The 72,089-nt window shown below is 39.9% G+C and overlaps 3 protein-coding genes across 4 annotated transcripts; 2 read left to right on the plus strand and 1 right to left on the minus strand.

Moving 5' to 3' along the window:
- Positions 1–17,554: 17,554 nt before the first annotated feature.
- senp7b (SUMO specific peptidase 7b) lies at positions 17,555–33,776 on the minus strand. Its single transcript, XM_053616728.1, has 21 exons — positions 32,363–33,776; positions 32,065–32,169; positions 31,033–31,133; positions 30,634–30,713; positions 29,700–29,821; positions 29,150–29,378; positions 27,866–27,942; positions 27,156–27,269; positions 26,342–26,375; positions 26,008–26,220; positions 25,718–25,932; positions 25,444–25,541; positions 23,480–23,596; positions 23,255–23,371; positions 22,940–23,032; positions 22,516–22,595; positions 21,460–21,521; positions 20,805–20,848; positions 20,489–20,557; positions 18,245–18,395; positions 17,555–18,039 (listed from the first exon to the last, which is right to left on the minus strand). Exons 2-21 carry the CDS (start codon positions 32,167–32,169, stop codon positions 17,893–17,895), a joined length of 2,268 nt encoding a protein of 755 aa, XP_053472703.1. The 5' UTR covers positions 32,363–33,776; the 3' UTR covers positions 17,555–17,892.
- Positions 33,777–43,685: 9,909 nt separating this feature from the next.
- On the plus strand, positions 43,686–46,222 carry LOC128602747 (CD276 antigen homolog). 2 transcript variants are annotated; one of them, XM_053616731.1, is made up of 4 exons: positions 43,686–43,883; positions 44,991–45,031; positions 45,165–45,476; positions 45,801–46,222. In XM_053616731.1, the coding sequence occupies exons 1-4, from the start codon at positions 43,873–43,875 to the stop codon at positions 45,914–45,916; spliced, it is 480 nt and encodes a 159-aa protein (XP_053472706.1). In that variant the 5' UTR covers positions 43,686–43,872; the 3' UTR covers positions 45,917–46,222. The 2 variants fall into 2 exon arrangements, with proteins under 2 accessions (XP_053472706.1, XP_053472705.1); XM_053616730.1 differs by having other exon boundaries at positions 43,687–43,883; positions 45,798–46,221.
- Positions 46,223–53,717: 7,495 nt separating this feature from the next.
- On the plus strand, positions 53,718–56,557 carry LOC128602746 (uncharacterized). The gene is made up of 5 exons (XM_053616729.1): positions 53,718–54,227; positions 54,357–54,707; positions 54,897–55,025; positions 56,225–56,301; positions 56,483–56,557. Exons 1-5 carry the CDS (start codon positions 54,203–54,205, stop codon positions 56,555–56,557), a joined length of 657 nt encoding a protein of 218 aa, XP_053472704.1. The 5' UTR covers positions 53,718–54,202.
- The last annotated feature ends 15,532 nt before the right edge of the window (positions 56,558–72,089 follow it).

The raw sequence follows: 72,089 nt of genomic DNA on the forward strand, positions 1-72,089 counted from the left end.
CCGGTATCGATTATCCTGTCTGTAGGTCGGAAGGTCGGTTGAAAGCTTGGAAGTGTCATTGTAGATGGGAGGTCTCTCTTAGAGATATCGGTGCCATTGGGAGTGACTGAAGTTGTGGAAGGTTGAGATGCTGTGGATGGTTTGACATTATTGGTGCTTGTTTCCTTCGGTCCAATAGCATCATTTTGAGTAGCTGTACCTACAGTTGAGTGACTTGGAGCCTGTGATGTCATCTTTTCAGGAATAATTGGGTCAGCTGGATGGGTACTGGGCATAGGCTTCGCAGTTGAACGTAGTAAAGATGTGTCCTCTACTGGGGTATAGTCAAATATTCTGGAGAACGGAGACTCCTTTTCGGGTGAGCGTGGGGTTGACACATCTATATTTGGTGCTTCAGTGACCAATGCAGCAGGTTCTGTGGACACCACAATGGTTTCATCTTTGGCAAGATCGTTGTCTGAGAATTCCAAAACTGGAGCTTGAGTGACTTCAGATGTAATGTCATTGATAATCTCCACCCCAGCATTTGATGTCTCAAACTCAAAAATCGCTGGCAGCTGTGTCACAGCTTCAATTAACGGTTGTTCACTAGAACCAGGGACAACGGGAGATTCTTCTACAGTATCAGTCTTAACATTGATAATAGCAGGAGGTTTTGTGGCTTGTTGTGTTTCTGTTGTGTCATCCGATGGAATGCTGGTAGATGCTGTAGATGCTTCTGTTACCAACATAGCTGTTGGTGTAGTGGTACCCTGGAAATCTTCATTTTTAGGATTAATCTCTGGGCTCTGGACTGTTGATCGTTCTATGGCAGGACTCTTGGTAGTAGCATAGACCTGCCCTGGTAGTTCAGTTACAGCATAAACAGAAGTGGAGAGTTCATCTGGGTAGTCATCAGAAATCTCAGGAGCTTCTTTGGTCTGCATTGAATGGTCCACCATCAGGGTCTTCATAGTAAAGAACACTGGGGTCTGTTCTGTGGTTGTGTCTTGAGGGTGAATGTGAATGTCTTGAGTCGTAAGAACATGATCTAATAATGGCACTTCAGTTGTTTGCTGGACAGGAATCTCTGATTTCTCCTCTTCTTCTACTTTTTTCTTTTCATGGTCTTTCTGGTCTTCCTCAGCTTTCAGAACGTCCTTGTCTAAGCCTACCAAAGGACGTTCTGTTATCCATTGCCACGTGTCAGGGATTTGGTCATTGCTGGAGGAGCCAGATCCAGATCCCATATTTGTATGTTCATCTTCTACTGACTCTTGAACTCCTGAAGGTCTCAGAGACGGTATTTCTGTTGAAGTATTCTTAGCCTCAAACTGGGTAGGATGGGCCTCCTCAATCACAGTAACAGGAATAGGGTTAGCAGGGGCTGTGATTTCTAGGAAGCCCTCTTCTTCAATGGTTATATCATCTAAAATGGAGGGAAATAATATTTAAGCACAGGAATAAACATGTACAGCGACAACCAGGGTAGTCCGGAGAATGAAACCTATTGGCAATTTAAGCACCTGTGTAAACCGACTCTGAATACACGGAACTTTCACTGCATAATTATTGACATAATGTTTGAGCACAATATAGTGAGGAAAAAAAGCTTACTCTCAAGGGTGGGATCTTTGCTGGTCTTATCAGTTTTGGAGATCATTTCTATGTCCGTTGGTATCTCTGTAAGTGGTGTAGCTGGATTGTCTTCAAGAATGATGATGTCATTTTCACTAGCCTGTTCAGTCTGAGTGCCCATCCAGGGGTGATACGGGTGCACGGTGTCAAACAGTAAATCCTCGTTTTTGATGAAGACATCGTTACTGGTGAATTCCAATGCAGGAATATCGGGTGGCTTTTCTGCAGCAAGCACGTTGTCCTAAAGTGAGGAGGGGAAAAAAACAACAATACAGCTCTTGCAATCTTTCCGGTGTAAATTCAAACCAAAAATTCTGATCTTTATGGTTTACATAAACATGTAAACTCCAGTTATTCATTTGGACATGGGTTTCATACAAAACGTGAACTAATAACACGTTGAAGGCACGGCCGGTGATTAACACAGGCACTTGCCAACATACAATCAGCAATAAACGTGTCAAAGACTTCATTGAAAGTCTGCACATATTCACAGTTCACAAATCCCGGCACATGCAGAGGAAAAACAGTGCTCTTAAGGCCTAAATGGAATAAAGTTTCCTTAATCTCCTTAGTGAACCGCGGTGGAAAGATATCTTTCCTGGAGTAACTGTGGAAAATACACATTTAACCATAAAGGATTTCAAATCTGCAGCCAACATGAAACCTGATTCGCCATTAACTATATCAACAGCAATTCCTCTCGACCACAGATGCCAAACAGGACATAAGTTAAATCATAGTGTAATGCTTTACTTCTTCCATTACTCAACATACTGTCAAGTGTGTTAGAAAGGTGTTGGGCCACCATGAGCCGCCAGAACTGTTTCAGTGCTCGTTGAAATCATTCTGCATCTCTGTGGAACTGTACTGGAGGGCTGAGCGGCATTCTTGCGAAAGATTTTCCCTCAGCTGGTGTTCTGATGATGATGATGATGATTATGATGGTGGTGGAAAGTGTCTCTCTAAAAAGTCTCTCAAAAATCCCCCATACTGTAGGTGTTGAGTTGAGATGTGCTGAGAGTGAAGGCCATACCACATGATTTAGAGAAAACCATTGAGGTGGGGTCACCCTGGAAGACATTATGCCCGTTGTAGGATAAAGGTGATAGTGTGATTGACTTGCAGAGGCAGGCAAGTGAATCCAAACCATGCTAGCAAAATAAATAAATAAATAAATGTCCCCTACAGCACAGTAGAGCCACATTTTTTTCCCCCTTTCATTTGTCACCCATGTGTAGTTCTGGCAACCACAGGATGTTTGACTATTTATGAGCTGCAAGAACAACAAGGCAATAAATGGAGTGTCACTGCAGCAAGTGGGCTATGGGTAACACAGAGCAGCCATTAAAAAGCACGAAAAAAAAATCATCTTTGCTGGCTGTGAGCCAGTATTCCTTGATTCAAGAGTTCTCCATACTGTATCTCAACACATAATTAACAACATGCCCAAAGGAAAACACAATAAAACTACTTAAAACGTTTTACCAGCACGTGACCGTATTTCCATATAAGCAAGCACGTATGTAAGAAAGAGAGGCAGAGACTGCAAATTCGTTTAATATGTGTTGTGGAAAAAATATGATAATAAAAGTGGCACTTTTGACGAAGAAGAAAGGAAAAACCGAGTGAGTCGAATCTGAGATCTCTGCTGTTTGGTTCTCAGACGTGTCTTTCCAATTAAACTGTGCTCAATGTCATAGTGAGGGTAAAAACACACATAAACAATTTTCACAAAACAGCATATGGAAAATACAGAAACTAGATTTCCTGTAATGAGTGTTCGAGTGGGTTAATCTCTTAATGTGCACCACTGAAATGATTCTAGCTAATGATTGATTGCCATTACAGGATATCATTTAGCATTTAACACGGTTTCCAAGTTGCCAAAAAAAAAAAAAAAAGTTTTCCTCAGGAACAATTTGCACATGAAAACGTGGCCAGGAAGACAGCAGAACAGAGAAAGCAGAGCAGATCTGGGGAGAGAGAGAGAGAGCAAGCAAGAAGCATGGTTTCTAATATCTAGGTGGTCTTACCAATGACCCTGAACTCACCATCATGTTATTGGAGTCGAGCGGTCTGCTGGTCGGTTTGGAAAGCGGCAATGTCTCCACTGAGAAAGTAAAAACAGAGACAAATAAGATCGGATTATGTACTGGGAAAGCAGAGTGTAATTTATAACGACCATGGCATCATTTTGAGACTGGGGATTGTGAGATTCTCCAGCTGGAGATAAGAAACTCTGCAGGTGCAACAAATGGTGGAAAATAATAACATATCATTTGAGTTTTGACTTGTTAAACCAATACAGTTAAACAATTATGGCATGACAAATCCACCCAAGAAAGATAAACATTTTTCTTAATAATGTACCTCCTATTCTGTTTAGAACACATTATCTGTTCAATCTGAATAACGGCTTTGCGTTTGGTTACATCTCTAGTGCATTGAAATGATCATGGAGAAGAAGGATTAGGAGTCGAAAATGGCTCGGTTTATATTTCTGGTTCTATTTCAGAACAAGATGGAGCATCCTTATGTGTATAATGGGCATAAAGCTCGTCAGTTATCATCAGACCCACAATTCCTTGGCTCACAGCCATGGACATGTGTACTGGAACACTTGTTCGAGCACTTCATACCATTTTCCAGCTGCAGAGACTCAGGGTCTACATCCAGACTGATGTTTCCATTGTTCCCAAGGCTGTTTTTGTGCAGCGCCTGAGTGATGTAATGGCGTAAGTCTGTGACAGTGTAGACCACGGTGGGCAGTTCCTCCAGATCTGTGTAGGATTTCTCCACCTGGTTGGAATGGAGGGTGATGTTGGTCATGGTCTCGTTGTTAATGCCTGCTATGTCAACTTCCAGGACAATGGCGTAATGTACCACCACTGCAAGACCTCTGCAGAACAAAAAGCAAAAGTCCTGTAGTTCCAGCTAACAATTTTAGGCTAGCAGAAGATTTTCAAAATCTTTTCCAAGAGTCTGTCAAGTTCCCTGGAAGTTCTAAAAACTTTTTTTTGACTCGGGGTTTAAAAAAGTTCCTTCAATGTCGCAGCAACATTTTCAGTTGTTCGATTATTAACGCTAACATTTCTATAATGTTGTTTTTTTTGCCTAACTTTAACATTCAAATTTTTAGAACGTACAAAATCAAACATACAAGGTCGGTCCTGTTTGTAGTATTTGCTGTTGTTTCCTCCACCTACCAACTCAACCAACGATTGTGTATTTGACCGCAATTGCGCTACCTGAGCTTGGGTTTAAGTATTCTGCCTTGAACCTTGAGTACGATTCTGAGAAAAGAGAGATTTCGCAAGTATGTCCAAGTACTATTATGTTAAATTACCGTATAATCGGATCATTGAACAAATCTTAGTGAGGGTATTATGTCAGTTTTATTAAACATGAAATAATTGTTAGAACCTGAGTTTATGATACCTTTATGTGCAAAAATTGTTCGTTGCCTTGTTTAAATGTCTCCACAAATAGCAAGTAGTAAATGTTAATTTCCACAAAAAAAACAAAACAAACAGAATTCCAGCCTCTGGCACATCTAGCATTGAGCTATCACATCCAGTTAATCCAATCCCAAAAATAAAGGATAATCATTATTGGCGTAGATCTTTCTTTACATTTTATCATTAATTTTTCTTTTATTTTTGCCTCTCATTTTTCAACAATTGTGAGGAACCCTGGTGGGTTAATGGCTAGATCCATTTTCTCTCCCCCTGACATCTATAATCTCCTTTAGGTCTTACTGCATATCATTTTCCCTGCAGGCAAAGAGGCAATGCCAAAATTCTAATACATTTCAACACCCTCCTGTGCAAACGTGCAGTATTTAGGTGCTTTAATGGTCTCAAGGAGCTCACAACATGCAGTTGTTTTTTTTTTTTGTTTGTTTGTTTTTTTTACAACAACTGGAAAATCCAACAATTGGTGACAACGAATTACACTGAGCTGCTCATAAATGCAGTGTTGGTGGGCGATTTTTCCTATTTAGGAAGAAATAATGGGAGAGAAATTAGAAACACAATCCATTCGTGAGACATTTGAAATGCCAGGTTGGGCTTTGCTGCAAAAACAAAAGCTAGCCTGTAAAAGCAAAAACCTAACCCATAGGCACCGTGAGACTAGAGATCAGAGATGGAGACCGTAAAACAATATAGAAGGTAAAAGAAAACTGATGCAGGTTCCAACGTCCTGCAGCGCCAAATGCATGCACATGAAATTCCCATTAGCTGTTTGGGAGGAGTCAAGAGTTCTCAGTTCCTGCAGCTGCTTGTGCGATATGGCAGCAGAGGGAAACAAATTGCTGCCAGGTTATAGATTTATCAGCCCCTTGGGTAATTTTGTACAGGTATTATAAAGTGATGACTCAGCAGTCTCACGATTAGCATCAGAAAATCTGTTTTGTGTTCATCACATGTGAACTGTGAGTCATAAATGCCCATATTAAACAACAGAGATATATAGCTGTTTAGGTCAGAGTACGAGTTCAAATGGAAAATAGGAAATACTCACCCTTGGATGTCTTTTTGTGGCCTGGTTTTATTGTCAAGAAGAAAAGAAGGGAACAAAGTTCTTAACATCATCTCAAATTATATCCTTCCAGTCATTTTTGGAGTCATGCAGAGACAGAGCATTGCTTTATATTATTCAAGCCTTACCTGAATTCACGAATAAAAGCCCTCTGGAAGCCTGGAAGTTTTTTATAGGCATCTTCAATCTTTAGAAAGAAAGAAAGAAAAAGAGGGGTGATGTGAAATGGGATATTAGGGATTTTCCAGAAGACAGGAACTCTCTATATGATGAAATTTGAATAAATGAGAATGTATCTGGGAATGAACCTGGTCTTTCCTAGCATGACCTGACAAACTACCCAAGGTATCACTTCACCAAACACATGGATGTCAATTATGCTGCACATTTCCTATAACATTTCCAATTCTGTTTATACATGGTGTTCGTACTTTATATACTAGTTTACGTTTGTGGAAAGTTCTAGAAGTCAGCATAGAAGAAAATGGAGAAATGCAGATTTCTCTACTTTGAGAAATGGAGAAGAAGAAGAAGAATGCAACAGAGAATGTGTTTGTGGTCAGAAGTTCAGCTTGGGATCTCCAGAATATCATGGTTCTGTTGTTTTGGCTATAGATCAAGCATATGGCCTTTAAAACTAGAAAACAGAACTCTGAGTGCAACACAGTTCACAGACTCTGTATCTGAAAATTCTATTTGGTTTGCAGAGAAATCATGCTTAAATTCAACATTTCCATATGTTGATGTAATTTACCCTACAGGAAGCCTGTGACGCACCTTTTCAATGAACTGTTCAGACAGATGCTGGTAGTAAAAGCTTGATGGATCTCTAAGAGCATCATCGTAAGTCTCTCCTCTGAGTTTAATGCTCAGCTCCACCACTTGATCCATTATCGGTCGCACAGGACGTGGCAAAACATTGTCAACTTCATTGCCAATCTGGACAATATACAGCAGAGCAATTGGTTAAGATTTCAGGAATAAATTCTACAGATCATTTCTGAGACAGTGGCTACGCACCACGTTCCTGTCCTCTATGATGTCATTGGAGACCTGTGCGGATGCTTGTTCCATGGATGAGATGGTGTTTCGTTGCATTTCGTTGGTTGTCAGTTCATTTAGACCCTCTGTAGATTTCTCAACTTCAACTGATGGTGCAGGTGTGCTGTCCTCTTTTAGTGTCCCTGTTGATCTGTCTACAGTTTTAGGTAACTCTGAGGTTGTAACATCAGGAACCACAGCACGTGGTGCAGTTTCAAGTACGTCTAATGTTGGGTCTTCAAGAACCTCTGTATCTTTGGACATGTCAGTATCTATACCTTCGAACACTGCCATTTCATGTCGAGTTAAGGTATTGTCTTCAAGAACGTCTGGTGTCTTCCCTTCAACTGTAGATTGAAGTAAATTCTCTTCGGGAGGTTCTTCTTTGATGCCAATTTCCATGCTATGGGTCCTAGATGTGTAATCTTCAGTAGTAGGTGTAACCTTGAGTGTGAAATCTTCAACATCCAGAATGATGACACTAGGGTCAAGCGTGAAAGCAAGTGTGACATCTTGACCAATAGTGTCTGGTATAACAGGTGGCTTCACTTCACCGGCTGAGTCAGCTTTGTCATTTTCAACAGCTTTAATATCAGCCATAACATCTGGTGGCACCTCATGAACTGCAGTCTCTACAGTCGTTTCTGATTGTGCTTCACGTGTATTCTCAACAGAATGCACTGCTTCAGTCGCATCTTCTGTTATATCCACAGGCGTCTCATCAATTGCAGCCTCTTTAGGTAAATCTTCAGGGTTATATTTTACTGTATAGTCAAATGAATCTTCTGCACTGGCAGAGGCATGGACATCTTCAGGTATAGGTATTTTCTCTTCTAAGGACAGCCCATTTGTAGGGGCTTCAAGTAAAACTTCAGTCCATGCCAGGGTTTCCATCTCTTCAGAAACACTGTATTCATTGACCTCACCATCCATCTTCAATGTAATTTCTTCAACATCATTACTAACCCACACAACAGTTACGTGTTTATCATATTCTGTCCTCTCTGATGAATCCTTATCACTGGTCATTTCAGATGACTCCTCAGCAGTCCCAGATGCCTCTTCCACAATAACAGATCTAGATGTGACTTCATCACCTTCATGTGTGTCTTCACTACCAGAAAGTGTTGGTTCATCTAGAGATGTGACTAGAAAGTCATTTGGTAGGGTGCTTTCAATTGTCTCAATTTCTGGTTGCTCATCGTCACTATGTTCAAGTGTGCTGCCTAGAGTAGGGCTGGGTGAAGACCATAGTGCTGCTCCACCACCACCATTATCATCTACCTGCACTGGTTCTTCAGGTAATGCCTTTTCTGCATCTACCTTCATTTCCCCTAAACCAGAATTGACAGAACCTTTAACAGTAATGGCGTCCTCATCATTCTCAAATGCAAATACAGTTGTACTCAAAGGCATTTCAGGTGCATTATGGTTCACCTCCAGTTTAGTCCCTGGGCTTATCTGCTCAGTTGCCTCAACGGTGACTTCTGTCAAGGAATCAGGATTTACCCCCTGTGAATCATTGGTGGTTAAATTGAAAGCAGGTTTAACGCTGACCTCTACAGTGACCTCCAGCTCAATGGCCATACTGGAGACTGGCATTAAATGTGCTGTAGTCGGTGCTGTTGAGACTATAGTGTTATTTGGAGTAACTGTAGATGATTGTATGGTTACTATTGCTTCTTTTGGAGTATCCATAGACTGTTCTGCAGTTGCTATCGTTTTTGTTGCAATATCCATAAAATGTTTTGTGGTTACTATTGCTTCTCTTGGAGTATCCGTAGACCATTCTATTGCTTCTGTTGGAGTATACATAGACCGTTCTATTGCTTCTCTTGGAGTATCCGTAGACTGTTCTGTGGTTAATATTTCTTCTGTTGGCGTGTTCATAGACAGTGCTTCTGTGGTTACTATTGTTTCTGTTGGACTATTTGTAGACTGTTCTGCAGTTGCTAACACTTCTGTCACAATATCGGTAGACTGATCTGTCTTTACTATCACTTGTGTTGAAGTATACCTAGACCCCACTGTGGTTACCATAATTACGTTTGGAGTAACCATAGACTGTTTTGTGTTTACTATCGCTTGTGCTGGAGTATCTAAAAACTTTTCTGTGGTTGTTATAGCTTCTGTTGGAGTAACCGTAGACTGTTCTGCAGTTGCTATTGCTTCTGTTGCAATATCCCTAGACTGTTCTGTGCTTACTATCTCTTCTTTTGGTGTACTCCTAGACTCCCCTGTGGTTACGATAGCTACGTTTGGAGTAACCACAGACTGTTGTGTGGTTACTATTGTTTCTTTTGGAGTATCTCTAGCGTGTTCTATTGCTTCTGTTTGAGTATCCATAGACTGTTTTGTAGTTAATGTTATTGTTTGAGTATTTGTAGACTCCCCTATGGTTACCCGAGCTATGTTTGGAGTAACCGTAGATGGTTGTATGGTTATTACGGCTTCTTTAGGATTGTTCATAGACTGTCCTGTGGTTAATATTTCTTCTGTTGGAGTGTCCATAGACTGTTCTGTGGATACTATTGCTTCTGTTGGAGCATTCGAAGACTCTCCTGTCGTTACCATAGCTGCAATTAGAGTAACTATAGAATGTTGTGTGGTTACTATCGCTTTCACTGGAGCGTCTGTAGACTGTTCTGTGGTTACTATGGTTTCTGTTGGAGTATTTGTAGACTGTTTTGCAGTTGCTATCACTTTTGCTGCAATATCCATAGACTGTTGTGTTGTTACTATTGCTTCTTTTGAATTATCTGTAGACTGCATTGCAGTTGCTCTCCCTATTGTTGCAATATCCATAGACTGTCCTGTGGATACTGTTGCTTCTGCTGGAGTATTCGAAGACTCTCGGGGGGTCACAATAGCTACAGTTGGTGTAATGATAGGCTGTTCTGTGGTTACAATTGTTTCTGTCGGAGAATTTGTAGACTGTCCTGCAACTGCTATCGCTTTTGTTGCAATATCCACTGACTGTTGTGTGGCTGCTATCATTTTTATCGGAGCATCTGTAGACTGTTCTGTGGTTATAATCACTTCTGTCTGACTGATAGGCTCTTCTGTTGTTACTCTAGCTTCTGTTGCCGCAAGTGTAGTCTTTGCTGTTGCGTCTGCTAATTCTGTTGGATTAACCTCTGCTAGTAGAGAAGTTACACTGGAAACTGTAAAGAAGAAAAAATAAGAGATTATGGACGTTTTAAAAGATACACATTAGATACACACGTGAACACTGATCTTGATGAAGTATAAAAAAAATAATGGCTTATATGTATAATGTCAACCATTACATTGAATGAGACACTATACTTTTGGATGTCAAGCCCTTACATTGTATTAATTGAATTGTGGAGCATTTTTGTCGTTATGACTTTAGTTTGTCACTTAAATCATATCTCGTTTTTAGTCATGTTCAGTTAAAGCAGCTTAAAGGACCAGCCACAGCATGCTAACACTGCTACTTTTGTCAGATGCCTCTGAGTAAATAAGAGGGATTAATGGCTATTCTGAGTGCAGCGTATGTCCTACACCACTGCGATGCTTTGTGCCTGTAACCGCTTTAGTGAGTCTCATCAACAAGATGAATGCCAGGATGACTAGAATTCAGTTGTCCCAAAAAATTATAGCATGACTGTAATGAACGAAGGCTCACTTCTTACTCGATTCATAAGTTCATTCAAGCATTTTGTATTCATTTTGAACCAATGATCATATTTCAGGGGAAAATCCCTTTAAGACTAGTATAAAGTGGTACACTATGGATTTCTACAAATCACATTTAAGCTACTTCCTATCAGTTAGATCAAATTTACCAGTAATCTCTGGTGATGGGTAAGTAAACAGACCTCCATCAGTGGAAGAGTCAAAATCTGCTTTTGTAGGATCGGCTGTAGTCTGTTGGCTGTGAATGAAAAAAAAAAAAGATTGAAACACAATGCTTAACCAAGGAAAATGAGAAGATAAAAGATACTATTCTGAAATCAACATATGATTAATTTTTTTCTCTGTACTTTCAAAAAAACAAAAAAAAAAAACCAAAATGAAGCCAAACGTTTCATTTCAACTATGGAAGGTTAAATGTCAAATTTTGAGATTTGAGACATTCATGTTAACCACCATTAAGTTAACCACTAAGTATGAAGCTTTACAAGAACAGTTCACCCAAACTAATGGCACATGAAACCTAGTGGAAATCAGTTAGACTGATGTTTCTTGCACTGTAATATAGTCAATGACAAATTAAAGTCAATTTTATTTATTTGTATGTTATTTGGGAGTATGTATTTATTTTTGCGTGCATGGTTTGGATCCACTTGTCCCATTAGAGAGTACTATAATGAAATTATTCTGAAACGTTTCTATCCTGATGGCCATGGTCTCTTCCAGGATGACTACGCCCCACTCCACCGTCTGCATGGCAGGATAGCTTGCTGAATGGTTTGATGTATATTATAGGCTATGTCCTTCACACGCACCAAATTTCAACCCAGTTGAACATCTAAGTGATGTGCTAGACAGCGCTCTCCATGACATTCATTGCCAAAACATCAACTGAGGGAATATCATTTGGAAGAACGGTGTTCATCGCTCCAGTACAACGTGCACTGAAGCTGTTTTGGCAGTTTGTGGTGGCTCATCAGTTTACTAATCTGTCACCCATCGCTAGGTTTTTTTCGAGAAAAAAAAATTGGTATCTGTGGCTTTGAAAAGCTGATAACTCACCCTGTTGCTGCAGCCATTTGCACCCTCTGAAATGACAATGAAAGACAAATAGAGTCATGATGGGGAAACATTACACAAACAAGGATTGATGCTAATTGTAGTATTTATTCGTGAAGTACAGGGTGAAGATGCAGGAATTGCTTACACTGGTGATGATGGCAAGATGCTCAGGCGACTGACTGAAGCTCCTGCCAATATCGAAGACGCTAATACTGCCATTCTGGCACCTGTTAATCCACAGCTGGTACTCGTCTCTTTTGGGAAGCCTGTCCCAGAAGATCTTAAACGCCTCCCAGACAGTCTCTTGACACACTGAATAACGTACAGATAGAAATCTTGTTTGAAGGATTGTACAGAAACTGAAAGTCGAGTGGGAAATGTAAGTCATGGTTTGGACTTATACATCAATTTCTCAGTGATTTCACCGTATCCGATGACACGTCGTTGGAAATCCCGAGGTTAAAGCACATGGGTTAGCCCGCTTATATGCAAACACATCCTGTGATGGACAGAACTGAGTCATTATTCACACCAAGTCGTATGATAAATTGCTATTTCAGGGAGGAAAAAGACTAAGAATGAAAGCAAAGCCCAGCATAATGGAAAGATTTCCATTGATCTGCTCACCCAACACATACGCCGGTCATTCCACGACCTTTCGTTAACCAGTTACGAAAACTGCTCGTTATTTAGAAATCAAAAGTAAAAGAGAAGTGTGTAAGAAAGCATGACCCCGGCATATTTTCTCGATGTTCTCCTTGTTAGAAAAATAAACAGGACCTAGCACAGGAAATTTCATCCTGGATAACATTTTCGGGAACGTTCTTCAAACATTTCTCCACTGAACTGGATTCTGGTACAGAAAACACACATTTTCCTGGCAGGCTCAAAGCACTGATTATTGTATGCTAGGTCATGGTGGTAGTGGCAGCGAAAGAGAAAAAGAAAGACTGCACGATGGAGACACTCCTCGTTTAGTGCTCTTGTGCACATGCACAAGCTAGCCTGACAAAATCCACGAAATAAAACGTCACTGGTTTATATCTAAAGAGATCATGCAAGCATACATTGCACACACAGATTCACTAGTAATTAAGAAAAGTGGTCACGCCATGTTCACCAACCTAAAATCAAGAGAAGGAAATATTTCAGACCTGATATTTAAACTTTACTGCTGTAATACGCATGAGGAAATTAACAAGAAACAACCACAGATTATACGTCTGTCCATGTTTCATGGATGTTCCACAGCATTCAAGACTCCTCTGTCCTGAAGATGTTGGAAAACAAAGATACTGGAGACTCCTTCCATAAATGTCCAATCTCAGAATCGGCACTGTGCTATAAATGCTTTCCAAAGTTTTAGATTTGTTAAGAAACGCTATATCTCACCTCTCAGGTGGAAGTAGTCCAGGTGGTTCTGTAGCGCTTGCTTCACCGTCTCCTGAGAGCACAGTTTGACTCCGCTCGGAAAGAGGACACCTCGTTTCATTCTGGACAGGGCGCTTGTCACCTCTTCGGATCTGGAAGCCAAGACCAAGCTGTCCATCATCTGACTTTCAGGAGTGCTAGAATCTCCAGCATTGTCCAAGTGCAAGCCTTCCAGCTCAGGGCCATCACCGGGAACCCTGGCAGTTCCATCTAAAGATGGGCGATCGGAAAATAAGGACATTTAATATTAAAACATGATATGTAGGGTCTAAAAGCCTAAATTTGCCAAACTAGTCCAATGTCCAAAAAAGAGCCAAAAAGGTATATTGTTAATTGAAAGAAGTAGAGGTGAGAACACATAGAGGATGGTGTTAATTGTGTCAAAATGAGGTGTTAGGTGTGTTAAAAAGGTGTGCTAGAAGTAAACATCTGTTACTGTTTCACAAGTGCCAACATTGCTAATAAGAAAATCCGAACAGCCAGAGAACAAAAGCCGAGTATGTCCAACACAAAACCCCTAGCGTATGTCAACAGTTCAATACCCATGGCATAAATGACAAACAGCATATTCTACCCATATTCTACCTTGCTCTGTTACCAATCAGAGTCCACAGCCCCACCCTCTTGTTTTCTATCGGTTCACGAAACCGAGGTTTGTAAATTCACATTGTATTTTTGCCTAGATTGAAGTTTGAAGGCACAAAATAAAAGTAAACACTAACAGAAACAAATGTGTCTTTCATGTCCCACGTCCTTTCCCCTTCAGTGAATTGCCTTTTTATTTTTATTTTATTTGCATTCAGAAAGAAGTTAGCAGCACAATATGTTGAAATAATGGGATCCTACGTCATAATAATGAGACACGAAAGCAAAAATAATGAGATCCTAAGTCGAAACAACAAGTTCTTACATAGAAACGAGTTATTAAGTCGAAATAAGCTTTGCACAGTAACTTGAAATAGTAAAAAAGTTGAAATACTAGACATTAAGTGAAAATAATGATGTATTAATTCCAAACAAAGAGTTATTAAGTCAAAATATGGCATTATTAAGTCGACATCAAGCGATACTACATTGAAAGTTATTTAGTCAAATATGCACTTCAACTCCTATGGTGCAGTTCAGGGCTTCCATACTTTTCTGATTTATTTATTTATTTATTTATTTACAACTATGGAATACACACCTGCGTCCACGTAGAGGTGTCCTGTCAAAAGCAAGACCATCAGCATCCACCAAATATACTTCCACTGCATATCCGCCATTGTATCGTCTAAACCTAATTCCAACCTCTTGTACGAAACCTTTTATCAACAAATATGAATTCACTACAATCTTAAGCACATGATGATCTGCATACTGGCTTTAAAAAAGTGTCGAACTAGCATTTCACAGTTCACGAAACCACATGCTTACAGGTCCCTCTGATGCACCAACTCTGCTCGGCAGACGGGTCTTTACAGAGGTTTTTCAGTGTTAATCCTATTTGTTAAGTCCTCTGAGGAAAGCAGGTGCAGGAGTCACAGATGCTGCAGGGAATACAGGCCACCGAACCACTCAGACCCAACTTATTAAATATTAATAAGAGAAGAACATTCAGACGGAACGTGTTCTGGTTGTCGTTTTTGTTCAAACCAAAGGAAAAAATTAACAATCCTTTAGCATAGTATTAGCACTAACATCGGGTTCCTGTGTGGTTCTTAGGGTGGTTAACAGTTCTAGCTTTCCAAAGAGCGTCTACTTGGAACCGTTTGTTAGCAGCAAGTGCTACACGGAACCTGCATTAAAAATGGGTTCCTCTGCAGTTGTTCGGAAGATTGAAGTTTCCAGCTATCTAAAAGTGTTCTATGCGAAACCTGTTTTTGAAAGGGTAAAAACATCTGATTGAGGGTTCTGCATAAAGGCTTTAAGAGTTGCCATGAAAGGAGCAAATCCAAGAACGTTTTAGGATGCTACATAGAACCTTCATTAAGACTGGATTCCTTTGTGGTTCTGTGAATGGTTAACGATTCTAGCTCTTTAAGAAAGGATAGAAACATCTGATGAGGGATTTTGTGTCGAATCTAAGACTTCCTACCAAAAAAAACCCCAACATTTTAGGGTGATACAAGAACCTACTGTACACCAAGTCTGGGTTTGTCGACTGTTCTCCAGATGGTTAATGATTCTAGCTTCTATTTACGACCTTTTTGAAAAAGCATCTGTTGAAGGGTTTTAAGAGTTCCTTCATGGGTTCTATCTCTAAAACTAAGACTGAGTTCCTCTGCAGTTCTTTGAATGGTTAACCTTTGCTGAAATTGAAAAACAAAACAAAAAAACCTTCTAACATAGAGCCTTTAAGAGTTCCCACCAAAGGAACAGTCTGAAGAACTGTTCATTGTAAGAGTGTAGTGGGGAAATAGAGTTTTTAGGATCTCTAACAATTTTGGTTCTTCAAAGGCGCTCCACTTGGGAGCTTTTCTGAAAGGATAAAAACATCTGATGGAGGGTTCAATATAGAACCATTAAAAGTTCCTATCAAATGAAAAAAAAAAAAAAACCCTAAAGAACAGGTGCTTTACAGAATCTGCACTAGGACTATGTTCCTTGGTGGTTCTTGTTGGTGGCCAACAATTATATCTTTGTAAATGAGGGGGGTTCTGCTTGGGTCCTTCTTTGAAAGGGAAAACAAATGTGTTGGCCGGTTCTGGATAGATCCTTTAAGCGTTCCTATCAAAGGAATACTGAAGAACCCTTTCTAAGAGCATAGTGGGAAAAAAATTGTTTTTTTTTAATGCATGACAGTTCTGGAAGGGGTTCTGCTTGGAACCTCAAAGGGAACCCCTATGTTGTCGGGTTATACATAGAACCTTTAAGGTACAAACCAACTATTCAATATGGTGATAGTGCAGGTTCTGTTGTATTGACATCTTCTCTCAAGAGAGGGGAAAAAATGATCATTTTTCATAAGCTTTAGCTGAATATTTATCTTCTGAGACTTTACTGACAGGGACCTGTCCATATCCTTAGTACCGGGAAACTTTGAGAACCATCATCAAAACCTTCTTGCGGTAATTCTGGATTAGGGCGGAGACACGAGGGAGGGTTGGATCCCATCTGTGGCGGAGGACCTAATTTGGCCCTAATCTTACAGACTAGCCCTGATTAGTGAATCCACGGCAGCAGAACTCCGTGACCTCTGTGACCTGTGCTCAGGAGAGCGGCTCTGAGCGCAGACTACAGCGACGTCACATCTAATTATAGAGGAGACGCTCCAATCCCAACTCAATCCCTCTACTACAGGAGATTGGAGAGTGTAGGAATACATACATGTGCAACACGTCTAGGACGAGGTGTTGCGTTAGTTGGAGAGCGCTAATCCATGGATCTGATTATTATTATTATTTTTACATATAGTTATATATTTCGTTGTAAGCAGGGTTCCAGGACTGAGGGTTTGAGCCTGAGTTCTCATATACCATTTGTGTCCACATGGGTCTCCCTAAAATCATACCAGTAGGTTTTCTATGCAACTGGGTGTATTCCCAGGATAGCCTTCACATCCACTGTGACCAAGATGACGCTCTTACTGGACCCGAATGAATGCTTGTAACCGTTGGCTTTTAGAATTAAAGCTGTTTCTTATAAAATCCTACGAAAGAGCTTTATAGTCGTAACTCTTGAGGGAACCCAGCAGCTTCTTTTGATTATCTGTAATTAGCGCAAGAGGCGACGTTCATCATGGACGTAACCCGGCTCCATTTCCCAGGACGGTGTTCAATGTAGCCACAATGTTGCAATTAGCATCCAATTAACCAAAAAAAAAAAAAGCTTAGTAACTTTAACCTGCTCATAACTTGCCTCTAGTGGAGCATGTGTGGGAGCTCACACACACACACACACACACACACACACACACACACGTGTTGCACAAGCCTCCAGGGATTCATTTAAACAACCACCCCATACCCCATACACACACCCTTCTGTGACGGACAAAAAACAGAAAGATCTTAACATGGACTGAAGACCGGCTGTTATTGTTTGCAGCTGCGCAAGTAATCAGAAAAGAAGCCAAAAATATTTTGAACATTGTATTAGCTTTATGATGCCTGGAAGGGTTTGGAAGTGTGTGGCCAAACATTCGCAACACTGTTAACACACACAACATTGATTATAATAATAAATAAATAAATAAATAAATAAAGTCGCACACGTTTTTAGAAGCGTTACATTTCTTTATTATATTTATTTTTGCTTTCATATATTAAAACACAAACTATACAAATGTAATAAATTAACAGGAAATACAAATATACTTCGCATCTTGGTAAAACGGTGTTTCCGCACTCTTACTCCTTTTAGTTCCCTTTGCACAATTTAGTGTTTACACACACACACACACTTGAACATCTTTACTAAGGTTATTTCAGTGCGTCATGGAATTAAGGGAACGCGATCGTATAAATCATGTCTAGCGCACGTGTTGTGTTTGGAGAAGCTGAGGTACAAAGGATCGTCCCGCTCCGAACAGTCCGACCCTTCGTTCCAATCGCGTTAGCTGCTGCTCCGCACGGTTCCGCCCCCTCGCTCCTGGTACAGCTGGAGCACCAGCTCGCGGAGCTCCGCTCTCTTCCGTCGGACCTGCTGCTGTGGAAACCAGCGCTCGAGCCGGAGCGGGAGATCAAAGTGTACGACTGGATTCTGAAAAGGACAGACATCGTTTAAAAACACGACGAGGATGGTTAAATGCGTCTCGGATGACGCACGTGAAAAAACGCGTCAGGACAGTGTGTGATGTCTGATCTGTTTCCCAGACATCAGGACGTTCTTTAATTGCCATTACGATTACGAGCTGTCCAGGCTGATCAATATATGTGTGTCTCTGTGTGTGTGTGTGTGTGTGTACCTGCAGAAAACTCTCGACGTACTGCAGCAGATAAAGGCCACAGTCGCTGCTGTTGTCCTGCAGTGGCACTTTGCAGAGGCTCCCTTTAATGCTGTTGTTATTAAACACTCGAGGAGTTCCTCTCCGCACCTCCCACTCCACCTGGAGGTACCTGAGTGGGCGGAGCATAGGGACAGATTATAGCGATGGATAAATAAATGAGCCACTATACCGTAGATCAGATAGACACACACATATACATACATACGTACATATATTGTGTGTTAAATATATATATACACACATACACACACACACATACATATATACACACACACACACATTATTTTAAATATATATTGATTTTTTTAAATTCACCCATGAAATTCCTCACACGCTCAGAAAAGCGCATGTACTCGAGTAACCCCCAAGTGTACCTCCTCTGCCAGATCCCCTGTTTTTACAGCTGTTTGGTTTTCGATTAGGCGTTTTTATACCCGACGGGTCTGAATCGCACCGGGACGCATATTGCGGTGTTCCATCTCAAACCCACGTGTGTGGCATAAAAGCAGAGATCGCGTCAAGAGCAAAAAAATAAATAAATAAAGCCGTCCCCCCCCCCCCCAAGTCTGAAAGCATTTTTATTATACCGGACAACTTGTGCCGTTCTGGCTTTTATTGTCGTAGGAACAGTTCTCCATAAATTCTGCTAGTGTGCTACAGAAAGAGAGAGACAGTGGGGCATGGAGAGTCTCCACAGCTAATAAATTTATTTCTGAACCAAAGTATCAGACGTTGAATATTAAGGGATATATATATATATATATATATATATATATATATATATATATATATATATATATATATATATATATAATTTATTTATTTCACTCCCCTGATGGTGTGACATAATCATGGGGAAAAAGAAAAGTACACTCGCCTTCTATTCTGTTTTTTATTTAAACAGGTGGGGAAAAACTGAGTACACCCTTCCTACTTTTAAAGTCTTTAAGATTATTTATTCGTCAAGAAGTCTGACGGCCTCTATAAAAGATGAGTGTTTGGTGTTCTGGAGCACTCAGGTGTGTGTCTGCATCATGGCAAGAAGAAAGGACATCAGCCATGACCTCAGAGAAGTGACTGTTTCATGCTCATCGATTTGGGACGGGTCATAAGGCTGTCTCCAAACAATCTGAAATTCACCGTTCTACAGCGAGAAGGACTGTTTACAAAATTCCTAGGAGTGGGCTTCCTTGCAGATTCAGTCAGACCATTTAACGCTCGGCGATATAAAGAAAACCTGGGTAACTCGCCGTCGTCGAGACGACGATGAACTCCACGATGAATTCCACAGATGTGAGGCCATCTGTCAAGAAGCTTAAGCTCTGCTGAAACCAGGTCATGCATCAGCACAACCATCCAAAGCACACCAGCGAATCGACATCTCAACAGTTAAAGAAGACAAAACTTATGGTGCTGGAAGTCCAGACCTCACCCCCATCGAGATGCTGTGGTGGCTGTGCATCAACGAATGCTGTCAAACATCGATGAACTGAAGCCATGTTGTAAAGCAGTGATTTGCAAAGGGGGGGCCGCCAGGGGGCGCCCGGGGGGCCTCAACAATTTGGTGTGAAAAATAAATTCTCTCTCAGACAACCACACACACACACAATCAATTCCTAATGTAATGTAATGTAAAGATGTAAGATGTAATTATTAATAAAAAAAAGGGGGGATATATTCAGAAGTCGGTATTTTTAATGCGTTTTAAAGACATCTTGCAAAAGGGGGCCTCGGTCAAATGTTAATGCCATTTGGGGGGCCATGCCCTGGAAAAGTTTGGGAACCCCTGTTGTAAAGAACAGAGTGCACCAAAATTCTCTCCTTCATTTGGAAACGAATATTTCCCTTTAAGTTAAGCTGTGCTGAAGGCTCACTGTGTGCCACCTTCCGTAATTAGAAGCTGGATTTCAGTAAAAACCCACTCTCGACGAGCGATAAGCTGGAAAACACTTATGTCAATCAGGATTAGCGAATACGTCACCGCTTACAATTCTATTCGATCCTGGCATTCCTCAGGGTTGCGTGCTAAGTCCAGTGTTGTTCATTGCCTTCAATTATAACTACACCCACGTTCTCGGCCCTAAGTCTGTCCGTGTTGTTGGATTGTGGCCACGTTGTACGGATTGTTGAGGTCATGAGAGGAGAAACGCAACAGTCAAAATGTTCGGTGCAACCTGCTGTGAAGTTGTACGGTAAACTCACTCTTGTAACAGCGTGTAGATGCGATAGTGGTAGGATAGCTTCAGAGAGTCCATGATCAGAATGCAAGGCCTAGAGAGAGAGAGAGAGAGAGAGAGAGAGAGAGAGAGAGAGAATAATCAGATCATCACTCACCTTACATGCCTCTCTCTGTTGTTTAAGCGCTGGATTTGCTGAAGCCATGCGTGTTGAACTCCAGCATGTGCTCAAGTGCACGTAGTAACATACAGGTGACTTTTTACCCACTTACCACGGTAACAGCCCTCAGTGACAACCAGCAAAGTTTTTCATTTTTTATTTTGATTGATTGCTCTCGTACCTTCTGGTGACCATGGTTCTCTGGCAGGTGAGCACTGTGCAGTCCTGAATCACACACACACACACACACATTTGCATTTGAACAAGACACCAATAGATCACCTCACATGCATATTATTAAACTGTTTCATCTTTGGACTCCGATTCTATACTTATATACACACATACACACTATACACTATACACTTTGCATAGGAAAGAGAAAATAAATAAATCTTTTTTTTCTCTCTATAGCATTCCAAACTAAGATCCCTGATCAGGAGCATCTAAAAGAAGGCATGTCGAGGCTTTAGCCAACAAGGCCATGTGGAAAATTCCCAAAACTTTATAAACATGTTCGGAGACGATCGGCCGTTTTCTTCAGCTTGACGTTGACGTCCTCCTTTAAATACTGCCTGGTAAAGTGCTTGCGTCGAAAAAAATAAATCAATCAAATAAAAAAAGCAATCAAATAAACTTACTTTGCCTTTACATGTCCGATTATAATATCAATATTTATCGCTTGTGTTCAAGTTGTGCTTTTCTATAAAGAACGGATTTCCCGAGGTTTGGGGATGATCCAAGGTTTTCACAGGCTGTCCTTAAAAAGTTCTGTGTATGTGTTTGTGTGTGTGTGTGTGTGTGTGTGTGTGTCTGCGTTTTTGTCTTTGTGTTACCGGATGATCGCTGGATTTAAGAGTGCCGTCCTTTGATTTGCCCTTTGGATCAACCGAACTTCCTGCAAAACACACACACACACAAACGGTTTATATGCTTATGCTAATGCTTATGAGTCACTGAGTGAATTATTAACTCAAACCCGTTGATGGTTGTGTCTTGACAAGTCATGGTGAGCATGTGCTTTGAAATATTTCTATTTCCTGAACAGTAAGTCACTCTGGGGAGGAAAATATAATTGAGCAGTAATCAAGCCTTGATGAAATAAAAGCATGAATAACAGTCTCAAGATCTTTCAAATGTCAGAAAATCTCTGACAACGGAATTGATTTGTTGGTCCAACTTTAAATCCGAATCGAAGCTCACCCCCAGAAACGTTGACCTGCGTAAGAATGTCGTCTTGTAGCGGGCCCAGACTACAGATAAGACTTTCTAACACACGTCAAGGACCAAACATGATCGCGTCAGTCTTTTTCACATTTAGCTGGAAGACATTTTCACCCGTCCAGCCTTTTAAGTCCTTTACGGTCTAAAAGACGAATAGTAAACCTTCTACTCGTGACGCTCATAAATGGATCAAATATAAAGAAAAAAGACGTACTAGTTGCATTATTTATTTATTTATTTATTATAAATATTTGTTCTACTGGTGATCGCTAGGACCATACACTTGTGTACATGAGTGTGTGTCCGTATGGGTTTTTATTTTATTTATTTATTTATTTAAACTTTTCATACAATTTCCTGTTTGTCCGAGCTGTACGAGGTTTCAAGTGCATGAATGTGGGAATGATGAACTGCAGTACAGGGTGATGGGGACTTTCGGATTTTTGGGATAAATGGAATAAATGAGCATATGAGGAAGTGTGTACGTGTGTGTGTGTGTTCCAGTCTCTCCGTGACTGTATGTGTTTACATCATCTTGTCATTTCAGACCGAAACGAGATGTTCTTACACCTCCGGGAGACAACCAAGACACATATGGGGAACATGGCTGCTGAAAGTAATTAGATTAGACGTGTGTGTGTGTGTGTGTGTGTGTGTGTATAGAGCACCTGTTTGGCTTTTCTTCCACGGCACGCACTCAGGCTCCAGCAAACCCGGGAAACAGATCACTACAAGGTACCAGTGGGCTCTGGGGGGAGAGAGAGAGAGAGAGACACACACACACACACGTTACACACGGACACATAATGTCTGCAGTATAATCTCAACAGGCTCAGTACATTCCACAGGACAGGATTCACCATCCTAACAGATGTATAATCAGTGCCTAAAACATCAGTACACACTGTGCACGACTATGTGCAAATGTTTACTTGATTTATTTATTTACTTATTTATTTACTTATTTTGAAAGAGAACACACTGTACAAGTTCTGCCATTGCTGTTAGCCACATTTGCCCCTACGTCTCTACAGAACGAGATTACTTCATCAGAAAGTGCCAGTCAAACATGCTTTTCCAAAAACCACTCACTTCTGATTGACAGGTATGAAGAGGTAGTCTTTGCTGAAAATGTCGACTTTTCTGGTCCACGTTCTCACTCTCCCATGGCGTCTGTACTGCGCTCTGCGAGACCCAAACACACACACACACACACACACACACACACACACACAAGTCATGTGTTTACATTCAGACTGGAACGGTTTATACAGCATGCATCATATACTGTATATTGTGAATGTATGTTTACATAGTTTATATTTACGTGTATGTGCATTAACGTGTCGTTTACATGGCTTACATACGGTGCGCATGTGTGAAAGTGTGCGTGTGCGTGCTGCTCACGTGCTGCCGGCCTCCTCGCTGCTATTGGATTTGCGTGTGAGCTGCTTGTAGAAAAAGCTGCTGAAGATGTGCGACCTGTCGGCCACGTCCTGATCTGCTCTCTCTAACTGCAGGTACCTAGGGAGAGAACTTTTATTCGAGATGACTTAATCAAATTTATTACAACATGATCAAAAAATACCCAAACATCACCACAGGATTCGATCATGGCGTGATGGAACTCACTTGAGGTAGAAGTCAATGATGACGTCATTGAGGAATTCGCCGTCCCTAAGGCACTCCAGGTCTTCGGTTGTCACGGTGATGCCGCCTTTCGAGGGTGGAGGGGGGTATTGAATTAACCTGATAGCACATTGTAAAAACACACACACACAGACACACAGTTACAATAAGAACGTTGAGGCATCACAAAACACCAACTTGTCATATTCTGGGCAACTTTTCTGGAAACTGAAATTCCTTTGCAAAACTCATGCATGGCAGTATTGGTTTACTAATCAAACCCCAACTTCAAAAGCTTTTCAAAAGTGGAGACTTCATGGAAAGACCTAAAGCAGTGACACGAAAAAGTTTCCAGTAGAGCCCAGATATTCGGCGCCAAGCAAAGCACAACGTGCTGAATCAGCTTAATCACTATTATCAAACAGTACGGGGGGGTTAATTTCTGCTCCAGTAATCATCATTAGAGTCTACAGTACAGCTCATATCACAACAACATGAGCAAACATCATGGGCAGAGCAAGCTCAAGAACAATCAGACAAAGCCAAGAAAAGTAGAAAACAAGGGAACAAAAGTAATTCGGGGGAACAGGCGAACCAAGGGAGCAAGGAATAGAAAGGCTCCGAAGGAAATGAGGGAACCAGGGGGTCAAAGGTAACAAAGGGAAAACAAGCAACCCAGGAAAATGACAGAACCAAGGGGAACAAGAGACCCCAGGAACCAAGCAAAGCAAGGCAAACCAGAGAATCAAGAACTTTGGGGATACTAAACAACCGAGAAATGGAGGGAAACAAAAGAACCCAGGGAACCTGGGAAAACAAGACAGCCAAGGAAGTGGTGGAAAAGAGGGAGTCATGGAACCACTGGAAAGAAGACAACGAAGGAGCCTGGGGAAACGAGGCCGCGAGGAACTCAGGAAAAGAAGAGGACCTGGGAACCTGGGGAGACGAGGCAGACAATGAAGTAAGGGAAACAACAGACCCAAGGAACCAAACAAAGCAAGGGAAACCAGAGCATCTAGGACTTTGGGGAAACAAGACAACCAAGGAGTAAGGAAACGAGGTAGCAAAGGAACCGAGGAAAACAAGAGAACCCAGGAGTCTGTGGAAACGAGGTAGCAAAGGAACCGAGGGAAACAAGAGAACCTAGGAGCCTGGGGAAACAAGGCAGCAAAGAAACCAAGGGAAACAAGAGAACCTGTGTAAACAATGCAGCAAAGGAACAAGAACCAAGGAACTTGGGGAAATGAGGTAACTGAGAAATTAAGGGAGATTAAGAAACCAAGAATCCAGAAAAAAAATAAAGCAAAGAAGGTACCAAGGGAAACAACTGAAGGAATCAATCAAAAGGAAATGAGGAAACCAAGGTAACAAATAAACCCACAGAAGCAAGTAGACAGGGGTCATGAAAGAACTACAGGAAACAAGAGAGTCAAAGGAACAAGAGAAAGAAGAGAACAAATGACAATTAGTGAAAAAAGGTGTCAGACAACCAAGCAATCCAAGGGGAAACAATGGAACTGAAGAACCAAATTACATGAGTGACCAAGAAACCAGAAAAAACTGAAGTATAGAAGAAACCAAAGTAAATGAGGGAACTGAGGAACCAAGGAAAATCCCACCAGCAAGGGACTAAGAGAACCAAGTGTAACGATGGAACCAAGCAAACTAAGCATAACAAGAAAACTAAAGCAACTGAGAAACCAAGAAACAAAAATAAAAACAAAGCAAGGAAAGAAGTAATGGAAATAATGGAACCAAGGAACCAAATAAACCATGAATCAAAGGAAATAAGGGAACCAAGGAACCTGCTAGGAAGAAGTGCAATTAGTAAAACAAAGGTAACGAAAAAACCAAGCAAAGGAACCAAGGAACTTGGTTAGCATAACTCAAAGTAAAAAGATGTTTTTTTTTTCAACAGGCAATGGAGTGATTTGTGCAAAATGAATACAGGGTTAATCCTAGTGCACCTTTTGGGCATGCTTGGCTGTCTTGTATGGCTGCGTAGTGTGTGTCTGGTATTCGTAACCTCAGGTAGTTTTCTGCTTCTGGTCCCGTTGTGGTTTTCCTGTAAACAAACAGAGACAAATCAGAGCTCCGAACGTGAAGATGTAGCGGTATATAACTGTAAGGAATTTTGAAAAAGACGTCGTTAAAAACGACAATTTGAAATGTTCTACAGGAGTTCCGACACGATCTTACTGCACCTGAATATAAAGGCTGGGTGTAGGAGCAAGGGCTTACCCGATTGGTTACTTTGTTTCCCAGCAGGGTGAGGAAGTGGGCACCGTGAGGGTGGCACAGAGCCCGTTTCAGCCCCTCCTCCCGGGACAGAGCTGTTCCCAGGGACGGGTGTCCGCTCCTCAGAGCCATCATCTCCATCAGTGATGCTAAGGTGGCTTCCTGCAGTTCATCCAATCGGCCAATCAGGTGCACCAATATGAACGGGCAGGGCGGGGCTAAAGAAGGACGCAGGATGAGACGTATGTGTAAGGTATGCATCTCTCGGCTGAGGCATACTTCTATTATCTCACCTGCTGTCTGTTCATGTAGCGCCGAGAGCTCGGTGTGCAGCAGTCGGGCCTGAGCATCGCTCAGAGCAAAGAACACGAGGGAGGATGAAGAGTCGCGCAGCTCCATCAACCCGCTGCCAGCGGCATCCCACACGCCGTACGCTTGCAGCTCCGAGGGAACCACGCATACCTCCGCATGCTCGCCATCACCGCCATCAGCCTCCGCTCCTGACCCTGACGCACGGACAGACAGGTAACACGGTTTCAAATCGAGCTTTAGAAGAGACAAATCGGGGATGTCACTTCCTGTTTGTCTGTAGCCTTTAAATTCACGTCACCTTTTGTTTGTGTTTACCTTTCAGTCGAATCGAGATGCACTCTTCTGTGATCTACAAAAGAACAGAGAGCGAGAGAGAGAGAGAGATGATGTGATGATGTCAGAGCACATAACGAGGTGACGAACGGAAGACAGCATAATGCTAGATCTCAGTAAGTTTACACACCCCCTCTTACTCTTGTTTATTTCTCTATTTATTGGTTTGTGGTTAAGTTTGTACTCCAGACAGAAAGACAGAGAGAACGTCCAGTCTCTGTGTGTGTGTGTGTGTGTGTGTGTGTGTGTGTGTGTGTGTGTGTGTGTGTGTGTGAGATGTCCTGCACCAGGCTGTAACCATTTATCACAGTCAATAAAATGTACAAAATACATGCGCGCACACACACAGACACACAGACACACACACACACACACACACACAGTCAGTGTATGTCAGGCATTACTCTACACTTCGAACTACAAGGCACACCTTTTTAACCTCCGAGACGAGTCTGAAGCTGAAAAAGTGTCGCTCTGATGGACACTAGGCCACAGCTGGATTTCTAACACATGTGTGGATTATAAAAACTTCACTTTGATGTGGGAACATCAAGCCTGTTCATCTCTGAACACTCGTTCTTTCTTTCTGATCCATCGCGACGCCTGATTCGTTTCGTTTCCTGACTTGCATCAATTAAAATTCCGGAAGGGGGAAAAAAAAAACAAACAAACATCGGAACGTCCTTTAGTGGAACATGCAGAAACAGCTAGAACAGAGGAACACGAAAATAAGGAACATGCACGTCTGCGTGAAACACACACACACACACTCACTCACTCACTCTCTCTCTCTCACCATGATGGGTCCATCAGCGTGACTCCGCGTTGTGCCAAAGTACAGAGTGGAGAAGGCGAGTTCCATCATGGCAGGAGATGAACTCTGACCTCCTGAAATAATATTTTGGCTTTTCTGTATGAGAGAGAGAGAGAGAGAGAGACGAAGAGCGAGAGAGAGAGACAGAGAGCGAGAGAGAGCGTAAGAGAGAGCGCGAGAGAGAGAGAAAGAGAGAGAGACCAAGAGAAGAAGAGAAGCAGAGACAGACAAAGAGAGAGAAAATCAGAGAGAAAGAGAGAGAGAGACAGAGATAGTCAGGTAGAGAGAGAGAGATGGAAATACATTTACACAGAAAAAGACAGACAGACAGAGAAAGAGAGAATACAGAAAGAAAGCGACAAATAAAGTGAGAGAGAACGACATGTTGAGAGACAGAGAGAACGAAAAAATATATATATGTAGAGAAAGACAGAAGAGAGGGAGAGAGAGAGAGAGAAATAGAGAGAACAAGAGAAAGAGAAACAGAGACAGAAGAGACAGACAAAGACGGAGTTGAGAGATAGAGAAAGAGACAGAGATACTCAGAGAGACAGAGAGATAGAGAGTCAGAGACAGACAGAGAGACAGAGATAGAGACAGACAGACAGTTCAGTGTTGTATTTAACAGAATGTCTGATTGTTGTAATTAGAATATTTACTCTAATACTCTGAACACTGACTCTAACAGTCACCTGTAGATCTGGATTTAGTTGAGCATCACCGCGTGCTTCATCCTCTCCCTCGTCTTCATCACCACTGGACAGAACAACTGCAGGACGCACATGAAGAATCACACCGTGATAAACTCAACGCAGGACAACTTTTACCATCCTCAAGCTTCACATTCTCAAACGTTTCGTCTACCTAACAATAAGTTTTTTGTTTTAAATACGTTTTGAATGACGACTGAACAATTCATCATTTTAATAATAACACTACTTAATTGCCGATCAATGAAAAAACTAAAAGAATGTGAAACGAACACAGAACACAGCGATGCGCTGACGCTGCAGCTTCACTCGTCAGGCATTTCATCGGGTTAGAAACGGGGTCGACGGAAAAGTAAAGAACACGGCGGTGCGTTCGTGAACGTTCGCCAGAGAGACGTGGTGGAGAAACGAGAGAAACTGGAGGTAAATAACGGCCGGATCGCGTTCCACAAAACCAGATGCCAAACCAAAATGGTTTATGGTTGTAAAAAAAAAATAATAAAAAAATAATAGTTTGGGGATCACTGCTAGCCACAGATGTGATTTTTTCATCACGCTGAGCTCGGAGGTACATCTCCGCCTCGAGTGCTCAGAGATTATTAAATGTGCTTTTGATTATGTTTGATATTATATTGGGATAATAACATAACAGAAGCTTGTAAAGAGTGAGGAAAATATGCGAAATCTGATACCGGGCAAGAAAACAGGAACTTTTTGGCTTAGTGAGGCTTAGTGATGTGAATATACAATCAAATCAGAATCAGGTCTAGTGTAGCGTCAGATTCCTGTAACTGACATGGAAATTTATGAGATGTTTTCCGAACTTGGACACAATAAAAAAAAAAATATGAGTTCTTATTTTTTCAAGGATTTGATTTAGTTGTGTATCATTTTGCTTCCTCACGCTAAGCCACTCTGTTTGCCCAACCTCAGCCCTCACACCTACTCCTATTCCTGTGTGCCGTAACGAATCAGAATGGAAAAAAGCACTTAAAAAAAAACAAACAACACGATTTAGTCCTAAATTGAGGCTGAACACTTTTTCCAGTCACGCTTCCAGGAAACACGCTCTGGACCCGTGAGCTTGAAGAGAACTGACGGCGCTAGAAAAAAAAAAAAAACATCGATTGACGTAACGAACGTATATGGATCGCTATCCGAACTGTACGTCACGATTAAAAGAAAAGCCCCGCCTCCAAACATTAGGCCACGCCTCGTCGGATTGTGGAAACAAATCTAGAAGGAAGGAGAATTTAATTTACGCACTGGGTTCTGCACAGCTTGCTTTGGCTCTCCCATAAGTTTTGTATGAAAGCCTCAGCCGGAGCTTCCTCCTGGCGTAAGGACCATCGCCGGCAGCTTGTTGTACCGAACCGGATCGGACGAGCGTGTCCTTTGGTGTCCTCGCTAGCTTCAACGGCACGCCGTCCTCGGCGGGGGTGTGAGACGAAGAGTGTGTGCTCTGTCCGTTCTGCTTGTCCGCTACACCCGTGCTCTTCAGCACAGAGAAATAAAAGAGTTCGGTCAATTCTGGCACTAAATACAAAATTCTAAAAGACCCCCAATATATCTCACTGTTACGTCTTGCTTCTATAGTGTGTGTGTGTGTGTGTGTGTGTGTGGGATGTTTCGTTCTGGTCTCTCCCTTCATTTGATTGGATTCTTTGATTGCTGATATTCTTAACATCATGCATTTAGGCTAATGAGCCACTGTTTAATTAAGTATGCATAAATTTGCATAGTTTAATATTCAAATGAAGTATAACCGACATGTTAACGCTTTAAAGAAGAACCTTTTAAAGAGTAAAAATCTCACCACAGACTCTTGCGTGTTTGCGCTCTTTGTTTCTCTGACTGGCAACGCAGCCTTCTTCCTCTCCTCCTTGTTCTCTTCCTCATCGTCCTCATCCCCGGGCTGTGACGACTGTGTGCCGGGTCCTGAAGAACAGAAAGAAAAAGGAAAGCTTTATACTTGTGGTAAAAATGAAGTGCCATTTTTTGGGGGTTTTTTTTCTTTTTTAGAACATTCTAGAGGCGAGACGTCTGATACCAAGACATCTGATCGCAACTGGACTGATTTTTTGCAACCGTTGTTATCTCTGAGAGAGAGAAAGAGAAAAAATAAAAAGATCAGAAACGTCAAGGAAGAAAACAGCAGGACGCTCTTTTAAAGCTCTATAAAGTTAAACAAGTTTCTTTATCAGTGATATGAGGCCAGGAAAAAATGCTGCAGTCTTCCAGCAAAATATAGGAGAGCAAAGCGGAGGAAACGAGGACAGGGGAGGGGGGAAAAGAAAAAAAAAGAAAGAAAGAGGGCAAATTTTCAACTTTAAGACCTCATTAAAGCGCACATAAGCAAGTTTTCCTCGTTAGCGGCACGGTAATTCACGCCAGATACGAAGGCCGGGTTTCGTCGTGCGTCAAAAGAAGTCGGCGTCGCTGCTAAATGGATCACGGTGTGTGCTTTGAGAAAAATCTGGGAGGAAAAAAAAAACCTGCGTGCGCTTTTAATGTTCAGTTATAAAATGTATACAGCGAGCAAACTGAAAATAAAATAAACAGACAAACAAATCTATAAATGTGAGGCGGCCATTTTGAAACACGTGACGCCTCTCAGTGAAGCGTGCTTCGACAGAACCGTGCGTGTGTTTTGTTTTGGTTTTTTTAACGTTTGGGACGAAACCTGAATCACGTTCTGTTTGGAACCTTGAACTTTGACCTATGGGTGTGTGTTTGGTTTCATCCCTCACCCCATTGCTTCTTAGCTGCAGGTGTGTGTTTGTCTTCCTCACGCTGGCAGAGCTTATCTGATGCTCTCTTGGGTCTCCATCTGAAACAAACACACACACATACACAATGCTTGGAAAGAACATCGTGTGTCATTATGTCAATCGCTTTTAATGAAAAGCTCAATATTGTCCAATTCAAACTCATTTTTATTTACGTCATATTTACAAAAATGTAACACCACCATCTGGTGCCTGGTTTTATATTCGGTTTAACGACCACCAAGTCCAGTTTAATTGAATAAATACAGTACATGTGCAATGTGTCTGGTCTCGTTTCAAGCCAGCACTGCCCCCTGGTGGCATCCCACAGAAGTTTAGTATTATCTATTTCTATTTCAGCGATCAAGTTCGTTCTCTCACCGGTCTGCTCCGGTAGCTCCAGGCTTCATTTCTCTTCTCCCATTGACGCAGACGCTTCCGTTCGACTTTTGCCCGTTTAAAGTGTCTCGAATCCAGGGCAACTGCGAGACAGGAGATATACAGACGTTAAGGGTGGCTCCCAATCAAGCGTTCGATATAAAAACATAGGACTGTTCTCACGGCAGTGCGGAACAGCATCATGAAAATCAAGGAGCTAGCAAAACAAACCCGGGATGAAGTTCTGGAAATAGTATGAGTCACGGTTTGGTTATTACAACAGCCCAAACTTTGAACATTTTGCAGAGCGACATTATATCTTTTATTTAATAATGGAAATAATATGAGTCAAAGAAGCAACCAGGAAGCCAAGGGTACCTCTGATGGAGCTGGAGAGATCCACAGCTCAGACTGGTGAAGCTTTTCACAGGACAAACGCATCCTGGACACTGGAATTTGCCCAAATTAAGCTTTCCGGGCTTGGTACACATTGCTGTTATGTCGTCCCCAGTGTGAAGCATGGGGATGGTGGCATCATGTTCAGAATCACCCTTGGCCTCTTAGTTTCTTCTCTATTTAATCCACTCTTTTCCTGGTCACTTCCTCCTCTACTCAAAGCCGCAAAGTTTGGGATTATGTTCTAAGCAAACTCTGATTGAATTGGACTTTTCCAGAACTTGCCCCTGTCCCAGACTTGTTTTGATAGCTCCATTTGTCCTCTTACAGGAATGGGTGCATTTATAATGAGATTATGTGACAGTTAAACTGCACACCAGTCGACTCCATTCAACTAATTATGCCACTTCTGATGGAACCTGACTGCACCAGTGCATTATGGGTATTCTGTACATCATTTAACCCTATGCACGTGGTGCTTTATGGGAATTTTATAAACACACTCCACGATTTTCCATGACGCTTTTGACCATGACTACAAAATGACTCCCGATGTAGGGCATGTAAAACGCATTTTTAGACAAAACCAGCTCAAAGTTAATGCCATGAAAGCATACACCGACATCACAAGCGTCATACTTTTGGTGTGACGTCATCCTGAAGCCGCGAGAGAGGTGACGTCATGCAAATGATGGAGGAATCCGATGGTTGTTTCTTCTTCGGGATCTTAAACGGAGTTCCCATCTTAATAAGTTATAACAAAACAAAAACATAAAAGATTAATTGTTCATTGTTTTTCTTTTGCTTCATAATGAACACTGCATAAAAGCTAATAAATAAATAAGCTAATAAGTGTGAAGTTTATCTTTTTATTAAACAATACAAACTTTAGTGTTTTTCATGGCGAAATGATTCTAATAAGATGAGCAGCTGATACCTTTTTCCTGTTCGGCGGTATTAAACACTTCCTCCTCCTTCACTTTCAGACATTTATCCGTTAATTTAATCCGCACTGCTCAAATTAAAGCACTACATCACTGAGCTACCTAGCTAGCTAGCTGGCTAGCTCTCACTGCGCTGGTGCTTGGTGTATATATACGTGGCTAGCTAAACTAAGCTAAACAATAATGTCATTACAACAAAATGGTCTACGACGTTAAGCCGATAGCGCGTTAGAAAGAAATGCTACTAGGCAAAACTGTTGTTGCGTTTCAAAGATTAGTTTGTTTACAGAAGGCGCGAGGATTTACAATGCTAAGCTAACCAAAAGCTAATGTTGTTCCGCATTTCTCTTCGGCTTCTTCTTCCTCACATCGAATACAAAATGTATTACTGCCACCTCCTGGACTGGAGTACCGTTAACGCTGTACCGTGAACATTCGAGAAAGAAAAGCGCCCATGAGCAAAATTGGTGTTTTGGAGCTTTTTCTATAAGGGTCCTGACGCTGTAAATACAAATAAGATATAAAAAAATGCGCTATGTATTTTTCATGCTTTCATTTGACAGTTTTATCAATTTTTTGGAAAAACCGTGACAAAAATTTTTGATTCATCCTGTACTCGTTCAATTTGCGTCCAATCAAATGCTCGACAGAACACAAACAAGATGAAAGCATCTTCTATACCGCGGGGAACCTGGAGCCTATCCAAGCATGCATGGGGCACAAGGCGCGGGACACCCTGGATGTGGTGCCAATCCATTGCAGGGCACAATGACACACCCGTTCATACACAGTGGACACTTTGGACATGTCAGTCAACCTACCATGCATGTTTTTGGACTGGGGAGGAAACTGGAGTACCCGGAGGAAACCCCCTGTAGTATGGGGAGAGCACGCAAACTCTGTGCACACAGGCCCACGGTGGGAATCGAACCCCCGACCCTGGAGGTGTGGGGTGAATGTGCTAACCACTCCTAAGCTATAAATCACTATATCAATCACTTACAGACAGCGCCCTCTACTGACAATACGCATAGCAATAAACAGCAATACTGCAGCTATTCGATATTCAGCACATTTATTCATTCACTTTCATCTCCAGTCAGCACTTTATCCTGGTCAGGATAGTCTGGAGTCTACCTCGGGCTGGTATTTAAACCCCCAACCCTGGAGGTGTGAGGTGAATGTGCTAACCACTAGCATTTATATATTGGCATTGATAGGAACTATAGCTATGGTATGAAATTAACATAGATGAAACTGTAATAGAATAATGAAGCGGTAATGTGGCTGCTGCAGAACAGAAATATCCTGGGTTCAATCCTTGGGTCAGCCGGGCATCGTGCGGAGTCCGGTTTTATTCAGGGATTTGAAAATAGATTTTCAAATGTATCCGAGTTTTTACTTACGGATGGAATAAACTGTTTAATGATGTTTAACTGATGTTTAATGCAAGTAAACCTTAATAATATTAAGCTTTATGGTGCGTCAACACACTGATAATTGCATTACAGTGCATGCAAATGGTGTGAGAAAATGTTCCTTTAATGGGTAGTAGTATTTAAATCTATACGATGACCAAATGGAAAACAAATAAAATAAACAAATAGATACATGTCTGTCAGCCATGTTGAAATATGTGTCACCTGCCACTATAGTGTGTTTTTAATGTTTGGGACGAAACCACACCGTAGTCCTGTTTTTAACCTTGAACTTTGACCTCTGTTTTGTGTTTCTTTCAAAGACTTTATATGTGGACGTCATAACAGCGGGTTTAAAGTGAAGCAAACTGTCTCTGAGGCCCTCTAGTGGCTGGATGCGGTACAGTTTTGATCCCCGTTGATTCCCATGTAACTAGAATAAATGGAAAACAATCCATTTCTTCACGCCATTTTAAAGTTCTCCACAAATTATTTTCGGGAATATAGTGTTATTATTTTTTACAATTTCAGTTGACCTTGATATCTTATCCCGATATATAATCAATGCATGTGTTTTATAGGAGTTATTTGATAATAGAAGTACAAATAAGAAGAATACAAATGCATGAGAGAAAATGACAAATGGTTAAGGAACACACTCACTTTTAACTACGTCATGTTTACAAAAAATATCACGTGAAGATTTTTATTTCATTTCATATATGTTTTATCCAACACCATTTTAATGCAATAAATAGATGTGGTGTCATGTCACATTTCAGTCTAGCAAACCTACTCATTTGCAGATGACTCACTGAAGTTTTATTCATCAGTTCAGGAGTGTATGGGGGAATGTGTGAGACTTTGTGTTAGACACATTGAAAGGACATTGAAGGACGCTGCGTGTCTCTGGGGCTAAATGCTAGGGAGAAGCACCTTGTTTATTAGGAGAAAATGGTCAGACAGGTTGGGGTATTTATTGGTGCATTTTTCTCAGAGTGTTTTAGTGTTCTACCCTCTCACTGTGGTTATGTGGGAGTCCCAGAGCCTTTGAAATAACTTTGTAATAGCTTTGTAACCCTTCCCAGAGTGATGTATTTCAATCACCTTCTAACTCATCATTTCTGGATTTTTTTTTTTCCTTCAAATTTGGCATAGTGTGTTACTGGGTAAGACCTTTTAACCATCTTCATGCTGTTGGAAAAAAAAAATCATCAAACCAAAATGTTGCTATAGCTTCTGACAGTCTATCTGCACTATCAAATATACAATCTGGGAAAACATCATACAGACAAGACATTGTTAATAAACACTTCATCTGCTTCTCCTACTCCATACTCCATGGTAGGGGGCTGAATGTCTCCTTCTTTTGGGTTTCTGCACATGTAGAAGGAAATAAAACTGTGAATGTACTGCTAAAAAGATCAATAAAGCATGAAACAGTTGATATACAAGTACCATTAAGTAGAGCAGAGATTAAAACCGTTATAAAGGGACACGCACATAAGATATGGCAGGAATACTGGGACGTAGCTGACAACGGACAACAACTATATACTATACAAAAACAAGTAGGCATGAGTGTGAGGCAGGGCAGGAATCCACAGGAAGAGATGATAAGTACGCGTCATGCTGGCTTAAATCTAACAATACACAGAATAGGAAAACACCCCACTGGACTCTGCACCCACTGCAGTACACAAGAGACAGTAAAACACATTCTGTTATACTGCAAAAGATACAGTATCTCACAAAAGTGAGTAGACCCCTCACATTTTTGTAAATATTTGATTATATCTTTTCATGTGACAACACTGAAGAAATGACACTTTGCTACAATGTGATGTAGTGAGTGTACAGCTTGGGTAAAAGTGTAAATTTGCTGCCCCCTCAAAATAACTCAACACACAGCCATTAATGTCTAAACCGCTGGCAACAAAAGTGAGTACACCCCTAAGTGAAAATGTCCAAATTGGGCCCAAAGTGTCAATATTTTGTGTGGCCACTATTATTTTCCAGCACTGCCTTAACCCTCTTGGGCATGGAGTTCACCAGAGCTTCACAGGTTGCCACTGGAGTCCTCTTCCACTCCTCCATGACGACATCACGGAGCTGGTGGATGTTAAAGACCTTGTGCTCCTCCACCTTCCGTTTGAGGATGCCCCACAGATGCTCAATAGGGTTTAGGTCTGGAGACATGCTTGGCCAGTCCATCACCTTTACCCTCAGCTTCTTTAGCAAGGCAGTGGTCATCTTGGAGGTGTGTTTGGGGTCGTTATCATGCTGGAATACTGCATACTGATCATGTTCTGCTTCAGTATGTCACAGTACATGTTGGCATTCATGGTTCCCTCAATGAATAGACGTATGAGTGCTGCCAGCATTACTGCAGAGGTTGAAGTGGTGGGGGGTCAGCCTGTCAGTGCTCAGACCATACGCCGCACACTGCATCAAATTGGTCTGCATGGCTGTCGTCCCAGAAGGAAGCCTCTTCTAAAGATGATGCACAAGAAAGTCCGCAAACAGTTTGCTGAAGACAAGCAGACTAAGGACATGGATTATGAGACCAAGATAAACTTATTTGGTTCAGATGGTGTCAAGCGTGTGTGGCAGCAACCAGGTGAGGAGTACAAAGACAAGTGTGTCTTGCCTACAGTCAAGCATGGTGGGGAGTGTCATGGTCTGGGGCTGCATGAGTGCTGCCGGCACTGGGGAGCTACAGTTCATTGAGAGAACCATGAATGCCAACATGTACTGTGACACACTGAAGCAGAGCATGATCCCCTCCCTTCGGAGACTGGGCCGCAGGGCAGTATTCCAGCATGATAACGACCCCAAACACACCTCCAAGACGATCACTGCCCTGCTAAAGAAGCTGAGGGTGAAGGTGATGGACTAAACCCTATTGAGCATCCGTGGGGCATCCTCAAACGGAAGGTGGAGGAGCACAATGTCTCTAACATCCACCAGCTCTGTGATGTCATTATGGAGGAGTGGAAGAGGACTCCAGTGGCAACATGTGAAGCTCTGGTGAACTCCATGCCCAAGAGGGTTAAGGCAGTGCTGGAAAATAATGGTGGCCACACAAAATATTGACACTTTGGGCCCAATTTGGACATTTTCACTTAGGGTGTACTCACTTTTGTTGCCAGCGGTTTAGACATTAATGGCTGTGTGTTGAGTTATTTTGAGGGGACAGCAAATTTACACTTTTACACAAGCTGTACACTCACTACTTTACATTGTAGCAAAGTGTCATTTCTTCAGTGTTGTCACATGAAAAGATATCATGAAATATTTACAAAAATGTGAAGGGTGTACTCACTTTTGTGAGATACTGTATGAGGAAGAAAGAACTGAGCTAGAGATGCAAACTGGAAAGCAAAACAGGACACTAGGGAACTTGCTAGGAAAACCAATTGGGAAAATGCATCCTCCCCTAATAAACTATCTGAAAAATACTCGGATAAGTGATGGACTTTAGTAATTTAGTATGAATATTTAGTATATAGTTGTTTATTTATTATTAAATAATTGATTAATTATTATTGTTGTTATTACGTTCCCCCGCCAATCTGCTGCACCGCTCCAGTCCAGTAGGTGGCGGTAATGCACCTTAAGTTGGTTTGCCAACCGCCCTTAACTTCAAAGAAGAAGAAATTTGAATCATTTGCTGCTCATACTCGGGTAAGTTCTGTGATCATTCAGTGCGTAAAATGTTATTGATTTCCAAAAATGAATTAAGTAGCATTTAGTATATGTAAGAAATTTGTTGCAGAGAAGCTGCTCGAACAGACTGTATAGATACGTAGAAGAGATAAATGTAGCCTATAAATATAAATGCACAAGGTTATATAGGCTACTCTGTACATGTGGATAATATAGTGGCTGCTTTCTGAAATATTTCTTTTTAATATATGTCCTTTAAATTATATATAACTTACACACAATATCTCTCTCATTACGATTTATTATACTTCATTCAAATAATCTTACTTTATAGGAAATTCTAAATATAACGACCCGTATATAAAATAACTAACGAAAACTAACTGTTATTTTTATCCTTTCAGTCAAATATGGTGCTGCAAAATATAGATTTATCTATCAAATAGATATGGGCCTTTATTACACAGAGAATAAAAAAATGCCCATTAGCTACATAATGAAGTTATGTTCATTCTGTGAAGCAGCTGAAACGACATGTGCTTTGACTAGTTTCACTCAGAAGGTTATGAAGTGGTCATGATTAATAATACAGTCCACATGTATATGATGCATATGCAGTGTGTGTAAAGATGTTACTGTGACGAGATAAAACAAAACGTGTTTTTGCTGTGATTTGTGCTGAATCTGTTTATACTGAATTCTAGAAAGCACTGGTTATGAATTTGTAAAATATTGAATATTTTGTAAACCCTGTTTAATGTTGATTAGTGCTGTGAGAAATTAACTATAGGATGTTTGTTTGTTTGTTTGTTTGTTTGTTTATTTTCAAATCCCGTTATTGAAATGTGATTTCTAGATGTCACGAAGAAATATGCTACAAAGAAATTACTTAAAAATGTTACTGATGCTTAAAGTAAAGGCTGAGTTTTGTTTTCTGCTATGTGTTTTATCGTTTTCTCGATAGGTGATTAATGTGAACTTGGCTCTGAAGAAATGAAAAGAAGTCTCTACAGCATTATTGTTTACTATGGGTATGTACGTGCATGATTTGGAAAACTCTACATAGCGTAAAAATAAAAAAAACTAATTTACTGGACAGCGTGCCCTTCACTTGTCCCTCCTGGATGCAGTTTACACGTCTAGTATAGCGTCTTACTTTATAATTATAATTAAAGTAAGTATAAAGAGACTGAGAATTAAACTGGAGGCAGAACAACTGATGAAACAGATAAAACAATTGTAGTCCATCCATCCATCCTCAACCGCTTATCCGTTATCGGGTCACGGGGGCAGCAGCTCCAGCAGGGGACCCCAAACTTCCCTTTCCCGAGCCACATTAACCAGCTCTGACTGGGGGATCCCGAGGCGTTCCCAGGCCAGTGTGGAGATATAATCTCTCCACTTAGTCCTGGGTGTTCCCCGAGGTCTCCTCTTAGCTGGACGTGCCTTCAACATCTCCCTAGGGAGGCGCCCAGGGGGCATCCTTACCAGGTGCCCGAACCACTTCAACTGGCTCTTTTCAACGCAAAGGAGCAGCGGCTCTACTCTGAGTTCCTCTCGGATAGCTGAGCTTCTCACCCTATCTCTAAGGGAGAAGCCAGCCACCCTCCTGAGAAAACCCATTTCAGCTGCTTGTACCCGCGATCTAGTTCTAGTTCTAGTACAATTATAGTATATATTTAAATAACAGACACTTCCCACCAGTTTCCCCTACGTTAAAAACACCAAGGAATTTTTCTAGTCATTTTACTGACTAAGTATAATTTAGGTAAAAGCCCACACCATCCTGGAGAAAAAGATTTTTTTTTTCTGCTTTAAAATGTATAAAGCTATCATAAAAGCACAGTGTTTTTACATAGAACCAATTTTAGCCAAAGGTAATTAAAAAAAATAAATAATACAAACCCAGGATCCAAAAAAAAGTGAGAGGCGGTCCTGCTGGAGGAAATAACTTGTGGATAAGAAGAAAATGGTCAGACTGGTTGGAGATGACTAAAAGGCTACGATAACTAAAAAAAAGAAAAGAAACAAGAACACTCTTACAACTATGGTGAGCAGAAAAACATCTCAGAACATGCAACTACAGAAGACCACATCAGATTCCTCTAGTGTTTTAGCCCAACATTTAAAAGTTGCTGCACTTGAAATTGTGTGTGATTTCTGTTTTATTTCATTTTTTCTTGCAGAACCTGCCTCAGCTTGCTCTTCACATGGCTGATAGACAAAGGTAAGAACTTAACACACTTTCACATTTTCTGAGGTGTGCGAAATATATACTTCCTGTGACTGTAAATCTTTCTTTCCTCCACTGTCTGTTAAAGTGTCGATGCAGAGCGTCACAGTTGAAGCTGATCTCGGAGGCTCTGTGATCTTACCGTGTTCAGTCGGTCGCTATGAAAAGGATGTGTTCTGGCGGAATGAAAACAGCAAGTCGGTGTATGACATCATAACGGGTGAAGTGGATTTTCATGACCAGGATGCTGCGTACAGGGGCAGAGTCGACAGTTTTCCATCACAGTTCGCAAAAGGGAATTACTCCATCAGACTGCATAATGTGAAACCCACTGATCCGGGACCTTACAGTTGCCACATTCCTAACTCCATTACTGTCTATGTACAACTGAAGATTAAAGGTGTGTATGGGTGTTGGGTTTTTATTTTGTACCGGTTTTTAGTTTACTTGCTTAAAGTAATGTTTTCTTTTCAAAATTTGTTAGATTTGGGATTTCAGGAGCACAACCAAATCTGTCTCTCTTGTTCAGTGCTTGTTCCTTATAATCCAAAATTTCGTTAAAATACTATAGTCACCACTGTGTAGGTGATGCACATGCCCAAGTAAACGTTAAACACACTTGAATAACAGAATTTCTGTTTTGTTTTGCCATCTCCCCCCCCCCCCCCCCACAGATCATTTAATAAGAGGTCTACACCAAAAATTTGTGCAAACAAGTGGAGGAGTCAGAAGACATTCTTTGCATTTCTCTACAGCTCTGTTGGGACTGGGTGTATGGCTTTGCTGTAGCATTTATTATTGACCACTTGCTGAATTTTATACATTGAATTTTATTTGAAATGTTTTAGCTGGAATGTTTACATTTTGAGATTTATAAAAAAAAAAAGATTGGAATCATTTTTATTTTTTACATGTACAATCCATTTTTTTTTAAAAAGTGATATTTTGAAAATCATTTCAGAAAAAAACTGGAGGCTGGGGGGTTTTTTTCCCTTAAAATATTTATCCATCAAAGAATTAAGTAATGAGCTCGGATCAGTTCGATTTGATTTTATTTGTACGGCGCATTTTTATTTTATTTGGACACTGTCACGAAGCAGCTTTACAGAAATCTGGATCACCGGGGATGCTCAAAAGGATCCATTGCAGTTCACGTGATGTCTTACTCGAGCAAATTCTCCTACTGAACCGATTTTTTTTAATCAATTGGTTGAACTGGTTTATAACATCTCTGAATTGAAATTTGTGTGGCATTGTATAACATTGTATAAGGTGATATAAACAGACTATGATCTAATGTTTAATAAGTTAATATTTTGTCACTTTTGATAGTCAGAGCTGCTTGTGTTTGTATATACCATAACAAATTCAGGATAATTCAGTGGCAAAAAGGATCAAGGGTTAGTTAATCAATTAACATCTTTAATTACTATTTAGTCTTTGCCAGTGGATGGGAATCACAGATGCAGAGCAGGCTCGTGAAAGATTTTTTTTTTTTTAATTATATAATTTCATTGTACTTTTTAATACAGTATACTGACATGGAGATACTAAGACATATTCCCATAGCCTCCTTATTGTTATTGCTACATAGTCCATGCTAAATTTAAACTCAATGTATCAATGAATCTACCTATTAAATCATTGCATGTTTTTGTCAGTGGGGTTTTTGAATGTTTTTTTTTGGTTAAATGCCTGAAATAAGGTCTGTGGTTAACGCAAGCTCAACATATGTTCACTTTTTATATTACGACATAAAATACATCAGTAATACCCCACTCAGGATTTTAAAAAAAAGAGAGAGCTGTTGCCATCACAACTATTAAAGAAGCCATCATGATTTTCGTATGTGCCATCGTGAGTATTATGTCATCGGATCACGGTAGGTAAATCGTTCAGTTCTGTTACTCGAGCTAAACTATCTTGCATGCATTCCAAATTGAGGTTGTAACACATGTTTGTTCTTAGGGTCCTCGATTTTGTTATGCTGATGCTGCTATGTGGTAGTAGTGGTTTTGGTCCGCTTTGGTAAACTTGCTAATCTGTCTCACATTTTTGTAAATATTTGATCATATCTTTTCATGTGACAACACTGAAGAAATTAAACAGTGAAAATGTCCAAATTGGGCCCAATTAGCCATTTTCCTTCCCAGGTGTCATGTGACTTGTTAGTGTTACAAGGTCTCAGGTGTGAATGGGGAGCAGGTGTGTTAAATTTGGTGTCATCGCTCTCACACTCCCTCATACTGGTCACTGGAAGTTCAATATGGCACCTCATGGCAAAGAACTCTCTGAGGATCTGAAAAAAAGAATTGTTGCTTTACATAAAGATGGCCTAGGCTATAAGAAGATTGCCAAGACCCTGACACTGAGCGGCAGCGCCGTGGCCAAGACCATACAGTGGTTTAACAGGACAGGTTCCACTCAGAACAGGCCTCGCCATGGTCAACCAAAGATGTTGGGTGCACGTGCTCAGCATCATATCCAGAGGTTGTGTTTGGGAAATAGACCTATGAGTGCTGCCAGCATTGCTGCAGAGGTTGAAGGGGTGGGGGGTCAGCCTGTCAGTGCTCAGACCATACGCCACACACTGCATCAAATTGGTCTGCATGGCTGTCATCCCAGAAAGAAGCTTCTTCTCAAGATGATGCACAAGAAAGCCCACAAATAGTTTGCTGAAGAAGCAGACTAAGGACATGGATTATGAGACCAAGATAATCTTATTTGGTTCAGATGGTGTCAAGCGTGTGTGGCGGCAACTAGGTGAGGAGTATAAAGACAAGTGTGTCTTGCCTACAGTCAAGCATGGTGGTAGGAGTGTCATGGTCTGGGGCTGCATGTGTGCTGCTGGCACTGGGGAGCTACAGTTCATTGAGAGAACCATGAATGCCAATATGTACTGTGACATACTGAAGCAGAGCATGATCAGTATGCAGTATTCCAGCATGATAACGACCCCAAACACACCTCCAAGATGACCACTGCCTTGTTAAAGAAGCTGAGGGTGAAGGTTATGGACTGGCCAAGCATGTCTCCAGACCTAAACCCTACTGAGCATCTGTGGGGCAATCCTCAAATGGAAGGTGGAGGAGCACAAGTTCTCTAACATCCACCAGCTCCGTGATGTCGTCGTGGAGGAGTGGAAGAGGGCTCCAGTGGCAACCTGTGAAGCTCTGGTGAACTCCATGCCCAAGAGGGTTAAGGCAGTGCTGGAAAATAATGGTGGCCACACAAAATATTGACACTTTGGGCCCAATCTGGACATTTTCACTTACTGGTGTACTCACTTTTGTTGCCAGCGGTTTAGACATTAATGGCTGTGTGTTGAGTTATTTTGAGGGGACAGCAAATTTACACTGTTACCCAAGCTGTACACTCACTACTTCACATTGTAGCAAAGTGTCATTTCTTCAGTGTTGTCACATGAAAAGATATCATCAAATATTTACAAAAATGTGAGGTGTGTACTCACTTTTGTGAGATACTGTGTGTGTGTGTGTGTATGTGTGTGTATGTGTGTGTGTGTGTGTGTGTGTGTGTATGTATATATATATATATACATATATATATATATATATATATATATACACAGTATAAGTACAATACTTACTATTAATAGTAGCTATTCTAATAATCCCAAATGGCAAACCAACATCAGTCAGTTTCAGCAACGTAAACTACTAGTTTAATGTTGTGTATTATTTCATTAGTTTGTATTTGTTGTTATATTTACTCTGCTATTTTATGGACTTGTTTGAATAGAAAGAATAGCTTATCAGTGGCACCAAAGTCCATAAAAATATTACATGCAGTAATACTAAAGCAGTATACCTGAAATAGCACTATGTACGTAAAAAAACGTGTGTGCGTGCGTGTGTTTTTCAATAAATGGCTAAAAATAAAATCAATTGTAAGAGAAAGAGAGAAAAGCAAAAGACGAGTATAAAACTCTCTGAAATAAAATAACTTAATTTAGGTTAATAATAATAATTTAATAATGTAAAAGAAATGTATATAAATAAAATAATAGTAAAATGACTCGTGAGCAATATCACGTGGCGCATGCGCAGTTGTTGGTTCCGTGTGTTTTAGGATTAACTGACCGCTAGCAATTTTATTGTTCGGGGTTGTTTTTGTCTCTCTCTTTTTCTTTTTTTGGTGTGTGGATATTTTTCTTTCCATCATGGAAATAAGGTTTGTAAGGTGTAAAAAAATGTACTAATGTGACGCGTAAAATCGGGGTGGTAAAAAAACCCCAAAAAGGCCTTGGAAAGTCCCAGTAGTGTAGCTAAACAAAGCTAACAACCGAGTACCGTTATAACCTAACATTTAAACATAGCAGGATATAAGGCGGTCCCTTTCCCCTCCTCAAGCTAGCTAATTTTCATTATTTAGAACATTTATATCCAACTAATTACTGCGTGCTCTATCTCAAATATAACTCGTCGGTTATATACGATTTAAACGAAACGAATTTTTTTGTTGTTTTCTAGTTTGTCTGTGTTTTGTTAGTTACCAGCACACCAACTGTGAGCTTCTGAGAAATTACTACATCATTTGTGTTTTAAACAAGTAAACGAATTTCATATATATAGTCTAATGCTATACTGAGAGAAAACAGCCTTCACTGGAGCATCATAGGGAATCCCCTGACCCTTTATATATACAGTTCGACAAGTATTGTGAAAGAGCTTGATGATTTATTCAGGAGTAGTGGGCGTGGCAGAAGTGTGTTTGAAATGACTGACAGGTTTTGCATAAACCAGGTGTGAGTTTGGCTTATGTTTAACCACCATCATCCTGTCTTATTTCCAAAACAAGATTAGTATCTTCAGCCAAGGAACATATCTGAACAGGCCCTATGCTGGAGTCTGGATTGTTTTATTTATTTTTAAAAAAAAAAATTTTATTTTATTTTTTTTACTTTTTATTTTCTTGGATTATCAAGTATTACACATAGGAGAAGATTAGCTTATGTAGTAAAGAATGAGTCATGGAGTATCATCACCTCAAGCATTGGTGTCCCACCATACCAAGATGCGATGAATACAATATACACTATAAGCCTAAAAGTATGTGGGCACCCCCGATAAATATACACAGTGTATGTGTGTGTGTGTGTATATATATATATATATATATATATATACACACACTGTGATGTTTAAATAGATGGAGTTTGATTTTAAAATGTATTCCTTAACCAAATAATCAAACCCGTATACTGCTGCTTCACTCTTATAATGCGTAGATGCACTAAAAAAAACTGTCCTACCGTTCCATCTGTCTGTTTTTCCACAGAAGTTATTTGCTGTTTGCCCTTCTTCTTGTGATAGATAAAGGTAAGTACTTAACCTCTCTTAAATTTCAAAATTCAATATGCTGCGAAGGCGTATTTGACTTCCTGTTTGTACCCACAATTGTGTGTGTGCCTTTTTTTTTTTTTTTTTTTTTTTTTTTTATATATATATAAAGTGTCGATGCAGAGCGTCACAGTTGAAGCTGATCTCGGAGGCTCTGTGATCTTACCGTGTTCAGTCGGTCGCTATGAAAAGGATGTGTTCTGGCGGGATGAAAACAGCAAGTCGGTGTATGACATCATCATGGGTGAAGTGGATTTTCATGACCAGGATGCTGCGTACAGGGACAGAGTCGACAGTTTTAAATCAGAGTTCACAAAAGGGAATTACTCCATCAGATTGCATAATGTGAAACCCACTGATCCGGGACGTTACAGTTGCCACATTCCTAACTCCATTACTGTCCATGTACAACTGAAGATTAAAGGTGTGTATGGGTGGTCTTTTTATAAAAAAAGCAAAAAAAAAAACTGCATAATTTTCACTTATCCGTATTTTTCTGGAACGCGTCACACAAAACCTCAAACGGTGTAAGAAGTTTCATCTCCTTTTGTCTTGGCATTTCAGTGTGGGTGAATTCAGGAAGTGAATTCGGGAAGTGCGATGGAAACCACCACCGCTTGTGCATCAACGATTTCTATGTGGGACTTTAGACAAGCGTTTTGTATAAGGTCTATATTGAAAATTTTATGTTGCTGGTGTTTACTGAGCTGCTGTGGGATTTCTTTTTTTGTGTGTGTATGTTCAGCAGAAAGAAGAGCCTTAGAACCAACGCCTAAGCCGAGAAACAGTGGCACCGTGAAGAGAGCAAGCGGTACATCACTGTTTCTGCTCATATGTGTTCTACTGCACAGCCTCGCAGACTGAAGAGGTCATGAAGCCCAATGTGTGGAAAAAGCAGCTATCCAAGCTTTTCTTCACTACATTTAAAGTAGTACTTAACTAAAGGACATCCCAAAAGTCTTCCAAAATTTTTCATAATTATTTTATTATATATATACACACATACAGTATCTCACAAAAGTAAGTACACCCCTCACATTTTTGTAAATATTTGATTATATCTTTTCATGTGACAACACTGAAAAAATGACACTTTGCTACAATGTAAAGTAGTGAGTGTACAGCTTGTGTAACAGTGTAAATTAAAATAACTCAACACCCAGCCATTAATGTCTAAACTGCTGGCAACAAAAGTGAGTACACCCATAAGTGAAAATGTCCAAATTGGGCCCAAAGTGTCAATATTTTGTCTGGTCACCATTATTTTCCAGCATTGCCTTAACCCTCTTGGGCATGGAGTTCACCAGAGCTTCACAGGTTGCCACTGGAGTCCTCTTCCACTCCTCCATGATGACATCACGGAACTGGTGGATGTTAGAGACCTTGTGCTCCTCCACCTTCCATTTGAGGATGCCCCACAGATGCTCAAAAGGGTTTAGGTCTGGAGACATGCTTCGCCAGTCCATCACCTTCACCCTCAGCTTCTTTAGCAAGGCAGTGGTCATCTTGGAGGTGTGTTTGGGGTCGTTGTCATGCTGGAATACTGCCCTGCGGCCCAGTCCTGCTTCAGTATGTCACAGTACATGTTGGCATTCATGGTTCCCTCAATGAAATGTAGCTCCCCAGCGCCTGCAGCACTCATGCAGCCCCAGACCATGACACTCCCACCACCATGCTTGACTGTAGGCAAGACACACTTGTCTTTGTACTCCTCACCTGGTTGCCGCCACACACGCTTGACACCATCTGAACCAAATAAGTTTATCTTGGTCTCATCAGACCACAGGACATGGTTCCAGTAATCCATGTCCTTAGTCTGCTTGTCTTCAGCAAACTGTTTGTGGGCTTTCTTGTGCATCATCTTTAGAAGAGGTTTCCTTCTGGGACGACAGTCATGCAGACCAATTTGATGCAGTGTGCGGCGTATGGTGTGAGCACTGACAGGCTGACCCTCCACCCCTTCAACCTCTGCAGCAATGCTGGTAGCACTCATACGTCTATTTCCCAAAGACAACCTCTGGATATGATGCTGAGCACGTGCACTCAACTTCTTTGGTCGACCATGGCGAGGCCTGTTCTGAGTGGAACCTGTCCTGTTAAACCGCTGTATGGTCTTGGCCACCGTGCTGCAGCTCAGTGTCAGGGTCTTGGCAATCTTCTTATAGCCTAGGCCATCTTTATGTAGAGCAACAATTCTTTTTTTCAGATCCTCAGAGAGTTCTTTGCCATGAGGTGCCATATTGAACTTCCAGTGTGAGAGTGATGACACCAAATTTAACAATTTAACACACCTGCTCCCCATTCACACCTGAGACCTTGTAACACTAACAAGTCACATGACACCCGGGAGGGAAAATGGCTAATTGGGCCCAATTTGGACATTTTCACTTAGGGGTGTACTCACTTTTGTTGCCAGCGTTTTAGACATTAATGGCTGTGTGTTGAGTTATTTTGAGGGGACAGCAAATTTACACTGTTACACAAGCTGTACACTCACTACTTTACATTGTAGCAAAGTGTCATTTCTTCAGTGTTGTCACATGAAAAGATATAATCAAATATATAATATATATATATAATATATATATATATAATATATTTTATATATATATAATATATTTTATATATATATATGGGCATATTGAAATCATTTTCATGGTTGACTAGCAAGCATGCAATTACAACACCAGCTGCGTTAACACAAGTGGCAGAGATGACTCCTTGTGTGTTTACAAAGAAAGTAAAATTTTGTTTAAAAAAAAAAAGTGTTAATTTGCCCTATGTATGGAGACTTTTGGGACACCCTGTAATGAATTAGAGATCTATATATGCACACACAAGCTAGCCAGGGTCATTATAATCTAGTTTCTAATTTCTGCAGCCATCATGCACAACCAACTGATTTCCCAACAGCAGAAGTCCATGACATGAGGTGGATATGGTAGTACTCAGCCAGGAGTAATAAGTTAAACCGCACATTTTGGTTTTGTCAGTTTAATTAGAGAAAAAAAAAAAAGACAGAATTATTGGCACCCTTCAGAAAAAGTATGTACAGTGTGATATTTTTGAATTGCATAAGGTTGCTTAGATTCGTTCTTACTATTTTTCCAAACAGTGTTCATTAGCAGTCCCTATTGGTTTAGGATTAGGATTATATTGGGGTTTTTCGGGGGTCCAAGCACTTAGTGTTGTATTTGTTAGGATGTTATGTTTTCTTCTTATTCTGATTCCCTGCTGAAACAAATTGTGCAGACCAAACCGTACATCATACCGACGTAGTACTCTGTGTCCGAGCCCAGGCAAGCAGGATGGTCCCAATCAGATCCTAATGGTGGCACTATAGCAGAAGCATTGAATCTCATGAACTGTGAGACTATTAATAATAGTCCTGCATCCAAAGAGCAACCAAAGTAATGCTAATGATCAAACATTCCCCCCCACCCCCACGGATTCCTTGGGGTGTCCCAAACAGAAAATCGTGGAGAACAGTTTAGCCCTGCCCACTTAGAGGGTTTTTTCTGTTGCTAATTTGCACACATTTTGTGAACTAGTGCTAGGACATTTTTTGGCCTATCTTCACAAATTTGTTGTCATACTACTCAGGAGAGTGTGAACTTCAGTGATGATAACAAAAAAAAAACAATTTGAGATTTGTAAAACATGGCCACCACATGTCAATCAACCTGAAAGACACACTGAGTATAAGGTTCTGGGGACGTCTGCTAAGTCATTGATGGGGACGGAGTACCAATAAATGTTTCTCAGGAACCAGAAGTCCAGTTAATCTGAAATTTGGTGCGCTGCATCAGTGTATTGTTTAACAACTGTATTGTTAATCATCACTGCGCTACTTCAAAACCATCCAGCCAATCAGCTTTCAGCATGCAATTCACACAACTATCACTGAGCTATCCTCACAATATTGTCAATCATGTTCCTTCTGTGTAAACACAAAAATGTTCTTTTCAGGAATAGCAGCTTGTTTCCATTTTTAAAGTCTTTTAACCAAAGTACATTTTTTTGGTTGAAAGTTAGTCGTTATAAAATGACTGCGTGCTTCTCTACATTTGGCCTGTAGTGGCTAAAACAGGGTCTGAAGTCCACGACGAAATAGTGTAATACAAAATTTACTTATATGATGATGATGATGACGATGGTGATGATATTTTATATTTATTATTATTATTTTTAGATAAATGAATTTTATAGCAGCTATTATTGGCTTATTTATTTCCATTGTGTTTTTTTGGTTTGTATTTATATCTTTTAATGCCCAGTTTGTCAGTATTTGTCCCAGGTATGTAATGTTGCTTTAAAAAATATATATTTTTTGTTTGTTTTTGGTAAATATATTAAATTAGACTTTTCAAGTCCTTCCTTAATTGGTATTAATAATAGCTACAGTCCTTTATTTCTATGCTTTGTCCTACATAATGGCCTTGAAGGTAACTAGGAAATGGTTTGTAAAGCTCTGGGATTTATTTGCACTGCTTTTATGAAGAAATAAATGTATTACTAAAATGCTGTTGTATTATTATGTCAACAGATGACAATTTAGGCTGATGACATTTTTATATCTACACCTTTTTGAAAAGGATGTAATCTGAATGTGGTAGATGATCACATGCCTCGTCACTTTCGCTTCCTCTACTGTACTTTCGAGGGAGTTCACATTTAGAACTTGAAGAGCTTTTTAGAGTAACATGCCTTTAACCGTATTATTCCCATTTAAAAAATCATCTAAAATGTGTCATTTTCAAAGGTCATTGTGTTGTCATCCCTATTGATGTATGACTGGCTTTGTGCCTGTTAGCTTTTCTATTACTACAGCAAGTGTATGTTAAATTATTCGTCCAAAAATATCAGTATACTTTCTGTTTGGGAAAAAAAAAGCCCACTACATTGTTCAGTTCGAAGCGCAGAAACGGCACGTTTGCTAAAGGTGACTGTTAGTAACACCAATAAATAAATATCAGCATATCTGTATCATCAAACATGAGCAACATTCAAGTCGGTCAAAAGAAGATTTTTAACAATTGCATAATGTATTAAGACCTAGTTTTATTGCGGTATCTGCTTACAGCTTCCATTTTCATAAAAAAACAAGGTTAAATGCCTTCTAACATAAGACACAGTGGAATCGTGTCGAAAACTTACTGTTTTGTTGCTCATCGTTCATGTTGTGGTGCTCAAGGAACTTGCTGTGAGTTTCCTTTAAAGCTCATAGAGCCACATCCTGTTTTATGTCAAAACAGTCGTTTCCTGTATCTCTTATGTGTGTTTCCTATACCCATTGTCTCATGCGCAACTTTTTATTCTGAATATTCTTGTGTGCTTTTTGCAGATTTGATATTTCCATTATGCAACGATCAGCCATAACATTAAAACCACCTGCCTAATATTGTGTATATCCCCCTTATACAATAAAACAGCTCTGACCCATCAAGGTCTGGACTCCACAAGACCTCTGAAGGAGTGCTGTGGTATCTGGTACCAAGATGTTAGCAGCAGGTCCTTTAAGTCCTGTAGGTCCCGAGGTGTGGTCTCTATGGATTGGACTGGATTCAATCAAAACTCGTTGTCATATTCCTCAAACCGTTCCTGAACAATGTTGCAGTGTGTCAGGGTGCATTATCCTGCTGAAAGAGGCCACTGACATTGATGGAAGGCCATTTCCAGGAAGGTGAGTACTTGGTCTGCAACAATGTTTAGGTAGGTGGTATGTGTAGAGCATCATACTGCTTCTGCCGGCTCGCCTTCTTCCCATAGTGCATCCTGGTGCCATCTCTTCCCCAGGTAAGCGACTCACACACATGCACCCAGCCATCCGCATGATGTAAAAGAAAACGTAATTCATCAGACCAGGCCACCTTCTTACATTGCTCTATGGTCCAGTTCTGATGCTCACATGCCCATTATAGGCGCTTTCGGTGGTGGCCGGGGTTAGCATGGGTACTCTGACCAGTCTGCAGATAGCTGCAATGCACTATATGTTCTGACACCTTTCTGTCAGAGCCAGCATTAACTTTTTCAGCAATTTGCAGTACAGTAGCTCTTCTGCAGGATCGGATCAGACGGGCTAGCCTTCGCTCCCCACGCGCATCAGTGAGCCTTGTGTCACTGTGTCTTAGTATGCTGTGTATAATTAATTTAATTTATTAATATTTCTCATTTGAATGTACATTATAGTTCACAGGTTGACAATCCTGACTTACATACAGGTAATATGTATAAAAAAAAAAAAAAAAAAAAATTTTTTTTAAAGTTCTAGAATTTCTACCATCTGGCGGTTCCTGGTTTGAGAACCACTGTTTTAGCTTAGCAGTAAGTTTCACACAGAGCTGCTCTATCCTCAGAATAAAGTTGAATAAATTTTACTGTAGAATGGTAAAAGAAAGCATCACACACACATTAACAAACTAAAAGTAGTCCAAAGTTCCTTTTAAACATAAAATCCTGAAGCTTGTGGCCAAAAAAGTGTACAAAACATAACCATCCATCCGTCCATCCATCCATCTTCTATATCGCTTACTCCTTTTCAGGGTCACAGGGAACCTGGAGCCTATCCCAGGGAGTATCGGGCACAAGGCAGGGTAGTCCATCGCAGGGCACAATCACATACACACTCACACCCATTCATAACCAGACATTCCATAAGCCATGGAAGCTGAGACTATTCTGTGATATTCTAGTGATTCAGTGTACTTAGGTGTACGTATAAGTTTATTTAGCTTATCTATGTGCCTAATCGCATGGAATACATTACATATATATGATTTTAGAGTCTAAAAATTATCTGCCAATGAAGTTAAAGAGGTGTTTTTATGTCATATAAAATAATTTTTAACCCTGTAGAGATGAACTTCAGATGAAGACATGTCTTTTGTTTTGTTGCACTATTCTGCCCCCTGTTGTGCACTTACGGTAGTACTTTAGTCTTTTTTTTTCTTTTCAATAATGTTATGTTTGTTCAAAGTGTGATGTGTGTAAATGTGATTCTGATTTATTTATAAAAAGCTTGTACACTGGATAATTGTGATGTAAATGCACAAGCCCATGTCATAAATCCTGACCACCACTAGGGGAGCTGTTCTACAACTCAGTGCTTTAACATCCAATAGTCAGGTTCCCTCCGTGTGTGTTTCAATGTTTACTTAATGAGAAATATAGCAATAAATCTGTCATAAATTGTTTTAGGGTCATGCTTGAGACCTAAAAGTGTTCAATATTGTACATGTGAGCCCAGAATCACTGGATAAGCACCTAAACCTGGAGCGGACACACGGTATCACAAAATGGCCACCAAAAATCGAATATTGACCAATGTTACTGAATGGTCTTAAACACTACCATCATTTCAGTCTGTACATATTGTGGAGGAAAGTGAACAGATTAGCCAGATATTTCCTTTGACATTAAGCATTTGTTATGTATTTGGAAGATACTCTGACAGAATAGGTTGTTGAATAAACGTAATCATATAAAATATTAAGCTCATTGTTTATAAGCAATGAGCAATGTGTATACACATCTAAATTGGTAACAAGAATATAAGGTTTGTTTCATTTAGACTTATTTATTTATGTTGATTTTGCCATGTGGCTGTATGTGTGAATATAGTCTGAATATAGTCGGATCTGTCACATCTTCCTGAAGGAAGTTTAGGATTTATACTAAAACACGTTAAAGGTAATGATGTTCTGTGAAACACAAAATGATTCTACTGAAATATGTGTGATGTGTTTGGTGATTCTGGTGCTAATTTGATGGTTGGTGAGGTTTTTTTTTGTCATATGTAAGGCTATATATTATTTGTCTACTACTCTGACGTCACAGGGTCACAATGAAGTTTAAATGAAGAAATTTTCAGCAATCTCAAACAAAGGGAAAAGTCAGGTTTTGCTGTTAGCGCCTTCAAAAAGAAACCAGCAAGAGCTTCATGTCATGTTAACGAGAAATCCAATGTAGTAGTGGAGTCATTGGAGCAAATATTGGACTGAAAGCTCATGGATTCTAACCTGAGCTCGAGTTTCTCTGCATGTTCTCACCAAGTCCATGTGGGTCGCAGGTTCTCCGGATTTCTCTCACCTCTAGAAAACATGCCAATAGGTGGTATGATGAAAAGTTGCCCCTAGATATGAATCAGTGTGAATGTGTCTAGCGTCCCATCCAGGGTTGTATTCCCACCTCATGCCCAATGTTCCAGTGAATTATTCTTCTACAGTAATTCCTCTTCTAATCTTCAACAGTGTTTTAGTCTGTAACACTGTTTTTTCCCTGGCCGAAATCTGTGGAAAATCTGCGGTAATTTTGAAAAATTGCAAGCTCCTCCGAACATTGCGGAGTTTTCTTGATTTTGTGTTCATTTCAGCGATCGCAAAATCCTGGAGGGACTGATGTGTTTTGTGGACTGAATTGGAGTTGAAAGATTTGAGGAAAAAAAAGTGTCTCTGTTATTCAACTAGGGGGCAAAACAGAGCAACAAACTTAGGGCTGTAAAGTCCAGCTACTGACAGAATGTGTTAATGATGTAATTCTTCATTAACAAGAGAAACATTTAACACTGTAACTGTGTCTCTTTGAATAATAATAATAAATAAATAAATAAATAAATAAGGGCTTTCACAGCATTCAGACACCATAAAGCCATCATTTAATAATGAACTGCAGTGTGTTCATGTGTTGTGTAGGAGATATAGTGTGTTCAGTTCAGTTCGTGGATTCAGAATGTATCTCTCAGATAAATGAACACATTTAAGAGGAGTTGGTGATGTTTTATTGCTCATTAAACTGATTTAGGTTTAGTTTTTTTCCCCAGCACACTCTACATTAGACTAAGTGTAATGTGAGTCGTTACCTACAATGAGTTCGACACCCCGACCCTAACCAATCCCCTATACCAGGGAGACTAAACTGAATAGAGTTATAATTGTTTATCACTAAATAAATTCACCGCTTTTGTGAAATGTCCTCAGAAATCATCTGGGGAGTTGAGAAGATGTTTTTCTACACATATGAGGTGAAAAAAACCCTGCGGTCAGAGCGAGTTGAACTGCCACTTCCCCCTCAGTCCTGTAGCTCTAAACTTCTTCTTGTCTGAAGCTTCCTCACTGACTATTTACACCTTGTGAACACAGATCAAGTTTCATCATGAAGATCCTCCACATTCACTTCTGTAAGTTTATTTCCTTTAGCTACATCACTGATCGTATTTAATGAGTACTTTCCTGATTGATACATTTGTGTATTACTTCTTAATTAACAGAGAATCACCACAATGAAGTATTTCTTTCCTCTTTCCTAGACCTACTTGTGTGCTGTGGAGCTGCAGAAAGTTTCACAGAGAAGTCGGTAGATTTGGGACAAAATGTGACTCTAAAGTGTGTGGTGTCTGTGAAAGATGTGTACTGGTTCCTGATGAAGCCGTCAGAACCTCCAGTGTTTATATTACGCTCTTACTCAAGTAGTATCCTGGAGCCATATTACAGAAACACGACCTTCAGCAAGAGATTCTCAGTGCAATATAATAGCAGTTTATTTATACACAATATAAGTACTAATGAATTAGGAGTGTATTATTGTATTCAAACTCAAACTGGTTCACCTCCCGACATCAGCAGTGGAATCAGACTTTACATCCGGAATCATTCAGCTGGTGAGTTCACTGAGAGACGATTTCTGTGAGAAATTTAATCATTTTAGATTTCAGCCTGTATTCTGTGATTTAAAAAAATATATATAGTACTTATTTTGCCATTACTTCTATGTCTGATATAACACACTGCAAAAGAAAATTCTGTCTTTGTACATAAACCATACATTAAGTGCACCGTATCATTTCCAGAGAATCAGACATGTGAAACTGAACAGCGGCCGAATCAGACAGCGGATCAATGTGAAGACGTCGGACTCTGGCGGATTCTCTTCATCGTACTCGGAACAATAAACTGTCTCGTCATTGCTGTAGTCGCAGGTGAGTGTAAATATACTCCAGTTGTAATCTCTTCTGTTTTATATATAATCATTTATATATTTTAATAATGAACTTTCCATAATTTTGTAATTATTATTTAAATATTTGATCATTTTTGTGAATAAAAGAGGGGGTAACGGTGGCTTTGAGGTTAGCATTGTTGCCTCACACCTCAGGGATTAACGGTTCGAATCGTGCCGATTGCATGTTGTCCTCGTGCTTTGGGGGTTTTCCTCTCCAGTCCAAAGACTTGAACTGTAGGCTGATTGGCGTTTCCAGATTGTCCGTAGTGTGATAAACACTAGGAAAATGGATGGATAAATGATTTTTGAGTTGTATGAAACAAAAATATAACTAAATGTAAGAAAAAAGAATCCCACAATCATTCAGTGCGTTTACATGGACAACAATAACCCACTATTAACCCGATTAAGACAATACTGGGATTAAGAAACTACCAGTTAAACAGCAATTTTTAATTACCTGAATCTGATTAAGGTCATACTCGAAGTAAACACTAATCGAATTAAGACGTGTGGAGTATTCCTGTTTTAGTCGCATTATTGACGTGTATTACAGCCATGTACACACCTTAATCACATTATTAACGTCGTGTGAGAGTTTTCACCGCATTTTGCAACAGGACACGATCACACACGGCAGTGTTCAACATTTTACGGCGAACAAGAGAGTACAGCTGCGTTCCAAACCGCATACTTGCCTACTATAGGCCTGTAGTGGGGAAAAATACATGTATCTCGGCTACTATATAGACGGTAAGTACGCAGTTTGGGACACAGACCACGGCTTCAAGCAGTCGTCTATTTGCACGTACAGCATGACAAATAATTAACTGCACTTAAAGCGTTTGTAAAAAAAATTAAATAAAAACACCCAAAACTGTATACGGTACCATAACGAAGACAAACCGTATGTTGATACATGAAATTCTGGAGGGACGGCGTGACATTGTGATGACGTGTGCCGTTAATCTAATTATGTTCTATAACACGTAAAATGGGTACATGAACAGAGTATTCTAAAAGCGACTCATGTCACCTTAACACCAATTATAACACCAAATAGCACATTATTATCTTAATCAGAGTAAGGTCAGTAATTAGATTACTGCTGTCCATGTAAACGTAGTCAGTGTTGGAGTCAGCTCGGTTTATTCAGACTGCATTGTGATGTTTTAGTCTCGATCGTTACCTGCTGTGGAAAAACCAAATCTCCAAACTGCGATGTGAAGCTTCAAGAAGTCAGTGGATCACAGGTAAGTTCACCGGATACAAATACACACTTAACACTCTGTTAATACACAACGTTAGTGTGTACAGTGTATTATGTATGTACAGTGTGTTAAATTCTATTTTGAAGTAAAAAAAAAAACACTTTAAATGTATTTAACAGATAAATCTACACACAGTCCTCATGACTTTTTTGCTCTTTTACAGAGTTGGTTGGCAAAAGCACATAATGAAAGCAGCTACACTGTGGTGGAGTTTATTCCGTTTCACCCTGTGGTGTAACACACACACACACACACACACACACACACACATTGGTCATTGTTTTGTTTTTTCATAAGCTGTGCTGCATGATTGCGGTTACATTCTGCATGCTACCACGTCTCACACACGTCTAAGGTGTACAGCTCCATCTCCCGCTTCTCATTCTCAGAGTGTGACCTTCTGCAGTAAAATTCTCTCAGGAGATTTTCTCTACACCATCAAACTAAACCTTTATCCATGTTTCTCATATTTAGCTGCTGATGCTGACAGTGTAATGTTTCAGAAGGGAAGATGGCTGGAGCTTTACTGCACATCTCCTCTCGCTGTCTTTGTAACTGTTTAACACCAGGCCATAAAGCCACTGCAAGTCAAATGTCTACTGAATGAAGCGTGTGTTCTTTCAATCAAAGGCCCACTTTCCAACCTGTACCTGTGTCACTGTGTCTTATTCTATTCATCTGTAAGGAATTAAACATTGTGTCGTGCTGTTCTAGGGAAATAATCAGTGATGGAATGGTGTGATGAAGCATGTACACACACACACACACACACACACACACACACACACTCATTCACATCTAGAGCCAGTTCACCTACAGACGTGTTTTTTCCACTCCTCCTGTAGTCTGTGAACAGAGGCAGGAAAAAAGAAAGGAACACAGGAGTGTGTGTATAAAACACAGTGTAGCACTGACTCCCCTGCTGTTTGTGGAGCAATAATAAAATAAAAAATATCTTTTTTTAAAAGAGTGAGTCTGTGTTATTTCACTAGGGGGCAAAATGGAGCAACAAACTCAGGGCTGTAAACTCAGCTACTGACAGAATGTGCTAATGATGTAATTCTTCATTAACAAGCAAAACATTTAACACTGTAACTGTGTCTCTTTCTAAAAAAATAACTAAATAAGTGGGTTCACAGCAACCAGACACCATAAAGCCATCATTTAGTAATGAATTGCAGTGTGTTCATGTATTGTGTAGGAGATATAGTGTGTTCAGTTCAGTTTGTGGATTTAGAAGGTATCTCTCAGTTAAATGAACACATTTAAGAGGAGTTGGTGATGTTTTATTGCTCATTAAACTGATTTAGGTTTAGTTTTTTCCCCTGGCCCACTCGACATTAGACTAAGTGTAATGTGAGTCGTTACCTACAATGAGTTCAACACCCCGACCCTAACCAATCCCCTATACCAGGGAGACTAAACTGAATAGAGTTATAATTGTTTATCACTAAAAAAAATTCACCGCTTTTGTGAAATGCCTCCAGAAATCATCTGGGGAGTTGAGAAGATGTTTTTCTACACATATGAGGTGAAAAAAACACTTGCGGTCAGAGCAAGTTGAACTGCCACTTCCCCCTCAGTCCTGTAGCTCTAAACTTCTTCTTGTCTGAAGCTTCCTAACTGACTATTTACACCTTGTGAACAGAGATCAAGTTTCATCATGAAGATCCTCCACATTCACTTCTGTAAGTTTATTTCCTTTAGCTACATCACTGATCGTATTTAATGAGTACTTTCCTGATTGATACATTTGTGTATTACTTCTTAATGAACAGAGAATCACCACAATGAAGTATTTTTTTCCTCTTTCCTAGATCTACTTGTGTTCTGTGGAGCTGCAGAAAGTTTCACAGAGAAGTCTGTAGATTTGGGACAAAATGTGACTCTAAAGTGTGAGGTGGATGTAAGAGATGTGTTCTGGTTCCTGATGAAGCCATCAGAACCTCCAGTGTTTATATTACGCTCTTTCTCAAGCAGATCCACGAGCCCATTATACAGTAACACGACCTTCAGCAAGAGATTCTCAGTGCAATATAACAGCAGTTTATTTATACACAATATCAGTACTAATGAATTAGGAGTGTATTATTGTATTCAAACTGGTTCACCTCCCGACATCAGCAGTGGAATCAGACTTTCCATCCGGAGTCATTCAGCTGGTGAGTTTATTTATTATATTCACAGGAAATGTCTGAGATAAATCAATACTTCATTATAATTGCACTGTGTGCTTTATTTACTAATGAAGTTTAAACTATCTGATCTTTGTCATGTTTCCAGAGAATCAGACGTGTAAGATTGAAGCGCCTCAGAATCAGACCACTGATGAAGATATAGAGATCAGACTGTGGAGAAATCTCTTCATCATATCAGGAATGATGAACGGTGTTCTGCTCGTCACAGTCACAGGTGAGTTATAAATCATTTCCTCTGTCCAGTGTGTAGAAATGCTAATATATTCTACACTGACTGAATTCAGCGCCGGTTTAATCACTTCTGCTGTAATATTTTCAGAATAAACTTTCCTGCATTTTGTAATTATTATTTAAATATTTTATCATTTATTTAAATAAATGAGTTTTCACAGTAGTATGATACAAATTTATAACTAATTATAAAAATCCCACAGTCAGTGTTGGAGTCAGCTCGGTTTATTCAGCCTGCATTGTGATGTTTTAGTCTCGATCGTTACCTGCTGTGGAAAAACCAAATCTCCAAACTGTGATGTGGAGCTTCAAGAAGTCAGTGGATCACCGGTAAGTTCACTGGATACAAATACACACTTAACACTCTGTTAATACACAACGTTAGTGTGTACAGTGTGTTATGTATGTATAGTGTGTTAAATTCTATTTTAAAGTAAAAGAAAACACTTTAAATGTATTTAACAGATAAATTTACACACAGTCCTCATGACTTTTTTGCTCTTTTACAGAGTTGGTTACCAAAAGCGCATAATGAAAGCAGCTACACTGTGGTGGAATTTATTCCGTTTCACCCTGTGGTGTAACACACACACACACACACACACACACACATACACTTACACACACACACACACACACACACACAGGTCACTGTTTTTTTTTTTTTAGCTGTGCTACACGATTGCGGTTACAGTCTATACACACACATCTCACACACGTCTAAGGTGTACAGCTCCATCTCCGGCTTCTCATTCTCAGAGTGTGACCTTCTGCAGTAAAATTTTCACAGGAGTTGATCATCAGAATCAGTGACAGGGTGGTGTCATGAAGTGCAGTTAATGTTGTTGATTATTTTCATATATCAGCACATCCTCAAGTGTTTTATTCCTCCTATACCACAGCAGTTTTTTCACCTCTATCCCCATTCCACTCAGCCACAGACTTACATTTCAATACCACAGCATAAAATCTCAAACCAAACCAACACAAATCAATGTCAATACCTTTATTTAATTTCTTTTTATAGGGGAACCAAATATACATTGGCCCCACTAGGTCTTGGAAATAAAATGCCCCGATCCCTCCTGATTTTGACCGCCCCTTGCTGGGCATTTGGGTAACTTTCCCATTTCCATAAATACAATTTCTTAAGGGTTAAATTTGTATTAGACATTTTTAATGCAGTCCTAGCATATCTTAAACATTTCATTGCACTTTCATGTGAAACTAAAATATTTCTAAACACAAAAAAATCATAATTGTTGCTTGTTATGTTTTAGACCTCTGAACAAATTTTCATACAAATATAACATTTCTTTAATAATCACTTGTGGGGGTTTTTCCATTATTTTTTATCGTTAATATACAGTATAAGTTGTTATTTTTATAATATTTTTATAATATACAGTATAAGTAAATTTTTTGTGGTGTTTTATTTAGAATTTTTACTTCATGTCATAAAACCTGGCCACCACTAGGGGCGCTTCTCTTCATTCTGACTGGAAAATTTCAGACCTCTACCATTGATTACGAAGTCCCCCCCCCCCCCCCCCCAAGGTTTGATGAAAAATACAGGCTATGGTTGTAGTATATAAACAGATGTTATGTTTCAAGTATAATTATGTAAATGATTGAATATTTACATACATTTGAATATGTAAAATGATCATAATATCACATTTGTCAAAATTTACTACAATTCAACCATGAACTCTGAAAAACTCAAATGTCGATGCCTTCAAAACCAGTGTAAATTGCGATAATTGTAAATAACCGAAGCTCAGGATTGAACCGAGGCTGTCATTAAAACTACAGGCTTGACAATTTATACAGCATCCATAAAAAATCACACCCTTTCTGTTTATTTGCTTTCCACAAAGATTTTCTCATTGTTTATTCATCTACATACACGTCTTATAATTTTTCATCACAAAGCATCTGTTTTGTAAAACACAGAGGAACCTTTTGACTCTTCTGCTCCCTTTGGCTTGATTTTAGTATGAAGGTACAAATGTACTTCCTAAACTGAATGTTTTCTGTGATTCCTGAGTAAACATGTGAATAAATCCAATTGCAAGTGATTAACAAAGGCAATAAAAGGGCAGTGCTAATGGTCTTGAATGATCTTTCGTGTGAAAATTCACTTTAATGGTGTGGGTGTGCAAGAAAACAAGAGAGATGAGTGAAAACACACACACACACACACACACACACACACACAGACACACACACATTGTGTTCTGAGCAAGATTAGCTCCTACTTCCGTATACCCCAGCGTCTGAAGCTCAACTGAAGTGTTTCCTGACTGAAGCAGCGCAGCGTCAGAGTGTTTAACGCTTGTGTCCGGTGTTCAGAATTCAGCATGAGGATAATAAAACTTCATTTCTGTGAGTAACTTCATATGTTTCTGATTCAACATGGATTCTGTACCTAAAATGTTGTCTTTTGAGTTTAGTTTCTGCAGGAATGACATGTAGGTTATTCTAAACCCTTGTGGTGTATGTGTATGTGTTTTGTTATGACTAGATCTACTTGTGTGCTGTGGAGCTGCAGAAGGTTTCACAGAGAAGTCAGTAGATTTGGGACAAAATGTGACTCTAAAGTGTGAGGTGTCTGTAAGAAATGTGTTCTGGTTCCTGATGAAGCCGTCGGAACCTCCAGTGTTTATATTACGCTCTTTCTCGAGCAGAGCCATGACCGCAGAATACAGTAACACGACCTTCAACAAGACTTTCTCAGTGCAATATAACAGCAGTTTATTTATACACAATTTCAGTACTAATGAATTAGGGGTGTATTATTGTATTCAAACTCAAACTGGTTCACCTCCCGACATCAAAAGTGGAATCAGACTTTACATCCAGAATCATTCAGCTGGTGAGTTTACTGAGAGACGATTTCTGTAAGAAATTGAATCATTTTAGATTTCAGCCTGTATTCTGTGATTTAGAAAAATAAAAATACAATGTTGTTCCTATTACATATTTTGCGTTCACTTCTATACCTGACATAACACATTGCAAAAAAAAAAAAAATCTGTCTCTTTCCAGAGAATCAGACGTGTGAGGTTGAGCAGCGGCCGAATCAGACAGCAGATAAATGTGAAGCGGTCAGACTCTGGAAAAGTCTCTTCATCATCCTCGGAATAATAATCTGTCTTGTCATTTTTGTCATCATGGGTGAGTGTAAATATACTCCAGAATACTCCTTAATTAGAAACTGAATATACAAACATTATTATTGTTGTTGTTGTTTAAAGGCTTAACCTGTTGACATACTGTATCTGATTATCACTAATAGCTAACTATAACATCTTATCGTTTTTTAGTATATAGGACACCCTTTGAATACACTTAAGCTGAATATACAATGTCGTTTAAACGTTCTTCCTTTCTCATTGAATCTAATACCATCACAAGAGGTGCCAACTTTGCTATCAAGAATATCAGAGATTTCCCAACACAAACCCGAGCGTGTGTTTATGAATGTTACGGCTATATTTTTTTATCCAGATAAGAATACAGCGAGGCAATATCTGGTGTGATGCTGTGTATTAATGAACTGTTCCTCCATTTTGTTTTTAAGATTTCTTCATAGCAATGGGTCAAAAATCTTAAATGTTGGAACATCTGCATCAATTGCATATTGAACATACAGAACTTTACTGTCAATTTACTACTATTTTTTTATTATTATTATTATTTTTTACTATAGGTTACTATATTATTAAAAAAAATTTTTTTATACATTTTTAACTTTAGCTGAAAATTACAAACCACCATTATCACATTAATATTTGTTATTATCCTGTTTGACTTTGATCCAAATCACAATCGCTCAAATGCAAGTCGGCTTATAAATAATACAACAGCTGTGTTGTACAACCTAATATGTTCCGTTTAGGAATATGGCTTCAAAAAATGACCAAAATCTTGCCGTACACGTTTAAACGATGAGCTTAAGACACTTTCATGAGTGTCCTGATGGGTCCGTGAAATCTGTTTCACAGTTTAAGGGTTCCCTGAATGTAAAAAGATTGAGAACCTGTGATTTAGGGATCTTAGATAATAAGGTAATAAAGTCATGTATAAAAAAAATGTTTTTGGATTCATTCTGAATGAATTGTGACATTTTAGGTTTTAAAGTTTGCCGCTGCAAAAGAACTCCAAAAACTGGAAGGCAACGTCCAGACCCTGGTTTACAGCTGCGTCAGGACAACACAGTCACTTTGGTAGGCTAACGTGTTTTTATTAAATATTTTTCTTTTTTTTTTCTCCAAATGTGAATTCATATTTAATTATTTTTTTTACAACTTGATATTTTAATAGATTTTGCTCTTTAGAAAAAAAAACACTTCTTAAATATCATCAATTAAACTTGTTAAAAGTGTTGTTTATTTCAGTCATTGAGATGAAGACATAAGATAATGAGATAAATTGGGCGTTTGAGGCATTGTGTGTAGTCGTGGGCATGGTGTCTGTTGCTGTGAAGTCAGAAAGTCCCTTACGTGAAAGATGCATCATGCTGTACAGATTTAGACGTTTTTACCAAGTTGTGTTGGTAAACATGTTAAAATCTATTTAAATGCCTAATAAATGCATTTGCACTCAAAGTGACACAAAAAGTTTGCTCACATAAAAAGCTAACAAATAGATTAATGTTAATATATTTAGTATATTTGGAAATAATTACTTATTTATTATTACTAGTACATCTACAAGTACTTCCATTTAATGATTGTTTTTTTTTTTCCACTGTGGTGTTGTGTCTTCAACATACGAGTTAAACTTGTGTTTATTAATCCTGTCACATCACGTTATTCTTTCAGTATGATGAGGTGCCGTACACTGCGACGAACGGATACGTCAGGACGACTAACCTCAACAGCACGTACGCTCTTCTACAGCCCCCGAACCTGTGACCGGAGTGACCCCACGCAGACGAATGACCTCACACAGCTGCAGGTTCGAACCCAAACACACAGACTTTATTTTTATGGATGTTTCATCATATCCATGAAGAAGCCCCATTTCTTCAGCTACTGATTTGTGATGGATGATTCACAAATGATTCATTTATGAAACAAAATGAATCGATTCACAAGCGCACATGAAGCTTTTTTCTTTCTTTTCTTTTTAAAGCCCAATCTTTATAAGCTAAAGCGGTTTTCTAGATGCTGTTTGAGATGCGAATCAAAACTTGCATTGTTTGAGTCACTTACAAAGATGATTTGAAATAGTGACAGGACTGAAGTGAGTCAAGTTTCAAATGCTTAAAACATGTCCAGTCGGTGTTCTTACTAGAACATCGACCATTTTAAGAAACGTGGAAGAAAAGTGTACAGTTTGTTCTAGCAAGACGTTTTGTCATTATATATGGTCTCGCTGGCCGAGATGTTCCCATAATGCACTGAGAGTGTTTCAGTTTCAATTGTAGGGTTAGTTCACATTAAAATGACTGTGCAATGAAATAAAATGTACGATCCGTTTTAAAATATCTTTATCCCGAATGTTCTCTTTCTTATGCTGATTTGTGCATTAACAAGAGGAGTTTTGATAAGCTACTAATACTGTTTAAAGTTATTAAACCACCTCCACTACCTCCCAAAGGCTGATTAAGGCAGAATTGCAGCAGAGAACTACTATATATTACTATTTTATAAGATCATTTGTTTAAAAGTGAGATTATGGAGCTTAATAATGTCATTTGAACCAAGTGTAGTATGTAGATTAAATACTGTATATGCCAAATGTTCTAAGCAAAATGTGTGTGTTTTTTTTAATGGGACAAAATATACATAAACACCACATACTATAACCGTTATACTTTTCTCTCAAGCACCAAAAGTCTGTGATATGGGTGTTGTCACAGCTGCTCAAAGAAAAAAACAAATCCCACATTCAAGCTGTGCAACGTGCTTAACGTTGTTTCAGCTATTGTTTTTTCTTTTTTCTTCTTGTCTGTGGTTTTGCACCTCTAGCACTGGGTAAGATTATGACATGATGGCCTTAGAGGAAGTGGCAGGAAGAGCTTTGCTACAGGTTATTTGTGGCTCAAGTGCATCAAAAAATCTGATCAATTTCCTGTCATTTCTTGTTTATTTTTACTGAATGTAATGGGTTTTTGTTAATTTTATTTTAACTTATTATTATTATTAAGTTAGTATTAAGTTATATCATCTTCATTGTGAACACATTATGACCCAGAAAGTAGACCTTTGGACCCACAACTTTCTGATCCTCATGAAAAACATCAGTCACGTGTTTCACCCACGTGTCCAAAATGACACAAAGTGTGTGTCTGAGCTGTGACACTAGTTTTACCCAGCTTCAAGTCAGTAAGAACACACTGGGTCATTCCATCTCAAGTGGTTCAATAATTGCTAAGTTGGTTGCCTGACCATTTATGTTTAAATTTTTTTTTTTTAATTTTTGTGTCATGGCACGCAACAAATTTTGATTATACAGCTATTTTGCAGATACCTCAGTATCACTGCCCAGGATGGTCCTAGCTCCTTGGAACAGAAACTGATCTCTAGAGCACAATGTACATTTTGCACATTTGTGTTCCTTAGACTTGGAACCTAAGTCCAAATGTAATACTCAAGATTGCTCTCATGTCCATGTTTAGGGTCAGTTTATAATGGGAAGGGTGTGAGTCTCAGTCTTAATTTTTTTTTTTATAGATAAACAGAGCTATGGTGTTGTGTCTCCTGTGCTAAAAGCAGTAAGTGACTACAGCTCTGCTTTTATCACAGGAGAAACAATGCCACAGCTCTGTTTATGGCACTGTTCATTTGTAGAACGCCGTACTTCAATATTTGGATCAAATCTATTCACACATAAAAACTGCACACCTGTACCAACATGATAGATCAAGCTGGTAATTCAAATTTGGTCATCGAGGTCTACTGTCCTGCAGAGTTTACCTCCAATCTCAAACTCGCAACTTTTACAGCAGAATGCTACTATAGAGGACTTATTTCTGTGAAAAATTCAGGTTTGTATCTGGTCCCCCTCCAGAGATATTCAACCTGAAATGGGGGGAAATTTAAAAAAAAATTCCCTTTATCATTCCCATAATAAAAAAAGAGAGAAGTCTCAAACCTGAAATGTTCTGCATGCACACTATACTATACTTATATCTAGGTACCTCCTAAAAAATTAAGACTGAGACTCGAACCCTTCCCATTATAAATTGACCCTAGAAGTGGAACAGTGAGCAATCTCAAGCATTAAATTTGGGCTTAAGTTGTAAGTCTAAGGAACGTGAATGTCCAAAATGTACATCCATCCATCCATCCATCCATCTTCTACTACTTACTCCTTTTCAGGGTCATGGGGAACCTGGAGCCTATCCCAGGGAGCATCGGGCACAAGGCAGGGTACACCCTGGACAGGGTGCCAATCCAAAATGTACATGTACCTTGTAATGTGCTCTAGAGATTTGTTTTTGTTCCAAGGAGCTAGGTCCATCCTGAGACCGAGATATTGAGGTTTCGGTAAACAGCTGTATAAGCAAAATTTGGTTTGTGCCATGACACACACACAAAAAAATGGCTTACTCAGTTAGATCAAGCAAAATAAAATAAAATAAAAACTGGTGCTTTTGCAATGCCAATACAGCAAGGCAATCACCCAAATAAAATTAGAAAAATTTAAAACAATTGAGCATCCTGCGTTGTACCACTTCAGATCACCCCACTGCTCTGGACTCATTAAAGTAGAATGAAAGCAGTTTCTGAGAATTCTCAGTTTTTTTTAATAGACAAATGTCAGATCCTTAGAAGTGATGACTGATTGGAAAGTTTTGTCATCTGTGCTTAATTTCAACAACAGTGCTGTGTAAAACAGTGATGTGGGTTTGGTGCTACTGTCACATTGTCTTCAAAAACCCAAGGTTCCTTTTTCACAGTAAATAGCGCATGTGACCCTTACAGGACACTTTATTGGGTAATAAGTGAACTTTGCTCTGAGTCAGTCTCCAGTTTCATATTTGTTGGTGAAACAGTTTTATTTTGGCTAAAGTTCAATCACATGATGGATGGAGGAAAACAAGTTTCAGTTGAATGGACCAGGGGAAGGAGAGTTGAAGTTAAACTAGCAAGATCGTCAAAATCAATGCTCATTTTTCATAAAATATCGCTGCTATTGTTTTTATGTTTTTATCACCATGACTCACTGCATGTCAGATAAAAATCTATATATTTCTATCCATTTTTTTTAACCTATTGTCTTTGAACTTTCCTGTCTATTGTTAATATTACCAAATAAAATTCATCAGAATCAGATATTCTGGTCCAGTAATAACAATAAATTCAGATTCAACATGTAGCTCGATCAGGAACAGGACAGAATAAACGTTTAGTCCATGTGGATCTTTTGTTTGGTCATCCTGTAGACCAGAGGTGTCCAATCTTATCCTGAAAGTGCCAGTGTGGGTGTAGGTTTTCATTCCAACCAAGCAGAAGCCACACCTGAGTATATTGAAAGCCAAGATCAACTGATTAAACAGGTGGAATCAGGTGTGGTTCCTGCTTGGTTGGAATGAAAACCTGCACCCACACCGGCCCTTTACGGATAAGATTGGACACCCCTGCTGTAGATGATGCTGTCATAGCCCGGGTCCATGTTCCACAGGTTGTACGAGATTACGATGACGGTGAGAGCCAACACGATCATGAGCCACAGCACAATGTCGAACACGATGGCATATTCAAATAAATCAACAACATTTAGCAGGGTTGTGGTAAAGCTTTGTTTCATTACAAAGCTCTTGAGGTTTACTAAACAGATACTAAACAGGTCTAAATACTTGGCGGAGCTAACTACAATAATGAAATTAATGTTACAGCTTTACCTACAAACATATTAGTGTGACGGACGTCCAGGCCAAAAGCGAACATGCGTTTCATAACAGATGTGAAAACACAAAGCAGGTTCTCATGTTACTGCACTGACCACATGTTGGTATCACAACTGTAATTAACACACCATGCAGTGAACACGTCTCCGTGTGCACTCAAGTTTTTGCTTAATATAAAACAGAAATGAGGTCAGCTTTGGTGTGGGTTTTACACGTTAACATTTATAGAACATGAAGAAAAAAGACACGTGAGACGTGAGTGCACGTGTGTATGTGTGTGTGTGTGTGTGTGTGTGTGTGTGTGATGTGATGTGAACTGCTCGCTGTGGGTTCGCATGCTCTGACCAGACATTTCTATTTACTGCTAGTAAACGAACTATTCAATTCAATTTTATTTGTATAACGCTTTTTTTTTTAATGGACATTGTCTCAAAGTAGCTTTACAGAAACGTACAGTATCTCACAAAAGTGAGTACACACCTCACATTTTTGTAAATATTTGATTATATCTTTTCATGTGACAACACTGAAGAAATGACACTTTGCTACAATGTAAAGTAGTGAGTGTACAGCTTGTGTAACAGTGTAAATTTGCTGTCCCCTCAAAATAACTCAACACACAGCCATTAATGTCTAAACCGCTGGCAACAAAAGTGAGTACACCCCTAAGTGAAAATGTCCATATTGGGCCCAAAGTGTCAATATTTTGTGTGGCCACCATTATTTTCCAGCACTGCCTTAACCCTCTTGAGCATGGAGTTCACCAGAGCTTCACAGGTTGCCACTGGAGTCCTCTTCCACTCCTCCATGATGACATCACGGAGCTGGTGGATGTTAGAGACCTTGTGCTCCTCCACCATCCATTTGAGGATGCCCCACAGATGCTCAATAGGGTTTAGGTCTGGAGACATGCTTGGCCAGTCCATCACTTTCACCCTCAGCTTCTTTAGCAAGGCAGTGATCATCTTGGAGGTGTGTTTGGGGTCGTTATCATGCTGGAATACTGCCCTGCAGCCCAGTCTCAAAAGGCATTCCGAAGTACATGTTGGCATTCATGGTTCCCTCAGTGAACTGTAGCTCCCCAGTGCCGGCAGCACTCATGCAGCCCCAGACCATGACACTCCCACCACCATGCTTGACTGTAGGCAAGACACACTTGTGCTTGTACTCCTCACCTGGTTGCTGCCACACACGCTTGACACCATCTGAACCAAATAAGTTTATCTTGGTCTCATCAGACCACAGGACATGGTTCCGGTAATCCATGTCCTTAGCCTGCTTGTCTTCAGCAAACTGTTTGTGGGCTTTCTTGTGCATCATCTTTAGAAGAGGCTTCCTTCTGGGACGACAGCCATGCAGACCAATTTGATGTAGTGTGCGGCGTATGGTCTGAGCACTGACAGGCTGACCCCCCACCCCTCCAACCTCTCCAGCAATGCTGGATATGCGATATGTATGCACTCATACATCTATTTCCCAAACACAACCTCTGGATATGACGCTGAGCACATGCACTCAACTTCTTTGGTCGACCATGGCGAGGCCTGTTCTGAGTGGAACCTGTCCTGTTAAACCGCTGTATGGTCTTGACCACCGTGCTGCAGCTCAGTGTCAGGGTCTTGGCAATCTTCTTATAGCCTAGGCCATCTTTATGTAGAGCAACAATTCTTTTTTTCAGATCCTCAGAGAGTTCTTTGCCATGAGGTGCCATATTGAACTTCCAGTGACCAGTATGAGGGAGTGTGAAAACGATGACACCAAATTTAACACACCTGCTCCCCATTCACACCTGAGACCTTGTAACACTAACAAGTCACATGACACCCGGGAGGGAAAATGGCTAATTGGGCCCAATTTGGACATTTTCACTTACTGGTGTACTCACTTTTGTTACCAGCATTTTAGACATTAATGGCTGTGTGTTGAGTTATTTTGAGGGGACAGCAAATTTACACTGTTACACAAGCTGTACACTCACTACTTTACATTGTAGCAAAGTGTCATTTCTTCAGTGTTGTCACATGAAAAGATATAATCAGATATTTACAAAAATGTGAGGGGTGTACTCGCTTTTGTGAGATACTGTATAAACATGGTATACAGATTTTAAATGTTTGAATTTATCCCAATTGAACAAGATGGTGATGATGGTGGCAAGGAAAAACTCCCTAAGATGTTAAGAGGAAGAAACCTTGAGAGGAACCAGACTCAGAAGGGAACCCATCCTCATCTGGGTAACAACAGATAGTGTAAAAAAGTTAATTATGGTTTTATCTGAAGTCCGTTTTGCCTTAGAAGCAGCCATAGTCCCAGCAATCTGGAATTGGAGTAGATGAGGGCTCCATCCAGAGTTAGGACATCATAATGTGATTACTATTTTAACTAACGCTGTCTCTGTGCTATGATGAGATCTAAATCCTGACCGATACAGTTCATGAATGTTGTTCCTTTTTTTAATCAGGGGTTTAATAACTGCTAATTTAAGTGATTTAGGTGCATAGTCAGTGCTAAGGGAAGAATTGATTATATTTAGAAGGGGTTCAATTACTCCAGGACAAATCTGTATAAAGAAACATGTAGGTAAAGGATCTAGTATGCAAGTTGATGATTTCGCTGAAGAGATTAATGAAGCTAGTTCGGTCTCTCTAAGGGGAGTAAAACATTCTAAACGTTGATCAGATATTGCTATATTATAATCTACAATGTTAGTTATAATACTGTCTGGTTTTAATTTAATAGCCTGAATTTCACATGTAATATTTTCAACTTTGCCAATGAAAAATTTCATGAAATCTTTGCTGCTATGTAATGCTTGTGTGCCTCTTTCTGTAGTGGTTTTATTCCTAGTTAATTTTGCTACTGTGTTGAATAGAAATCTCGAATTCTTTTTGTTGTCTCCTATTAAGGTGGCGAGAGAGACTTTTCTAGCATCACTAAGAGATTGTCTATAGTTCAGGAGGCTCTCCTTCCATGCTGTTTGAAATACTACCAATTTGGTTTGATGCCATTTACGTTCTAATTGTCGAGTGGTCTGTTTTAACTAGCCACTTCCTATTTGTGGGCGTACTAAGAGGTGTGAATGTTTCTGAGCTCAGTGATCCACCTGAACCTTCATCCGCTCAGCTCCACACATATGTAGAACTTTTCCACCAGATGGTGTAACTCCACTTGGCAAATTACCCATGATCCACCACTCCTTCTAGCGTTATGACGTGAACGTGAGATGTACTCTACAGGATACTGGAAGTCCTGGGGTCAGGTTTGTCGGTGAGTCATGGTGCAGCAGTGGTAGAAATGGCCCAAAAATGACACAACCACATGAAAACACTTTGGTAAAAAACAGTTTCCAGAATGGTTACCTCAAAGTGGTGAGCAGCGGTCTTATGAATTTTCAGACACACCAGAAAATGATTCACCGCCCCTTTAAGGCCACATGAGCTAAATGCCTAAAAGCCACCAGTCTTGCTAGACACACTTATCACACTTCTTACAGCTCGGCTGAATGAACTCAACAGTTTGAAAGCATCCTGAAACTCAGTAAATGTAGACTAAATGTACTTTTCATAAATAAAGTGAGATTATTTCTTTAATTAAAGTCTTGATCAAGGGGAAAAAGTGCACTAGTGTTTTAAATGTAAAAACTCACAATCTCCAGGGTGGGGCGCAACTTCCTGGCATCTCAAACGTCTTCACAGTCTGAATGCAGAAGATCTCATCAGCAAACTAGAGACGTGATGGAGTTGAAAAAAGGGTTTAATGAAGTATAACGATATGGCTCACTACTATAACTAATTACAGTGGTGTGCAAAAGTATTCAACACCCAGAAGGCTAAGTAGCAGTCTAAGGAAGATAAATATAATGCAATAGGATTAAATAAATTAGGAATAGGGGGTAAAATTGTATCTAACTATAAGCACTGGAAGCAGCATCACACCACAGAACCACTACCTAGAGAAGGCCTTCACTCAAAACTTACAAAAACGAGACAGAGAGGGAAACCACAATGAGGCCAAGTTACAGAGTCGAGTTACAGATTACAGTAGCTGAGAGTGGAGTGAAGGTGCACCAGACAACCATTTCAAGAGCTGTGAATAATTGAGGACTGTATGGGGTGGTGGCTAGAAAGACACCATTGGTCAAGAAGGCAGTCATCCATTGAAGATGTTTTTTTGTAGTGTGATGAGACCAAGATCAAGATACTGCATTTGGGAAAATGTCAAAGCGCTTTGTGTAGGGTAAACCTAACGTAGGCCATACCTCAATTAACACCATCCCTATAGTGAAATATAGTGGTGGCAGCATCATGCTCTAGGAATGCTTTTCATCCTATGCTTCTTGTCAAAAATGAGGGAGAATGGATGGAGCAAAATACATCTGGATATTAGAGGAGAACCTGCTAAAACTTGGGAAAAGCTTGGGAGAAACTTCACTGTTCAGCAGGACAATGATTTCAAATACAAGCTCAAAGCAATAC

The sequence above is a fragment of the Ictalurus furcatus genome, chromosome 27, assembly GCF_023375685.1.
Source record: "Ictalurus furcatus strain D&B chromosome 27, Billie_1.0, whole genome shotgun sequence".
NCBI classification, from domain to species: Eukaryota; Metazoa; Chordata; class Actinopteri; order Siluriformes; family Ictaluridae; genus Ictalurus; species Ictalurus furcatus.

What these genes read in the sequence shown, in the direction of transcription:
- LOC128602746 (XM_053616729.1), top strand. Translation starts at nt 54,203, where the DNA reads ATGAAGATCCTCCACATTCACTTCT. An exon ending in GATCCTCCACATTCACTTCT is followed by an intron (nt 54,228 to 54,356) that starts GTAAGTTTATTT and finishes CCTCTTTCCTAG; the next exon opens with ACCTACTTGTGTGCTGTGGA. An exon ending in CGTCATTGCTGTAGTCGCAG is followed by an intron (nt 55,026 to 56,224) that starts GTGAGTGTAAAT and finishes GTGATGTTTTAG; the next exon opens with TCTCGATCGTTACCTGCTGT.
- LOC128602747 (XM_053616730.1), top strand. An exon ending in TCTTCTTGTGATAGATAAAG is followed by an intron (nt 45,032 to 45,164) that starts GTAAGTACTTAA and finishes ATATATATAAAG; the next exon opens with TGTCGATGCAGAGCGTCACA. An exon ending in TGTACAACTGAAGATTAAAG is followed by an intron (nt 45,477 to 45,797) that starts GTGTGTATGGGT and finishes GTGTATGTTCAG; the next exon opens with CAGAAAGAAGAGCCTTAGAA.
- senp7b (XM_053616728.1), bottom strand. Translation starts at nt 32,169, where the DNA reads ATGGGAACTCCGTTTAAGATCCCGAAGAAGAAACAACCATCGGATTCC. An exon ending in TGCAGCTAAGAAGCAATGGG is followed by an intron (nt 29,822 to 30,633) that starts GTGAGGGATGAA and finishes TCTGTTCTTCAG; the next exon opens with GACCCGGCACACAGTCGTCA. An exon ending in TTCATACCTGTCAATCAGAA is followed by an intron (nt 22,596 to 22,939) that starts GTGAGTGGTTTT and finishes CTCTCCCCCCAG; the next exon opens with AGCCCACTGGTACCTTGTAG.